Source organism: Coptis chinensis, chromosome 8, assembly GCF_015680905.1.
Source record: "Coptis chinensis isolate HL-2020 chromosome 8, ASM1568090v1, whole genome shotgun sequence".
NCBI lineage: Eukaryota > Viridiplantae > Streptophyta > Magnoliopsida > Ranunculales > Ranunculaceae > Coptis > Coptis chinensis.
In genome coordinates, this window is record NC_141463.1 from 19,518,113 (window position 1) to 19,590,201 (window position 72,089).

Consider the following 72,089-nt stretch of genomic DNA (forward strand, 5'->3'; position numbering starts at 1 on the left):
GTCGAAAGAAATGAATCTTGGAAAGCATCTCATCCGTCTTTAGGGGTGGGTAAAATGTTCCATAAACAACAACAAGTTTAGCCCACGAAGTCCACGCAATTAGGCTTGGGTAGTTAACCAAGACGCCTTTATCGGCTAAGGTGAAAGGGAATACCCTTAATTTAATTTGTTCCGCACCAACCGTAGGATGGTGGAATGTTGTTAAGACTTGTTCAATCCTACGATTGTCTTTGATAAGGTTTTTCATGGTCTAAACCATGAAAACGGGTAACAAATTAAAAATATTTGGAGGGATTCTCAAATCCCCACCGGGTCTGCTAGAACGATGCAAGATTTGGGGCTATCGCCAAGGCTTTGTAGAAGTCCGAGAGGAGTCTCTCTTTCTTCCCCATTATATCGGTGGTGTGTGTGAAATAGTAGCTAGAGGTGTAGTGTGTGGTATACTAGATAGACTTGTTTGTTGTTTGTTGTTGTTTTTACGCTTGGTGTTTTGTTCTACCGCACCTTAATCTCATGCAAGACTAAGTCGAGCTTAACTAAACATGCAACACTCCAAACAATTCGATATACTAGTATAAAACTCTAACAGAGATCGCGAGGTGTGGAAGAAAGGAATACCTGATTAAGGCCCTTGCTTCGGCTTATGAATAGCGTCTTGTTTACGCTTGTTCGGTGTATATAGCGAGTTAGAACACTGAAAAATATGAAAGAGCAAAGTTCGAATCAAAATCGCCGAAATCCGAAAAATTTAACATTGCATAGCCAACGATAGCGCTTCAAGGCCATAATTTTTTTCAAATTACAGTTGTTTTTAGGGGTCGTCGCCCCATATGGGGCGGGTACGCTTCGTCCATCGATAACATAGGGCTGGTCGCTTCAAGGAGGAGATGCCAAGGTAAAAATTTTGCCCCCGAAATTTTTCAACTATAAAATGGACAACCACAAAGATGATTCAACAAGGGTGGGTGGGTGAAATGGGACTTTAAAAACAGTACTAACACTACGAAAACAATATGAAAGTGAAACTAAGATGGCAGCGGCGCCATTTGATAACTCTATTAAAATTGTGATTAGTTTACCTACGAAATGAGTGATGAATTCACAACGTAAGTAAACTAACAACTAGTTTTTACTATGTATTATCAAAGCTTCTACTCTCAATCAATAGTACGATATAGTGGAGTAGAGTGATTCGTTCCACTCTTAGTCCTTCCGTATGCTTGTTTTCTAGTCTCAATACTCTACTTAAAGTCAATGAGAGCTTTACGAAAAGGGGACTAGACTACGATGCAACTACCCACAAGATGCAACTAGTCGATTATCAGACAACTATGGGAATGCTATGGTGATTCTATGATAAGGAGTTAGAGGGGGATTGATTCCACCTTAACTCAACTTAATCCACTAACGACGAGTCGTTGTAATCCGAATTGAACTGCTACGCAGAACAAGCGGTTCTTCCTAATCCCTAATTACACATGGCATTTCTACCAATTAATAACTAGCATGTGAACAATTAAACCCATTCTCATGGTGAACTAATTATTTCTGGCGTGGAATAGAAATTACGACGACTCTACGATAAACGGAATCAAGCTTTCATCAAGGCTTCTCAACCCCCTCTAATGGAGGTTTAGCCTTGAATCATTCCGCAATCATTTCCATTGAGATTAAAACTAAACATAATAAAAAGCATTGAAATTTACTTAATTAAACAATAATGGAATCTAATTAATAACTAAGAATTGAATGGTAACAAGAATTGAATTTAGATCTAATAAATTGTAAATGACAAAAACGAAATTGATAAAGGACACTACTTTATTGATTTAATCAAATGAAGAACAAGATCCAAAGGTTTAATCTAATAAAGGATTTGAAACTAATTAAATAAAACAATTAAATCTAGATCTAGAAGCTATTTTAATGGCTACTTTCTATTCTAAGCTATCTACCTAACCTAACTGCCATTTACTGCCATTGACTGCCATCAACACTGAGTTAAGCTTTCGTTCTTATACATTCAGATCCAAAAATCGTGCCTGGGCTTGGAGCCATGTTTTGGGCCAGAGAATCAGGCCCAAAACCCAATTCTTTCAGTCCAAAAAGGCCTCTTCAGCTGCAGTTGGCTTCCACAGACTTTTCGTCCACTTCTGCTCCTTTGATTGGGTCAAGGCTTGGACCATTGCAAAGCTCTTTCCGAGCCGGTCCTTTTGACATAAGGTAGGCCTCATTCCGAGGTCTGAGTCCAAAGATATGGCATTCGGAAGTTCTGCTGACTTTTGCTCCTTTATCTCGCTAAAGTGGCACATTTCTGCACATAATGGACTTTGAAGCCTGAAATGCATAAAAACGCTGCGTGTCGGTATTAACTCTTACTTATTATTCACATAATTGGTCTAACAGTATGATTATTAAGGGGTTAAAACTACAGTTTTGGGCTCTTATCAATAGGCTTTTGTTGTACAAAAATGACCTCTACCTTTTTAGTGAGGGATTCAATTAGAGTTTTAAGCTCGGGATCTGATTTAACCTCAAACATACCGGTAGCCTTAACTGTTGAAGAAGAACTAGCGGAGCGGAGTAAATCGTCACTACCCCCAATTATTATTACGCTTTAGTCCGATCTTCCAAAATTTATATGCCTCGAGGCTCCTTTTACTTAGGAAACTACCCCCATTCATTATGTCAGGACTTCTTTATGGTGGTGTAGAAGTCCTTTGAAAAGGCACGAACTAACGTGTCTTTTGCTAGGTGATAGTGTGGACACTCTATAAGGAGATCGGTGAAAACGATTCCAAGCCTCAAAATGATTCATGAGGATTAAATGTGAAAAAGTGAATCTTGGAAAGCATTTCATCCGTCTTTAGGGGTGGGTAAAAATGTTCCATAAACAAATTTGAACAAGTTTGGCCCACGAGTCCACAGAATTAGGCGTTTGGGCAATTAACCAAGACGCCGCCTTATCAGCTAAGGTGAAAGGGAATACCCTCAATTTAATTTGTTCCGCACCAACCGTAGGATGGTGGAATGTTGTAAGGACTTGTTCAATCCTACGCATGTGTTGATAAGGTTTTTCATGGTCTAAACCATGAAAAACGGGTAACAAATTAAATATATTTGGGGGGATGCGGAAATCCCCCACTGGGTCTGCTAGAACGATGCAAGATTTAGGGCTATCGCTCAAGGCTTTATAAAAGTCAGAGAGAGGAGTCTCTCTTTCTTCATCCATAATATCAGGTGGTGTATGTGAAATAGTAGCTAGAGGTGTAGTGGTGGGAAACTAGATAGACTTGTTTGTTGACGTTGCCGTGTAATTACATTAGTTGTTTTTCTTCGACCAAACCTTAATCTCATGCAAGACTAAGTCGAACTTAACTAAACATGCAACACTCCAAACAATTCTGATATACTAGTAGAAACCTCTAACCGGAGATCACGAGGTGTGGAAGAAAGGAATACCTGATTGGCCCTTGCTTCGCTTATGAATAGCGTCTTGTTTACGCGTGTTCAGTGTATATAACAAGTTAAAACATTGAAAAACTTGAAAAATCGAAATTCGAAACAAACCTGTAGAAATCTGGAAAATTTTGCTTAGGGCGCATTTCGCCGCATAGATGGCGTGGTCGTGTTCCAAGTTCCATAACTTAGCGGTGGTCGCATCGGTATGGTCGCTCGTGTTCCAGTAACTTAGCGTGGGTCGCGCTCGGTATGGGCGCGGTCGCGCTCCGTGTTCCAGTAACTTAGCGGGTCGCTTCGGTATGAAGCGGTCGCTCCGTGTAATTTTTCGCGGAACTTTTCAATGCTGAAACGAACAACCACAGTATGAATCAAACAAGGGTGGGTGGGTTTAATGGGACTTAAAAATGACTAATTCTACTATGAAAACAATACTAAAGTGCAACTAAGATGGCAGCGGCGCCATTTGATAAAAGATATAATTGATTAATAGTTTACCTACGAAATGAATGATGAACTCAAAACGTAAGTAAACTACAAACTATCTTATGGTCCTATATGCTTATCAAAGATTTCTCTACTCTCAATCCTATGAGATATAGTGGAGTAGGAAGTTCGTTCCACTCCTAGTTCTCTAGCATGGAATGTTTTCTAGTATAATTAGTCGGTCTTAAGTCTAATGAGAGCTTTACGAAGGGGAATTATACTACGATGCAATATGAAAAGCAATATGTTGAATGTCACTACGAAATATATGGAAATACTAATGTTCTTGAATCTAGATAAAGAATTAGAGGGAATTGAATCCACCTCCGAATCCAACTTAATCACCTAGAATAGATCATTGTAATCCAATTCTTACGTTCTTACGGTAAGAATTGCTCGCTCTAATCCCTAATTAACATGGCATTTCTACCAATTATAACTAGCATGTGAGGTCGCCCACCCATTCTCATGGCTAAAACACGACCTTCTAGAATGGAATAGACTCTACAACGCTTCTACACTATATAACTAAGTTTTCATCAAGGCTTCATCAACCCCTAATGGAGGTTTTAGCCTTGATTCATCAAACCATCATTTCCCATTGAAATTGAATACAACATATTACAAAGATTCTAACTTTATGAAATTTAACTAAACAATAATCGAAATCTAATTAATAACTAAGAATTGAATGATAACAAGAATTGAAATTAGATCTAATAAATTGTAAATGACAAAAATCGAAATTAACAAGAATAACTATTTTATTTATCTAATCAATAAAGAACAATGATTTAAAGTTTTAATCTAAAACAGGGAATGAAATTCTAAAACTGAGATCTAAAACTAATTAATGGAGGCTACTAATCTAATTTCTAATCTAGGTCTAACTATCTACCATTAACAAAGAGCTAAGCTTTTGTTTTTATACTTTCAGATCCAAAAATCGTGCATGGGCTTGGAGCCATGTTTTGGGCCAGAGAATCAGGCCCAAAACCCAATTCTTTCAGTCCAAAAAGGCCTCTTCAGCTGCAGTTGGCTTCAATAGACTTTTTGTCCACTTCTGCTCCTCTAATTGGGTCAAGGCTTGGACCATTGGAAAGCTCTTTCCGAGCCGGTCGTTTTGACATAAGGTAGGCCCCATTCCGGTGTCCGAGTCCAAAGATACGACTTCGGAAGTTCTGGCGACTTGTGTCTTTGTTTTACGCCGACGACTTTTTTCAGCTTTTGACCAGGCTTTAGAAAGGTTTTATCTTCTTGAATCTTGGCCTTTAATCACGGAACTCCTTAGTAACCAACCTTTGCTCCTTTATCTCTCGCTAAAAGTGACACATTTCTCGCACAAATGGACTTTGAAGCCTGAAATGCATAAAAACACGTAATCAGTGTTAACTCTTAATTATTACTCACATAATTGGTCTAAAAGTATGATTATTAAGGGGTTAAAACTACAGTTTTGGGCTCTTATCATATATGAATGAACCACTAACAAATCCTATAATTTAGAAGTAGAATCTATTTTACTTGTTCAACATGTTTCTGGCTTCATAACTGAAGGTCACGTCGGGAAGAAAGAAGGTGACATCAATATTTTAATGATTTTAGTTTTGATCAAAATAGTTTTTTTTTTTAAATATTCAATGTGCCCTAGATTTTATTTCCTTGTAGAACAACTGGTTCGTAGAAAGGGTGTTGACGCATAATAATATATAATTATAAAAGAAAAATATAGTTCAACATGACCAAAGCATTGACAAATCCTAAAATTTAAAAGTATAATCTATTTTAGTTTTATGCACAAATTGAAATTGGAAAAGTCATTGAACTACAAATTTAACTGTTGACTCTTTTTAATTGATTATATTTTGACAAACAACCATTTTTGTTTTCCTATTTTATACTTTAATTCATAGGCAAAACATCCTACGATTTGGGCCTGTTATATTACTGGGTTTCGTGGCAAGGTTTTTTCCATTTGTTTGATTCATTCGATAGAAACTTCACAGGTGTGAAGATATTTCTCGTGGTAAGATTTTAATCAATTTTATCTTCTCCAACGTTGACTTGAGCTTGTGCTGTGCTATTTTGTTTTTACAGAATAATTTGAGGTAATTTTTTTTGGTTTATTTACTTTTTTTTTAATTACTAATTCCCAACTCTCCAATTTTTATAATGGTATTTAATTGATGCTAATTAATTAATTTAGTTTGCAACTATTTGATGTAATTTTTGTTTAGATAGACTTTCATTTGGCTCCTCTATTTGATTTTATTGTACCTTGATAAAATATTTGAATCTTTGTCCCTCTAGATTATTCATGTATTTAACTTAACATTTTTGTTGGAACTTGGTATCTGTGTGATCAATTAGCTAGCACTCTAGGATTCCACGAACAATGAGAACGCTAGGCATTCTTTTAGATCTATTATCCGTTTCAAATTTTTGTTTTGATTCTTGGTTGTTTTTTATTAGGTATGTACGTATGACTGTATGTTTGTATGTATAACTGTATTGGGTGACGGGTTTTGTTAATACACATGAACTAACCATATATAGTTAAACAATTGTCTAGGATTTCCATCCTCCACAAAATGGAAAAATTATTTTTGTTTTTTTACCGAGGGAGAAGAACCACCCTTATTGAGTTTGTTGTTGAGTTATCCTTGTTTAGTGTTTGCGTAGTGGTGAGTTTATGTTGGGATAAAGAAGACATAAGGAGAAATCATGCGTGCGTCTTCTATTACTTCCTATTTGAGTACTACGTTTTCATAAAGTACCTTTTGCAATTTCTTATTATACCAAAAGGCATATTGGGGTGATGTGTTCTCTGAATACACATGAACTATCCATAGTTAGACAGTTTGCTTGGATCTCTGGTAGTAATTTCTTTTTTGAGTGTATCCTCACCAACTCTCATTACTAATTATTATCATGGTAAGACCTTGCTAGGATGAGTTTTCAAATTTAAGTATATGATCTGTCAAATACGGAAGTCATTGTTTAATGCATTTTTTTTTCCAGGTTATCTTGGAATTTTATCAAAATGGAAATCTAAGTTGAGTTATTTTTTTATTAGTATCCGTTTATTTTTATGTTTAAATGTTTATTTTTAATGATTACTAATTTCTTTGTCTATTTTTTTTTAATGTTTTGTAGAGATTGTTCATGTAAATTTCGTAATTATTTTGGTTCTCCAAAAGACAAATGGTTAGCAGAAACATTTGTTCAATATAATTATGACTGCATTACTGTTTTCGGTGTTTTTGAATATCTGATTAAAAAAATCAAGCAGAAGAGGTGTTGTATATACCGTGGTGTATGTAATGTTTATGCAAATAGTGAAACTCAGAAGTCGGTTCTCAGGATGAGAAACCTATTAGATGAGTAAGTTTTATTTATTTATTTTTGGAATTTAATTACTTATAATGTTTTTTTTTTTTAAAAGTGTTTGTGTTCGTTCGTATGCTATAAAGATGTTCTGGGTAAATAATGAAGTGGATAATTTACTCGAGTATTATAAGAAAAACTTTGAAGGATTAACTTTCTTGAATTGTGTGAAATTTTTGGTTGAAGTTCTTACGAAGTATATTAATTTGGATGAATATGATGAAGATGTTGTTTGTCCTCGTCATAAAACGAAGACCATTCAAGAACTTTATGATGAAAGAAATTCAAGTGGTCGGAATGTGAATACTAAAAAAAGACAAAAAAGAATTTAGCAGTAAAAATTGTTGATAGGTAATTGTTTTTTATAATATAATTTTTTTTGCATTGTTTATAGTATAATTAATATCCCTCGTTTTATATTTTAGATACTTGTTTTGATTAACTTCTTGAAGATGGTTAGAGTAGTTCTTCAAGTGATCCTTGGGTGGTGTTCTGATACGTGTGCATGATCTTGATTAGCCGAAGGTTATTTATTTTTGTTTGTTGTTTAACTGAGTTGTCATACCCTAGGGTAGGTGTGATAGTTGGATTTGCTTACAAATGCATTAGAGAAGGGCATTGTATATCGATGACATGGCTTTAGGCAATTGGAAGGGATTATTGATCCATTCCCACTTCCAGCAGGGAAATTGGTTAAGTGTTTTGGCAATTGAACAGAAGTAGTTAACATGTCTTTTGCTTATTTTATTCCTTGTGCCCTTCCTATTTGTAGTGTGTGAGGATCTGTATGGAGTCTCTTCACATTCTTAGTAATGCATATACATGTACCATACACACCCGTTGGTGGTCATATCTAGGTCCATACAGTCCTAAAATGTTTGTGTTACATATTGGGTTGGTGATGGGCTTTCTTTCCCATTGCAATTTCTCTGTGCGTGTGTGTGTGTTGTTGTATAAACCCTGCAAACCACGATCTTAGGTTATTCCCCCTTATATCATCTACTTGCCGTTTCTTCCTCTTTTTCTTAATTTCTATTTTTGCTTAATTTCTATTTTATGTTTGATTTGACAGGTTCAGTAGTAAACCTGCATCAGAATATGTCAGAGTATAGATTGGGAAGACAAATGTGTGGTTGTTACAAACACAGAAATGGATAACAAAGTCCAAGGCTGAAGCACATATGTTGGCTGCTGAGCTAGCTGTGGATATTTTTAAGAAATACCAACTGTTGTTTGTTAGTTTTAGAAAGTTGGTGTTAGTTTTTTTGTTTTTGGAGAGCACTTTTTTTTGTTTTGAATTGTAATATGTCTTGATACTTTGCAAGTTTGTGTGTTTACTAACTACTATTGATGATTATGTTGTGTCCTTGAAACATGACATAAAATAAAAATAAAACTAAAAATTATTCATGATTCACTATGTGGGATCATCAAAGATTTCTAACTTGAGGATTTTTCGTTCTGTCATTCCTTTCTTCATACCAAACAATGGCATCACAGTAAGGACACACCGATGTTGTTTCTATAAAATCCAAAGGTTGGAAACAACGCTCTAAATTAAAATTAATATTAAAAACTATAACTAATAATATAAAAAATAAAATAATATTAAAAACTATAATTAATAATATAACTAATATAATACTAACTTTCATTTTTTTTTTTTAATAAGTGTAATTGAATGATAAGAATATAATTAATGACATTAGATATGTTCAGAGTATTAGTTGTGTGATGATATAACTATGCCAATATGATATTGCTACCTGAATTGTTGAGATATCACTCATCAATTTCCACTGTAGAAGCATTCTCCGGCCACAAAATTTGAGTCGTAGTGCACGGTGAAATTTAGTAATATTTCTTTTTCTTCGTCAAAATGGGTGGTTTTTCTATGATTTTCACTGTGATCACAACATCTTTAGTCGGCATAATCGCCTCCATGCAGCAGTATCTAGTTTTCTATAATAACTTTATGTACCTGCCTCCAGAAGGAGAGGTGTAGAAGACGATAGAAATAAAGGTTATGACCGGATCTGTTAATTTAAGGCCAATATATTAATAAACTCTCTAATCCACACTTTCTCAATTAACTAATAGTTGAACAAACACGATTTTTATTTATTTTTAGATAAATAATAGGTCACATACTGTCGCAATGATACACTGTCAAAAAAATAAACTTATACATGGACTAAAGTACTACTACATGCATGTTCAATCACCGACAACCTGACTGCAAAACCGACTTGCTTGAAATGTTAGGTAGGTAACATGTAGCCAAATGCACAACAATGCCAATCCTTGTACGTATCAGTTGAGATATACCTTTGATTCAGAAATCTCTTCTGATCTACGAAGTAAAGTAGTGTTCAAAGCTACTCATGTATAAATTACATTGACCAACATTTGAGTCATGAGGACTTCAAACATTTGATGTAATCAACCTGTAGAAGATTTCGAAGGTAAACAACTATGTGATAGAAAGAAACTAAATACATAATTAAAAAATGGAACTAAACAACAGAGTGATCATTGAAAACTTTTATACTTACCATGATTTACAAACTCGGGAGGGATGTTTGTGCTACCAAGCCCATAATGGGCTTCAAGGGTTCGATTAGATGTGCTCATAGAAGAAACACTTCTCTGAAACTGAATTGCACTGGTATTCATCTCACAAGTGCTTGTGCTCCAAATATCTTCTAATATGCTAGGTTTTTTCATTGTCCAAGCTTGAATTTTCAACCCTTTCGATAGTTTGTCAACGACGATTACTGGTGTTGCCTTAATACAACATCCAAGACAACCTCTGTTATGTTACAAATTAGCTTACCACATCAATGATTAATATAAGCAAATGAATACCAATAACTTGCAGTGGCAACAATCGGCACTGATTATTCAAGAAAAAGTAACACTAAAAATATCCCATAATCTAAAATAAAGGTATATTCACCTCCAAAATGAGCAAAAATCTATTGTTAAATTTTCATTTATTTACTAATTGTTTACTTCCCACCACCATCTACTTAAATTCATCCCTAATGGAAAACAACAGAGTCCTCCTCTGTTTACTCCATTACTGAACCACGACAGACAAATTAACTCATCTCTTATGTTTCTTCACTTACCAAAAAGAATGAACACAATTTCAGGTATGTCATTCCAAATAGAACTGCAACACGCCTTTAACTTTTAAATAGTAACTCGTGTCACGAATATTGCTATTAGATAACAGTTCCAATAATAGAAATTGAAAAATCACCAAAGAGATAAGATAAATCAAAACTATACTTGTCAAGACATTCCCATCATTTTAATTATTTTTTGAGGTTAATTCATTGCATTTACATCCAGTTGCCGATTTTCCATTAATTATTTTGTAAGGTTAGTCCGAGTTTATGATTCATGTTTATTATTTTGTGAGGTTAGTTCAAGTCAGTTGCACCCAGTTTACGATTTCTCATTAATCTTTGAAGTTAGTTCAATGTAGTTACATTCAATTTCTGATTTTCTGTTAATTATTCTTTGAGGTTAGTTAGTTCGATGCATTTGCATTTATTTTTCGATTTTTCGTTAATTATTCTTTGAGGTTTGTTTTATGCAGTTGTATCAAGAATTCTCCCTTAATTATTATTTGATGTTAATTCAATGATTTGAATTAAGTTTCTAATTTCCTGTTAATTATTCTATGAAGTTAGTTCAATGTAGTTACATACAGTCTCCGATTTCTCATTAATAAATTTTTTAGGTTTGTACTGTTCTATGCAGTTGCATCCAGAATTTCCCATTAATTAATTATTTGGGGTTATTTTAATGTAAATGTAGTTATATCTAGTTTTCAATTTCCAGCTAATTATTCTTTGAGGTTAGTTTGATGTATTTGCATCGAGTTTCCGATTTCCCGTTGATTATTCTTTGAGGTTAGTTAAATATAGTTACATCCAGTTTCTAATTTTCTGTTAATTATTCTTTGAGGTTAGTTCATTCATTGCATTTGCATTTATTTCCCTATTTTCCGTTAATTATTTATTTGAGGTTTGTTCTATGTAGTTGCATCAAGAATTTCTTGTTAATTATTATTCGAGGTTTATTCAATGCATTTGCATCAAGTTTCTAATTTCTGGTTAATTATTCTTAGAAGTTAGTTCAATGTAGTTACATCCATTTTTTTTTTTTTTTTTTTTTGGCATTTATTTTCTAATTTCATGTTAATTATTCTTTAAGGTTTGTTTTATGCAGTTGCACCCATAATTTCCCGTTAATTATTATTTGAGGTTAGTTCAATGTAACATCCAATTTTCAATTTCCCGTTAATTATTTTTTGAGGTTAGTTTGATGCATTTTCATCGAGTTTCTGATTTCTCGTTAATTCTTCTTTGAGGTTAGTTCGATGCATTTGCATCGAGTTTATTTCCAATTTTTCATTAATTATTCTTTGAGATTAATTCAATGCTTTTGCATCTAATTGTTGATTTCCTGTTAATTATTTTTGAAGTTTTTTTTAAAAAAAAGATTAGAGATTATGGCAGACCTCAACCTGTATATCATGAACCTCTAAAATACATTGTTCCACTCCTGTTCTCTTCAACGATATAATTTAACTTGAGATCCAGAGGAGGGAGAAAAAAGAGAAAATGATCACCTGATGATCTATACAACTTTGAAAAGTAATCAGCTGCATGATTTATTTTTTGAAGTTAGTTCAATGCATTGCATCCAGTTTCCTATTTTCCATTCATTTTGGTTGGTATAAGAACCCAACAATTTTGGTTAATAACCACACTAATTTCTCCTAATATTCCTTATTTACCTCCTAATTTCTAGTGAGTAAAAAAAATGACGTGGACACCTTGAGAGAGCTCAAACGGGGACTGCTACATTGGCAGCTAATGATTCAAAAGCCCAAATTACACTTGAATAAATAATATATGTATTGATAGCTAGTGATTCAAAAGCCCCAAGTCCACTTGAATAAATAATATATTTATTAGATTTTAATTTAAAAGCCCAAACTCCACTATAAATTATGGGTTTACCATTTTTATTTATTTTTTAATTTCTAAAAGTAGATAACTTAGAGCAGTAAATAAAATGCCAAAGCTCATTAGTTTGAGTTATTAAATTTTATTTGGGCCTTTGTTTTGTCAGCTTGATAGTCCAAAATGTTGAAATTATCACTAAAATTCCACAGTAATATCCAATAAAGTATGGACACCAAATGTTTGTATTTACAAATCCAAATAAACTACATTTTCATCATGTCTATGCCACATTATCATCTGGCAGACTATTTTTAGGATTGATAAATCTTGAAACTTTTTCGATTGTCAATATTGTAAAATGTTCTGTATGACAAAGTATCATTATTTGAAGTGGTTACTTTATACAACAAATTACGATGTTCACATACATTTGTTGCCCAAAAGCACATTACATATGCATGCATTGGGAAAAATAGTACAAATTTCTTATCAGGAACGCGCATCCTCAGTGCTAAACAAACTGCCTCTAGTGCTCTTATCCAATAACATTCATTTATTTTTCGGTTAGGCCAATTCCATCTTCGCGACTCTTATTTTCACAGCTTCCTTTCTAGCAGATATAGATAATAATACACATCTTGAAAAAATCATTTTGGACCCAATACTTGTTTCAAAAAATTGCTGAACAATTTATTCAATGCACAGTTGCCACTCCCTATTTTGATACAGATCTGCAACTTAGTCCATCCAAAGGCATTGGTGACTTTCTAGTAAACCTGCAGAGAAGTATATAAGTTATTGATAACATATGGTTCCATTAGCGATTGGATATTTTGTTAGAAGCAAAAATAAAAAATGAAAAATAGTAGCTGTTAGAGTGCCATGTTTGAAGTCATATTTGGTTGCTAGACACATTGGTATTTTAGTGTTCAACAAAAACAAATCTGGGAGCTTCTTTGGTCGGACAACTGCAGAAGTAAATTAAGATCCATAGCCTTTAGGGGGAATGAAACCGTGTGACCTCTACATAAAGATCGTTGATCTTAAACATCTTACCTTCGACGACTAACCTGAAATAGATGGATATTGTTCACACTGTGTGATGTCATAGTCTCTGACCACCTAGATCAATAACATAAAACTGAGCAATGAGAACTCATATATACCACCCATAAATATCTGCCTAATATAAAAATGTTCACACCTTTGGGTCATGAACATCGACTTACTTAAAATATCTATGGTAGAAACATGTATTGTAAGAAGGGCAATAAACCTTAGAGAAAAATTTCTGAGCATGACTTCGAATCTAATCAGCAGTTTTGGTACCCACGTGCTCTGCAAAGTCAAGAAAAACAATTTAGAGAGATGGTACGGACGCAGAAGTAAGCTTCCAGAGATTATCAGCTAATATCAAATGCTACCTTCTATTCGACGCCAAGCTTCGAGAAACTTCTTATGCTTTTCCTCTGTCCATCTTTCTTGCTGTTTAGATATTGTGTGAGGTTTCCTTGCCTACTCAAACAAAAAAACATAGAATGAAACATTACTTAACAAAGATCTAGAATGTTTATTGAATGACTGCTTACGTCGTACTGGAATAGCTAGGACATGGAAAATGTAATACCTTAGGTGCATTTTCATCTTCTATCGTATTCATCTCCTTTAACTGAGTTGCAGTTACAGATTGGCTGGGCTTCAATATCCGAACCCATCCGTGAACTACTTGTGACAATGGTTCTTAAGTTTGTCCCTTCACCTAGATCCTATATCTAAAGCAGAAACATCTAGGTTTAATAATCAACTGAAGCATAAATGAAGTTTGTGGAATCAAGCTCATCGCCTATGTCGTTGGATTGCAGAACCTTTCTTCTACCTGATTTTCCATGGCTAACACACCTATGAAATACTTATAGCATCTATATATACTGATATGGCTCTTGAGAAACAATCCACTAAGATATTTTACAACCCACTGGCCACTTATAATTTTTGCAGAATGAAGGAGATAAATTTGGCATCAATGATACTTAGAACACATGAAAAGAGAACTGGTAATTAAAAAAAAGAAACAGGTGTTGTTACATGATAAGAAGATACTAACCAATGACGAAGTACTTGCTAAAAGTTAAAAAGTCTAGCTCTCCTGTAAGAGGAATAACATTAATTAATGGATCCTATAAGCAAAACTTCACGATATTACATACAATAGAGTCATAATTTCGATCTAATGGCTCTTTACCTTTAATACGGGAAGCAATGCTACTATTGGACATGTAGGGCTGAACCAAAAGCCTCGGAAGCTATGCTAAGCATTTGAACTTCAATCCAATATTGGAGCTCATCATAGTAGTTTCCATTCTTGAGCCTTTTTTGAGCCACAACGACCCAACACTAAGATACCCAAACATGATCAAACTGACCATGTCCAACAAAGTTTTTGCTGCTGAATATAAAAAATAAGAAAAAAAAAACACTTTATACGTACATACTAATTATTATCACTGTACATACTAATCAGCAGTAGCAGTAAAAAGTTAACTTCTATACAGTAATATACAAAATTTCTAACTTTCTGGTCATGTGTCGATATGTATCCAAACTTACATTTGTTGCAAGACATACATAATTTTTACTGAATACACGCAATATGTATATGGATGTTATTACAACGCAGAAATGAAATTCCTTTGTTTGTCCAGTATAACATTATGCAACTCAAATGTACCTGGGCTTTCCCAATCATCATGTTATCCCAATCTCTGCGTGAGGTGGTGGACTATATAATTGTACATCACTTGTACCTGCATATCGGATTCATATACTTTGGAGGTTACGAATCCCAATAATTGCTAAAAGCTTTAACGCTACTGAAACCTATTACCAAGCTTAGCGAAATTAAAATATCTTCTTTAAAATGATGAGAAATTACAAATATGATAAGAGAGATTAATAATGATAGGATGTACTCACCCATTCAAGCAACAAAATCCCCATAATTCAATTCTTCAGAACACTCAAGCATTAGCTAAATTGGTAACACGCTCAATACTTTAGATCACTTTAAGATTGGTAGCACCATCTAGAGTACATGTCTTTTTCTACAGAATTGTAGCTTATATTTATTGAGCTATGAATCCTAAATCCAATTCCTTCAACTGTGTATGTAAAAGCTGCATCTTAGCAACATCATTCTATTTATTAACTATTTATTAACTCGCGAGTTAAGAGCACGCCCAGTCAATAACCGGACCAGTCAGTACAAAACGTACATATATTTTCCATCCATGGACGTTTGTGTTTTGAGAATCAATATTTAAGTAAGTAGGTAACAGAAAGTCAACACACAGATACAATATTTTTCAATATCAGACGCCTGTCCATTGTCCAAGAAGGCAAGAATGCCATGTCAGAGCTAAATACAATTTTCCTTATTTTAGGGAGGAACAACTATAGTAGTTAAGGAGATAAATTGGAGAAATTGACCTCATAGCAATAGTGTCGTCATGAGTTGCCCATAGGTATACAACTTATTCAAAACCTCTTCAGCATGCATGGTCAGCTCAAGACGGGACTCAAATGCTAACACCTTCTGAAGCTTTCCAGTATGGTAACATAAGCTACTGAGTACTGAGTGATCAGTGTGTTTTGCTTTATCCAACTTTTGTTTAGGAGAAGACCTTTTATATAACCACATCAAGAAATTGGAATTGGAAAGTGATGTATCCATAATTTCATACAATGCCCCAGAATCTAGTACCATATACTTAAATGAAATGTTTTACTATCATATATGAATGCAAACGTACGCAAATTCCAAAATTTAAAGGAGAAGTATCTACAATCATTTTTTCAGAACACTCGAGCCAATAAATGCGAATAAATAAGTAGGTAAAATATAAACAAAGATAAATTATGGTCGTCCATGCCAGCACTACTTGGGGAGAAACTACAAAAGGTTCCACACATCCATCTTGATGCCATGACAGATTATTTAACTCTTTTCTATTATCATCAACAATAATATACTACTTAATAATTAGTTTTTACAACTGCAAGACATAGGCAATAACGACTTCATACCAAGACGAAAATTTTCAATAGAATATTTTGCCAAATTTTGAATACTCGTTGACACGCCCCCATCATAGGGAAGAAAAAAAATGGTCAAACTACCATGAAATGAATGCCAAAGATTTAAATTATTAGGGAGTCAATATCTTTGTTCGGATATGGCCTTTGTACGTCTACAATTCTTTTTTCTTTACGTGGATCCATGAATGTCTTAGTTAGCATTGAAAAGCTATTTAGGAAAGAAATTGTTTCTTATAATACAGATATAGATATGCATGGGGATAACCAATAATACTTTCCAAGAGAAATCACATAATTTACGGGCCTTCAATTGTCTCTTTTCATTAAGGCTTTATTATGCGCTCAATTTGTATTGATAGTTGATTTATGGAAAACACTTCCTATAAATTATGTGGAACTCACACATACATAGATTCCAATTTACTTACTTGAATTCGTGTGAGGCTAAACCCTATGTACTTTGGCTCCTTTAAATCTAACTATCCAAATCTCGATAATGCCTCCATAGCTTCTGAAACTATGTTTGTACATTCCGATATAAAGCTAAACTCCGCATTCTCCAATAACAAAAAAAATGACTTAAAAGATTATTCAGGGGAAGGTTTAGGTCTACATTGCTTAATGAGGTTAATCATGCAAGCCAATCAACTGCAAAATTATGCTCGCATCTTGTCCAAAAGTGTAGTCTTGTACAAACGGTAGTCTTGTACAAAAGTGTTGGAGATGTCGAACACATAAATGTGTCACTGACAAATTCTAATTATGTATACTGAGAAACTGATATTAATGCATGTAACTGAATAAACTGTAAAACAAACTTATGGACACAATTGAGAGCTATCAAACCTGGAAAGAAATAAGACCGCTCAAAGTCCTTACTGCTTTCCATGACTTGGGCACAATCAACTACATAAGACCTATCTCTACCCAGCTCAAGCACTCTATCTTGGGCTTCAACATTTGATGCGGGTGACCTAAAAAAAGATGCCGCAATTCCAAGAAGTTCAGAACTATACCATGCTAACATAATCAACACATTCTTGACCGACTCAAAGTCTTCATTAGTTGGTGAACTACTTGTTTGCTTCTTCCCACTATATTAGATTGTTTAAAATTTGAGGTGATATGATCGGAAAGTAACAACTAATTACAAAGCAAAGCCCATCCCATTTTTTTTAAAAGAAAAATGAGCCAATGAAAATTTTTCTACAACAAATTGGTAACTAATTTTTCCAAATTGGCATCATTTTTCTAACTAATTAGCCGAAAAAATAATAAATAGATAAATGCATTTATTTTCGCTTCTATAATAATAACATGTAATTTAATTTAACTTGGTATTTTCATATCTTTTGTTTTTATAAACAATCAAGTTGTGCTCAAAATAGATAACAACAGGTGAAATTGTCCAAATAATTTATATTTAGTATTCAGAGCCAGATCATTTTGACAGAAAACAAACATGTATTTCAGAGTTCAGCAATCAACATTCAGAAAATGTGTCATTTAGCATTCAACATTTAGCATTCAGAGGCTCAAAAAAACAAATGTTGAATGCTTTGAACCCAACTTCGAATATTGTCAATAAAAAAGTATAAACGTACATATTCCTAAACCTTGCAGTAGACTCTCCACCCTTGATCATTTGCTCATTTGATCATTTGCTTCCAAATCCACTCGTCTATTTACCACCATCGCTTACCTAAAAATGAAAACCACCAACACCATAATTTGACATAAATAGCATATTTAAACATTGTATGTTTGAAATGTTTAGAAAGGCAAGATTTGAAGATCACAACTACAGAAGAGATTAAATATATCAACTCCCTTACTTTAAAAAAATAAAATTATATACTAATAAACTGGAAATTACATCCCTAAGCACTCAATGCAAGGGATGTAAATTTAGAAGAAAGTCTTATGGTCGAGTCAATTCATTCTATGTTGCAATTATAGACGACTGAAAGGGTAACATAAAAATTATAGCTAATAACTATTTGTGCCGCACCTTGTATATCAGTTTATGCACTTGTTCACATCCTGGCCTATGGTGCATTTTGGCCCAAAGCTTGCCACGCCTTGCTTATACACATTTCCCTCTATCCCAGCCCTATGGAACAGTTTCTTTTTCATTTTTTCAACAATTGAATGGTTCATCCTACAAAAAATAATAATAATATAATAATATGGTTCATTCAAAGTCCACAGTAGACTGCTTTGGGCCACAATTAAGAAATGCCTAGACTACATTACAAGTGGCTCCGATAAATTCCCTAACGGCCTAACCCCTAGCCTCATCTGAAATTACTATTTGCAAAAGAGAAAATGGAAAAAGGGTCTCAAACTTAGCTTAAGGAGCTGTCTCATATGAACGTTTACGCAATATTGTGTATTGTGTCTCATATAAAAGTGGTATGATCGTTGAAGAAAAATAAAAAGTCATAATGACACTAATCAGTAAGAGTTGGTTTACTAATTGTTGAAGAACAATAAAAGCAGTGATTGTTGATTACCGGTAAACCAAGAGGTGCTGCAAATGATGTCTGGAAATTACTAACCATGCAAAGGAATGTCGTGATTATGAAATCTTAGCACATTCAATGAAAGAACACTTAAAAAAATTAAAGTATAATCTAATTGGTTATTGGAATTTCACAGATAAGAGTGGATAAAAATAGTAGAGGAAATATTACCAATCATATAGGAGTCCTGAGAAGACTCTTCAGCTAAATGGGAGGTTTTTCCAATTGACGGAACCATGCCAGAAGGAAAGAGAGATAGCAGAACATTTCCATATGGAATTGATAAGAACAGAAGAATCAAAACCACAGAGGCGATCACTCCTATCAAGAAAAGCAGTTTCATGGTGTCGATCTGACATAACTTCTGATATTCAAGTGGAAAATCCATAACTAACGAACTACCAGCAACAAATGTAGCATAGAAACTAACCAATCAGCTGGAGGTTCAAAGTATCGCTAATCCAACACTGCAAAAATCCAAAATTCAGTCAGCTAATGGCTTCACCATGGTAGTCCTCCGTAGAAGAGAAAGGCAGCATTACTTTCTCTTGATATCATACGTTTAGCACTATGGAAATTTGTGAATGCTTTGAGGGGGGCTTCTAACCTGGTCACCTTTAAAAAAATGGAAAATTACAAAACTGAGAGAGAGCTACCAAGTACCAACAGGAGGGAAATTCGATTACAAACAAATAAACGTTACCAACAATTCAGTAACAATAGTGTGCAAAATAAGTGGGAAAGATTAGTACTTCCCAATCAACATTAAAGAACAATGTTGGTTATAAACTGTAGGGGCATGCAGATCTTTTCTTCCTAGTTGAGATTGTTTACAATTTACTTTAAAAGAGAGAGAGAGAGAGCTAGAAAGGTCCATTATTGCGAAAGTGCGATAAAATATGAGTCATGGAGTTGTTGGGCTGTGGAACCGTCGAGCGTATGAAGCTCCGGTATCTCACCAGCAAGCTTTAGAGTTTTGAAACTTTTCGGAATTTCGACGATTTGTCGATATTTCGGCCCCAAACCTTTTCTCCCCTTTTTTCTATATACACCTATATAAAGGAAATAGATTAGGGTTTTGAGACAACTTTTTGAGAGATTCATTTCTTGGGTATTGTGGGAGCTCTATTGAGCTAGGGTTTGAGTGAGGCCTCTTGTTCTTGATTCTTGATATCTCTTGTAAACTCTCCAATCTTTGCTATAAAGGAAACTTGGCTCTTGTGTGGATGTAGGTAACATTTACCGAACCACCTAAATCTTTGTGTCTCTTTGCATATTTACTTCCTTATTTATTGTTTGCTTGCTATGGGTGATGATAAATTAGTGGCTTTGCTTGTTTGAATTTGTTGTGATAACTACCAAAGTCTTGGGTTGGTGATTTCCTTAGTGTGAGCTCCAAGTTGAAATCATTTGGGATAGAAAGTAACTAGATTGAGGTGTGACTTTCTAGTGAAATCTCCCAACAAGTGGTATCGAGCTATAGGACAAGACTGTAATAGAGCTACAGGGTGTGTGAGGAAAAGACTCCACCTTTAGCATTGGAGGCTAGGTGTTTGAGGAAATTCCTCTGAGAGGTTCTCCACCGTTGGTTTTGATTCAGTAAAGTCATGACGACCGACAAAGAAAGCTACTGATATAGAAGTTTGATGGAACAAACTTTGGCTATTGGAAGATGCAAATTGAGGACGTTCTCTATCAAAAGGATTTGATGGAAACGTTGATAAGTGAGAAGCCTGAGGAGATTTCGCAAGACAAATGGGATTTGCAGGATAGAAAGGCCTTGGCCATAATCCGATTGAGTCTTTCGAAGTCGGTAGCCTTCAATATTAAGACTGAGAAGACGGCGAAGTCTCTCATGGAGGCACTTACTACGATGTATGAACCCTCCTCGCCGCTTAACAAAGTCTATTTGATCACCAAGCTATTTAGTATGAGAATGTCGGAGGGGACATCCTTCAAGGATCACTTAAATGAATTCAACCAAACTAAGGACCAATTGGAGTCGGTTGAGATTACATTTAGTGATGAGGTGCTAGCTTTGGCAATACTTGGACAAATGCCTCCAAGTTGGAAGGCTACGATTCGCGGCTATTAGTGGCTCAAGGAATGACCAAGTTGAAGTTTGAGCACGTTGTTAGTATGGTACTAACCGAGGAAATTCGAGACAGATTGTCCTTCATCTTCGGGTCAACTTCGGGTCGGCATTGAGCAATCGAAAAGTAAGGGGAGAAATTCAAACAGAATCGTGGTAAGAAGAAGTGGAGGGGAGATCGAAATCTCAAGCCCCCAATTGCAAAGCGTTGAACACAAACCTCGAGACATAAGTGAAGTGGTGTGTTATAATTGTGGTAGGCCGGCCACTATAGCCCCAATTGTCCGGCACCAAGAAACAACAACAACATTAATAAGAACAAGAAAAAGAATCAAGAAACTAATGTTGTTGAGATGGTAGATGACGCTTTGATATGTTCGATGGAGCACAAGAAGGAGTCTTGGGTACTTGATTCCGGCGCATCTTTCCATGCTACCTCACATCGAGAGTTCCTTGAGAACTACACCGAAGGTGACCTTGGAACGGTCTTTCTCGGTGATGACCAACCTTGTGACATTGTCGGCAAGGGTGACGTGCATGTCAAGATGAATGGCTTGTCATGGTTATTGAGGGATGTCAGACACGTTCCGGATTTGAGGAAGAATTTGATTTTTGTGGGGCAATTGGCAAGTGAAGGATTTGTTACAGTCTTCACCGGTGATACTTGGAAGGTCTCGAAGGGTTCATTGATTGTTGCAAATGGTAAGAAAGATGGTACTCTCTACATGACTGCACATGGTTGTGAGTCGATTGCCGTGGCACATGGCAAAGAGGATCCGAATGTTTGGCACCGCACTTGGTCACATGAGTGAGACAGAATGAAAATCCTTCACTCTTACGGTAAACTCCCAAAGTTTCTGATCGACTGAAATTGACTTAAGCGTGGAGAACTGTGTATTTGGAAAGCAGAAGCGGGTGAGTTTTCAGAGAATGGGTCAGACTCCGAAAGCAAGAAGGCTTGAGTTGATTCATACAGATGTCTGGGGGGCCAGCTAATGTCTCTTCACTTGGCGAAAAGTCATATTTTGTGACTTTCATTGATGACCATACTAGGAAGGTGTGGGTCTATTTCTTGAGACACAAGTCAGAAGTATTTGAAGTATTCAAGACTTTGAAGGCCATGGTTGAGAATGAGACAAGCTTGAAAGCAAAGAAGCTGAGATCCGACAACGGTGGAGAGTATGAGGATTCAGGTTTTAAGAAGTACTGTGCTGACAATGGCATCAAGATGGAAAATACTTTGCCAGGGACACCTCAGCAGAATGGGGGTTGTAGAGCGGATGAATAGAACACTGACAGAGAGAGCTAGGTGTATGCGTACACTAAGCGGCTTGCCCAAGCAGTTTTGGGGCGAAAAGTTAGCACGGCACTTACCTGATCAATAGAGGACCATCAGTACCTTTGGATTTTAAGATTCCAGAGGAAGTGTGGAGCGGGAAGGATGTGAACCTTTCCCATTTGAAGGTGTTTGGTTGTGTGTCCTATGTCCACATTAGTGACCAAGCTAGAAGCAAGCTTGATGCTAAGTCACTAAAGTGCACCTTCATCGGCTATGGCGGTGATGATTTTGGGTATCGCTTTTGGGATGATCAAAATCGGAAAATCATTCGTAGTAGAGATGTTGTGTTTAATGAGAAGGTGATGTACAAGGACAGAGATGAAGCACAAACCAAGGAATCGGGTACAGAGAGCGGCACAGAGTATGTTGAGTTGGAAGACTTTGATGTAAGTCGTGGTATAGTGGGAGCCCCACAGTCAGAGGATGACAGTAGTAGTGACTCAGAGAATAATGAGGATACTACACCACCGAGTCCATCTCCACCTCGTGCCCCAAGGAAGACATCCAGGCCACATGTACCGAGTACGAGATATCCACCCTCCACCTATGTGAATTACTTGCTACTTAATTGATGGTGGCGAGCCTCAATGCTATGATGAAGCATTGGAGGTGAGTGATGCAAGCAAGTGGGAGCTTGCTATGCAAGATGAGATGAAGTCCCCATCTCTAGTGGCACGTGGGAGTTAGCCAAACTACCCATGGGCAAGAAGGCTCTACAGAACAAATGGGTGTTTAGAGTCAAAGAGGAACATGATGGTTCCCAGAGATACAAAGCGAGGCTAGTAGTCAAGGGTTTTCAGCAGAAAGCAGGCGTTGACTTCACAGAGATATTCTCCCCAGTGGTGAAACTGAATACTATTCGGTCAGTGTTGAGTATTGTTGCAGCGAAGATTTGTATCTTGAGCAGTTGGATGTTAAAACTGCCTTCCTCCATGGTGACCTAGTTGAGGAAATTTACATGCAGCAACCGGAGGGTTTCATCAAGAAGGGTAAAGAGAATATGGTATGCAGGCTCAGAAAGAGCTTGTATGGTTTGAAGCAAGCCCCTAGGCAGTGGTACATGAAGTTTGATAACTTCATGCAAGGAAATGGCTACTATAAGTGCAACGCTGACCATTGTTGCTACTTCAAGAGGTTCGACTCCAGCTACGTCATCCTGTTGCTATATGTTGATGATATGTTAGTAGCAAGTTCTGATATGTCAGAAATTGGGAGATTGAAAGAGAAGTTAGCAAGTGAGTTCTCTATGAAGGACTTGGGTGCAACCGAAACAGATTCTAGGGATGAGGATCGAAGAGATATAGGCAGAAAGGTATTCTGGAGTTGTCTCAGGCTGAGTATATTGAGAAGGTATTGAAGAGGTTCAACATGGGTAGTGCGAAACCAGTTTGCACACCTTTGGCAGTCCACTTCAAGTTGTCCAAGGAACACTCTCCCAAGACTATTGAGGAAAGAAACTTCATGGCTAAGGTACCATACGCCTCTGCCATTGGAAGTCTTATGTATGCCATGGTTTGCACGCGTCCGGATATAGCCCAAGCAGTGGGAGCTGTTACTAGATTTATGTTTAATCCTGGCAAGCAACATTGGGAAGTCGTGAAGTGGATATTGAGATATCTGAGAGGTACTACAGAGAAATGCCTATGTTATGGAAGGGGTGTTGTGAACCTGCAAGGGTATGTGGATGCCGATTTTGCAGGAGAAGTAGATCGCAGAAGAAGCACTACTAGTTATGTCTTTACAGTAGGTGTTACTGCAGTGAGTTGGATTTCTCAATTACAGAAGATTGTTGCTTTGTCTACCACAGAAGCAGAGTATGTGGCCGTTACAGAGGCAAGCAAAGAGATGATCTGGTTACAGGGATTAATGGAAGAGCTTGGGATGAAGCAAGAGAGAAGTGTGTTACACAGTAACAGTCAGAGTGCTATACATCTTGCTAAGAATTCCGCCTTTCATTCTAGGACCAAGCACATTGGTCTCCGGTATCATTTTATCCGATCTCTGTTAGAGGATGAGGTTTTGGCACTTGAGAAGATCCAAGGGAGTGAGAATCCGGCGGATATGTTGACCAAGACCGTGCCTACTGAGAAGTTGAAGTTGTGTTCAACTTCGGTGGGTCTTCTTGCTTGAAGACCATGATGGATGAGCCGAGTGTTTCTTTAGTAAATTGGAATTGGATAGAGTTGTTACAATTGAGATGTGATGTGCATGTAGAATCTCGAAGGTTCCAAGTGGGAGATTGTTGGGCTGTGGAACAGTTGAGCGTATGAAGCTCCGGTATCTCACCAGCAAGCTTTAGAGTTCTGAAACTTTTCGGAATTTCGACGATTTGTCGATATTTCGGCCCCAAACCTTTTCTCCCCTTTTTTTCTATGTACACCTATATAAAGGAAATAGATTAGGGTTTTGAGACAACTTTTGAGAGATTCATTTCTTGGGTATTGTGGGAGCTCTATTGAGCTAGGGTTTGAGTGAGGCCTCTTGTTCTTGATTCTTGATATCTCTTGTAAACTCTCCAATCTTTGCTATAAAGAAAACTTGGCTCTTGTGTGGATGTAGGTAACATTTACCGAACCACCTAAATCTTTGTGTCTCTTTGCATATTTACTTCCTTATTTATTGTTTGCTTGCTATGGGTGATGATAAATTAGTGGCTTTGCTTGTTTGAGTTTGTTGTGATAACTACCAAAGTCTTGGGTGGGTGATTTCCTTGGTGTGAGCTCCAAGTTGAAATCATTTGGGATAGAAAGTAACTAGATTGAGGTGTGACTTTCTAGTGAAATCTCCCAACAGGAGTCACATTAGTACATCAAACTAATAGACCTCAATAAGAGAGAATGGTATCCTTAACTTTAAACTATCAATGGTCTTAAGAATAGTTTCGACCAAATTTATTTGATTTTTGCCAGCTAACAGTACAAAGAAATCATTAAATATGAAAGGTGAAAGAACTTGCCTTCATTATACCCGCCAGGTGTTGCTGGAAAAATATGTGTTACTTAATTGACTGAACAAAAAAATATCTTATAACTTATCTTCTGGCGCAAAACCTTGTTGGAGCATTTCATCATGATACCGAAATGCCTCTTTCAAGCTATCCTGGGAAACATGACCATTTATCAACAATGTAGATTTATCAGGTTTTAAACCTCTCCCAATCATATATCCAAGACCTCGTTTCAAAGATCTTGCATTCTACCCTGTCGGCAGAACCCATACAGGATTAAATTGTATGTCACAACATCTGGTACTAAACTTTAAGCCCCAAAATCAATGCCAAAGAAAGAAACTTTCATCTCCGTGTCTTCTTCAGTTCAACAATGGTCGTTTGAGTTCTTAAAAAAGTGGGAGATTGATCGAGTCAAAAGCAGAAAGGGGTGTATGATCGTCGTCTTTTCAGATTGGATATTCGGTTTCGGAGAAGACGAACAGAGGGAAGAGATGGAGTAAACCCAAAAGAAAGAGTTTCAGTGCGGTTTAGTGTTTTGTTCGTCCCGTGAAACTGTGAAAGTTTTATTTCCGCTTTAGTTTCCTGATTTCTCGTATAACCCCCCTGTCGACGTGGACACTGGATTAGTTTTGGCAAAACTTCCATTTTTAACCTGTTGGGGGAGGTGATTAAAAATAAATAATAAACTAAGGAGAAAATAAAAATCTAGGGAGGTCTAACTAATATATAGAGTTGCCTTTTTTTTTAAGAGTCTATGAGAATGCACGGTTTGACAAATAAAGACATAAGATGAGAATTGAGAAGAGAGGTAAAGTGCGAGCTTTATATATATATATATATATATATATATATATATATATATATATATATATATATATATCTCCTTTCCTTTTACCACATTCGACGCTCTCATGTTAGCTAATAGTGACAAGTTTATTGGAATTTGTTGTAGAGTTGGTTGGTTAAAAAATGTGGTGTTACAATTTAGTATTATTAGAAGCCGATTTATTAAGTGAACTCAATCTTCGTTTTGTCTCTGCAATTGATGAAGCATTGTAGCACCCATACTTGAAGTCTCTACATGATGTCAGTGATGAATCTGTTTGTCCAAGACCATTCAGTTTTGATTTTGAGCAGCCATCATTCACTGAAGAGAACATCAATGAGCTAATCTGGTGGGAAACAGTGGAGTTCAATCCAGATTCTAGAGTAATTCCAGACCCGTCTCACTAGAGAAAACATTTGGTAATATGCTATGTATGTTGTAGAAAATGCTGGGAGTTCCTGTTTTCAGAACCAATGCCCATCTTAATCCCCATAAAAGCCATGGAGATATTGGAAGTTATGTACATTTCGTTATGAGCTCCTGAAGTACGTTTGCTATCAGTCTATGATAGGAAGTTAAAGAGTTATTCAAGAGTCAAAGTTGCAAGTTTTAATACAGTTGCAAACTTTTATATAGGTACCTAACTGACAAGTGTAAACCATGTGTACTAGTAGCTGTTAAATCATTGGATTAGAGACTGCATATTGTAGTACCTTCTGATATAAAATGTGCAAGTTTTTGAAGTTTCTTTATGTTTTTACCTTCTGTTGGTATTGAACCTGTGGCTCTGTATACTCTTTTTAAGTACAGGAAAAGTTCCTGATGTGCATATCTACATACAAAATAAAGTTGTTAATCGTCACGGACATGTATAAGTGTATAACTGCTATGACAGTATATTTGTTAACTTCTCAATATGTTTTATTTCTGTCTGGTACACGTGCTCTAGCACGTGCATGATGCTAGTGTTATTTAAGTGATATTAGAGAGGTTCTTTTAAATTATCAATAATAAAATAGGGTTTGTTTTAATTTCAATGTGGCCAATGGGGGTAATTATTTAATTTAAGTGATATTAGAGAGGTGTTTCTAAATTATTAATAAAAAAGAGACCTTGTTCAAATTATATTAATAAAAGTGGGTTTATTCTAAATTTAGTGAGGGAGGTGTTTCTAAATAATAAAAATAGAGAGATTTAAATTTGCCAACTCGAGAGTTGAGGGGGTTTCGAAAGACCCGCCTATCATATAGTGTAGAGATTAGGGAGGTCCGAGAGCATAAGAAAAAAATTCACAACCCAGGCCCAATGCTATTAATTGTTGGGCTTGGGCTTAGACCAACCATTTTAATAAAAGAAAGTAAAAGCCCAAACTCATCTTGAGTCCTGATTGTTAAATTGGTGTTGACTGTCGACTAACAATATGTAGATACCCCAGATATATTTTTGTAACCCTTCTAGAGGCCCTGTTTGGCAGCATGAATTGCCCAACATGTAGAAGGAATAAGGCCCTGTATATTAGGTCTTAGTGTTTGGTCCGGTCCATTTTATGAATTGGGGCCACAACTAATTAGTAGGGTATAAACCGAATAGATTGTGAAACCAGCAAAAACATGTATAGTGGATCTTTGGGTTTAGGTGAGATATCGTAATACAGGAGAGAGAAAACATCATTTTATTATTCATTAGAGTTATACACTCAAAAGATCGAACCTTCTTCTTCACCCACTCATTTTCTTATCTCACAAATTCTTCCCTTCACATTTTCAAATTAAAATTAGAGATCATAAACAGGAGGAGCAAGGAACAAAAAAAACATAAACGGTCTATGACTTCTTCTTCTTCACCGTCTCTATTCCGATCGACCGACCACCGCTTTGATTCTTCCATGAAATTATGTTGAATTGAAGTTTGGTTTTTCTTTTTGAAGTTACTAATACGGGTTTCTTTAGTCAATTTGTGTTTTTTTGGGAGATTTTTATTCCATTGGGAGAGTTGAAAATAAAAACAATGAAAAACAGTACGAGACAATCCCTCTAAAGAAAAAGAGACCAAACAGTTTCTAGAGTAATTACTTTTGGAGTATCCACCACTTGTTTTCCATACCCTAAACATGGTCGAGTACTACCGAATTTCACATGGCCAAACAGAGCCAGAATGTTGTGTCTTTTCCCCTTTCTATCAACTTAATCCACTTATCCAAAGTCTATAAATATCGATGAAGACTATTTGTCGTGGGCAAATATCGTCAATCCGATATTCCAGCCCGAATATCATAACTAACTCGAAATATTGACATGATTGTCGGTATCTTGTGCATAAGTTAATATGTTACAGGAACAAGCGGAAAAGGAAGGAGAAGAATGAGAATGGACACGCATCAGGATAGGATTGGGCACCACTATAGCTAGAAGACTATATAAAGTGATGATCAAGAGAAAGAAAGGGATTCGATTCATTAGAGAAATACTTATAAAACCAGAGCGAAACATAAAGAGAGAGAGAGTGACTTTGTAACCACCATTAATGATGAATACAAAAGCTTGAGTTTCATTTCCAAACATATTCAATTCATAACATATCTTAGAAGAAGACGCTTGATCACCACATTGGCACTGTCTGTGATTCAAAGACAAGAAAAGATATTTATTTTTATTTTCTTTGAAGATCAAATCCAAGGGTAGAAGTTTTGAGATACATAATAATTGGGTGTGTTCAAGAAGATTCTGTTAGATCAGTGAAGTTGTGTAAGGAGGTATTCATTTTCTTGTCAAGATGCCTCCAAAGCGTGCTACAGCAAGTAAAACGATGATGGTTAATGAAGGGAGTACTTCTCAAGCAGCATCCAAGAGTGAGGAACGAAGAACAAGGCGATCGGTAAGTAGATTGATGGGAGAAGTAGATGAGATCCATGAAGAAGAGGTATCTTTAAAAGCCTTGTTGAGAAGGTTGGAAGAATTGGAAAAGCATAACAAAGTTTTAATGGTTGAAAACAAAACTGTGAGAGAAGAGAATGAGAAACGTGCAGTAGATGCTATGTATGAGAAAGATGGCGAGGAGTCGAGTTCAGGCACTCCAGTGGTGAGAAAGAGTCATATCGAGGAAGTGAGAAAAAACCACATCGAAGAGGTGCAATCAGTAGCGGAATCGACACCAAAGGTGGTGCAAGAGGAAGAGGTAAAAACACCAATTATGAAGGAAATGGTACAGGAGATGATGCAAAAGCAATTTGGGGACAAGCTCCTGGAAAAGGTATCAACTTCGATTCGTAAATTGGTAGATGATGTAAGTAGAAACCCGTTGAAAAGGGAAGTAGAGATGGTGTCATTACCTCCAAAATTCAAGAATCCAAAGTTCACCAAATATGATGGGACCACTGACCCCATGGACCATCTCTTTAGCTATCGACACCACTACACCAGTTCTCAATATATCATGGAACGGAGTATTGGGATTCTGTACTATGTCGATCTTTTTCTTCGAGCCTTAAAGGCAAAACATTGAAGTGGTTATGTACAATACCTGAGGGGACCATTTCATGTTTTCGCGAAATCGAAGAAAGATTCCTCACCAATTATGGTTATCAGAGGGTGAAGCCGAAACAGGTGTCGGTTCTATTCCAGCTGAAATAAGGGAAAAAGGAGTCTTTAAAGGATTTCTTAGCGAGATTCAAGGCCGAAACTCAATCGGTCGAGAGGCTTGATGAGTCTGAAATGACAGCTGCCATGGCTTTCCAAACAGGTGTGATACCTGGATCATATATGCACAAATATCTCTTGAGAAAAGATGTTAAAAGTCTACAAGAGTTGTATGACAAAACTGACAGAGATATTAGAGTGGAAGAAGGGATAAATGCAACCATTGTGCAAACTGTACTACAAGTGTCAGAGACATGAAAGAGAGACAAAAATAATGGAGATTGACACGAAAGTCGAGACCCCTCGAGGTCAGATAACAAAAGATCTCAGGAGCATTATACAAATTGGGATAATCAACCACAACAAAGAAGGAAATATAAGAGGACATTGAAAGAAGAGCTAGATCCCAATAATTTTATCGCCATCAATACCACACCGGAAGATATATTAAGGAGGATCGCTAAAGAAAATTTCGTGACCTGGCCAAAATACACTCTCAGGGAGATGAAGGGCAAGCCTGTCAATTCCACAAGATTGAGAATCATGAGACAAACAGGTGCTTGCAGTTATTAAAAGAAATTGATAGACTAATGAAGGATGGAAAGTTGCGCGCGAAAATTCAGGGCTGATGTCAGACCCGCAGAAATAGTAACAATACACGATAAACCCCTTAGAGTAATAAATATGATCTACAAAGGGGAAAACGCTTAATCACTACACTATTTGTAAGAGACCGAGAAGATTTTGGAGTATGTTGAGTTCCTCTAAATCTAGTGATTTATCTTGTGTTCTGTGTTTTGCGTTTAATTCTAGGTGACTGTGTCAAAAAATATGATTGGTTTAGTGAAATACTCTCAGCCCTTGTTAGAAATTCGTCAATAATTCACGAATCGAATCTTTGAAGGTCATACGTTTAATATTTCCAAATGTTTGAAAGATTCAGAATAATTCACGATTTTTTGCCTTAAAAAGTATATATAATACGATTTTTTGTCGAATTTTTCAAAAATTCAGGTAAAAAAACAAAAAATAAATAATAAAAATTCGGTTGCACTTTTGTTATTTTTGTATATACTTTATGTCTCCCTTCTTACTTTAAGTCCCCCACTCTTACATTCTTAATAATAAATTAATCCAAAAGCTTTGTTTTTATACTTTTTGAGCAATATTTAAATTGTCATGCCATGGTGTGTATATTTTGAAGTTTGAATTATAATTTCAATCCGATAACAAATAAATAAATGTACCTATGTGGACCGTTCAATTGGTTTCAATGTTTTCGTAGCTAAATTGCTTGGATATGTTTGTTATGTTGTAGTAAACGACAACTATTATTAATATTTACTAACATAATATCATGAAATTTTGACTTCCCAATTTTTGCAACCAAACGTTTAAAACGCAATATGATACTTGAGTCACCGCATAACAATTTAAAACGCAGTATTGTCACCGCATAACCATTGTGTTTTAAATATTGCATTTCAAAAAAACACCACATAATTACCGTATTGCGAATTTTTTACCATACTATTTTTTTGAGTCATCGAATAATTCTTGAATTATTCCCGTACCGTATTTTTGCCGTATCCCAAATTGCTAACAAGACTCTCAACATGATACTCTTTGTTGATATAATTGAAAAGATATTTAATATGAAGCTTCCGATATTCTTGAGTTATGGCTTCCTTCTTCAACTCTTATTTTTTTTTAAAAATGGGAAGTTGTTCCTAGTCCTACTCGTACAAGTAATAGAGCAAAAAAAGTATCGTGTTTTAAATGTCACTAACGATGTTAATTAAAGCCGTTTTTTATACTACTATTTATGAATGTAGTGATTCTGTCTGTTGTGTTTTTGGGTTTAATTCTACCTGTCTTTATCTAAAAGATATGATTGGTTTAATAAAGTAATCTCAACATAATACTAATGTTGTTTTTAGTATAATGGAGGAATACATATTTTTCAATGGTTCAATCCTAAGAAATGCCAAGCCATCTGTAGAAGGTGTATTGGCGAGCTCCAAAACAAAGTAGAAAAAATATTTTGGGAGTAGCTCTTGGGTTATTTAATATGGGTTTAATTAGAAAACGGAGTATATTTCATTATCTATTGAAAATAACTTCAAAAAAAAAAAAAAAAAAAAAAAAACACCCTCTTCTTCTCCAAATAAGACTTCTCCACATCGCCAAGACCACTCGCGGCGTCGCACCTCACCTCCACCGCCAAGCACCCTTCCAAAGAAGCACTTCGGGGGTTGCCGCTACCGCTCCTCACCACCGCCTCCGCCCACCACCATCTTCACCACTTCCCCACCGATCTCCACTGTTCTCTCACCAGTCGACTCCTCTGCCAATCTCACTCCTTCCATCGCCGGCCGTCCAGTTGATTTCCAAACAGCCACCAACCACCGTCGGCATCTCCCTTTACCTTCCCCATTCCCCTCAATTCACCGATATTGGAAAAAAACCCGCCAGACTCTTCTTCTCAGCACACTTTTTCTCCAGCACCACGCGCCCAGCCCCACACCGCCCACATCACTGGCCACCGCTCCCACCAGCAAATCCCATCATCCTCTAAACAACTCGACCATCCACCACCCACCAGCATCGCCCTCACCACCATTCGGCAACATCGTCAATACCTCCTCAGCCCTTATCATCCCCCATCCACCACCAACAGAATTGTTCACATTCCCACCACCCACCAGCACTTCCACCACAACCGAACCCCCACAACAGTCTTCAATTTCCTCCCACCTTAACAGCATAGCAGGAAAAAAAAAAAAAAAATTAAATTGTTGTTTGTTTAATTGATTAGCTAGGCTTGGTTGGTTGTTGGTTTTGATGGCATTGGGTTTGCTTCGATGCTAGGTTTGTTGGTTGGTTTTGTTGGAGTTGGGTTTGCTTTGATGCTATATTTGTTGGTTGGGTTTGATTTATGGTAGTGTTCTTGTTTGTTGTGGTTTCGTATTGGTGTCGTCTGTTTTTGGGTTTGTTCGAGCATAGGGTGTCATCATCATGCTCTCTCAGAAGAAACATGTGCATTGTCCTTTTCGTGAGTTTGACAAGTGCAAAGATGGGGCCAATGGTGGTGGTGGCTTTTCGGTTTCAGATATCGAAACTCACATTAAGAAACAACACTTGGGTGGTCGGGAGATATAGATAGCTCATGGGATAAGATTAAGAAGGACATAAGTTTATATTTATCCCTTCTTAATTTTTTGAAAACGGTGAACAAATGGATATGTGGCCACTATCTCAGCATGCATGCAGTAACCATACCATGTCGTCATTCAGGAGGCATCACAAAACCCCGAAAATGACTGATAATGGAGAGTTGGGATGCCTTATTGTCGGTATACCAGAACCACCGCCTATTCCTATAACTGTGCAACCTGCACTCTCATCACAAGGAGACGCTAGTGCTACCCTGAGGCCTCTGGGTGTTGTTCCCTCTCTTGATGAGACGTTACTTGATAGGGCATTTCGTATACCCTTTCGCACTGTGAAAAGTATACCACGTGCATGTTGGTTGGCGTTTTCTGGTGCATTGAAGTCTGCTCTCTGGGATATTACGGCTGATCCTAGTTCAGTTTTGGCATGGGTTCGTCTTCTCCTTCTCCCGTGCTGCACTCTACAGGTTTTTCAACCACAGAATCGTCAGGAACGTCGATCTGGTACTAGGAAAAACCTTCAGCAGAAACAGATACTCCATGCGTTGACGATATGGAACGAGCCTAGTGGACTGTTTCGCCTCTTAGAGTCTGCAGTAGAGCCTCCTTCAATCCAGCCACCCCAGCGATCTGTTTCTACCGTAATGTCGTCGATGATGCTCTGAAAGGTTGTCGATGGACATTTTACGGCAGCCGTAAAAGTGTTGTCATCGTCGGGTCGCCTTAACTTCGGCGGAGACTATCCAAGTATTAGAGGAGAAACACCCAATCGCGACAACCACCCCGCGGAGACCAAACCGTTCCTTTTTCTTTGAGCCTCTTTATTTGTAGAGAGAGATAACCTTTTGTCATGCATTAGGTCATTTCGAAAGGCACTTCTTGTGGCCGTGATGGTCTCCGAGCTCGGATTTGTTGGATGCCATGAGTGGTGCTGCAGTAGCTATATCGCCCGATTTGCTAGATGCATTGACCCCTCGTGGTGAATCTTTGGTTCTGGGACGATGTCCACAGCCGTTAAGCGAATTCATAGCGAGTGCTCCGCTTTTACTCCACTTCTTAAGCCGGATAACAAGATTCGGCCCCTATAGCCGTGGGCATGGTTTGGCGTCGTCCGGTCTCTAAGATTGCAATGAGAGGAGTTTCTAGAGATGTGGTTCGCATTTACACGATTTCCAAATTATGGGGTGGGTGTTTCGGTGAGCAGGGCGATTTTGCACAATCGCCAACCGTATGATGTATGCTAACAAATGACAATAGCTCTCTTTCTATGCTCTTTGGTAGATTTTCATAATGCTTTTAACATGGTTGATCGGACTATCATGTTGAAAGAGGTTCGTGATCCAATGCCCGCCTATTGCCCCTTTGGGTCGAAAGTACTTGTATGGTCACCGCGAGGTTATCGTGGGGGATGGCTACATATGGTCCTTCTCATCGGGTCCAAAGAAGACCCTCTAGGTCCCCTTCTATTTGCACTGGTGTTGCATCCTCTTATTCTACGGATCTAGTCCAGTTGTCAGTTATTGCTACAGGCGTGGTACCTAGATGATGGGACTCTGGTCGGGGTTACAGAACAGGTGGCGACAGCTTTGGGTATGATTCAGGAAGAAGGACCTTCTTATGGGTTGGTTCTTAATGTGGCCAAAACTGAGATATTTTGGCCAACACTAGATCCACGTCGCTCTACTCCTGGTCTCTTTCCTTCAGATTTGTCCCATCCTCAGCAGGGGGTCAGGTTGCTTGGAGGTGCAGTTAGCACTGATGCATCTTTTGTCATGGGTCTTGCTCACAAGCGTATTGACAAGGCTATGACTCTGATGGACCGTTTGGCTGTATTAGAAGATCCACAGTGTGAGTTAGCGCTCTTACGAGCTTGTGTTGGGCTCTCTAAGTTGGTCTTCGCGATTCGTACTTGTCCACCATCCTTTTTCAGAGAGGAAGCTCAGACTTTTGATCAGCATCTCCGCAATGTTCTCCAGGGTATTGTAGTTTCTGATGGTCCTGGCTTCGGTGATTTACAGTGGCGTTTATCGACACTCTCATTATGTCTAGGCGGTTTAGGTATTTATTGTGCCACTGATGTCTCTACATTTGCTTTTGTGGCTTCCCGCTGTCAGACTTTTGAGCTTCAGAACCACATTCTTAGGAGTTGTGGCACAATACCTTTAGATGAGATTCTTGATGTTGCTAGCAGTGCATTGAGTCTCTGTCTACCCGATTTTGACCTCAAATCTATGGCTGTGAGTGCTACCGTCCCCTCAAAACCACAAAAAGTTTTGGCGGAAGCATTCTATGGTAAGATTGTTGATGGTCTTGAGAGGGAGTTTGTGTTATCTGCTCGTCAGAAAGCAGTCATTGGATGCTTACAGTCAGAACATGCAAAGGAATTCCTACTTGCTATTCCGATGGAGGGACTTGGACAGCGTATGTCGCCGATAGAGTATTGTTCTATTCTCCGGTACCGTCTCATGATTCCTTTGTACTAAGATGGTGGTCTATTCCCTGTTTGCAAAAAGAGCAGACTAGATGCTTTTGGGGACCATGCAGCACATTGTAGATATTTTCCAGGTTTCAAATATCGACATGATCATGTCAGAGATATTTTATGTGATGCATTTTGGAGGGGTCAAAGTACAATTGGTGAAGAAGGAGGCTCCCGTGAATTTTCTCATTGATCCGAATGAGGGAGATCGACACTTCGCCTGCGGATGTATTGATCTACGGTTGGTCCGAGGGGAGGCATCGTGTGTTGATGTAACCGGAGCCTCTCCATTGGTAGGGCTTGGGAATGGAGTCTTTGAGGTGGGAGAAGCGACTAATAGAGCGTGACGGGGAAAATTGAGAAACACGAGGAAGCTTGTAGAGCTAACCAGCATTGTTTCATTCCTTTCAGTTTTGACACTTTTAGTTTCTTGGCACAACAATCTGTTGAGCTCCTTAAGAGATTGCAGAAAGTTATGGACTGCAACGTAATGACAGTTGGTTCTAACGAGTTTGTTTTTAGGATGATAGGATTTGCCATTCAGAAAGGACTTGCAGCGCAGCTTGTTGCACGCTTGTCCTAATTATTTGTAAAACTCGTTATCATTATTAATAAAATTTTCACTTAAAAAAAAAAAATATATAATACTGTGTTTTTTTAAATTAGTATCAAGATTTTAATTTTGAAGTTATTGAATACATTTCAGTTAGCTTTTAGTTTATGGTTTCATACCGGATGCTAAATCTACCGTTCGTGAGAACTGAATTGAACTATATTTTAGTGATTGTTCGTACCCAAATAGGTGAACATATCTCATACACTATGTTGTTGTATTGTTCATACCCCATATATATATATATGAACATTGATGATTCATACTCCAATATGTATTTTTACTAATAATACATTATGTTGATATATTAATATTAATTGTGCATAGCTCATGTTGAAGTATATTTTTTATTTTATTTTCAAGTTGACTTCAACACTCGAATCTTGGCAATAATCTAAATTTTATAATTTCCCAAATACACTTTGAGCGCAAATGATAATTCTTTTCCTTTCCCTAAGGGTAAGTGGATAACTCCAATGGTTTCGGTCAGACGGTCACTATAACACTGCATAGAAACTCAGGAATAGGGTTCTACCATAGAAACTAATATATTTTCACACATTCTTCATTTTGTTTGTAGGACTCAAAATCAATGGTCTAATAATTTTTTTTAAGTATTTTTCGTAAGTATTTGATTCTCTAACTTCTTAAGACAAGAAATCCTCTCTTTTCACTGACAAATCTGATCAGAAACCCATAGCCAAAGAGCCAATGACTAATGGACTAGACTTAAAGAATTTATACAAATAGCCAGATGGATAATGATCAATACAAATAATTCACAAGATATTACAATATTTCCCTACACATCACAATCCAAATAGGAGACACCTAAAGTGAAAAAATTAACGCTAGTATCCCCTATTCTGTTCTTTCACTGTGCTGTTCTTGTGATAAAAAATTTATGGAAGAATGAATGTTTCTGAATTGTTGAGGTGAGCCTAGTTAGAGCTGATTTCCTCTAAAATAACAGGAAGCTGCAAATTCTCTTTCCCCCTCAGAATCTCTAGCAGGACTTTGTCACCAACCTTGTAGTCATCTAAAACCTTGGATAATTCTGCTTTGTTCCTCACCTGCCCAACCAATAAAACATATAAGATATCGAGGACATAGACCTACCGCTAATGTACCAAGGGATAGAAAGTTTGAAGCTACATTATTCTTTGAATATGTTTGGGGTTCGATACTCTATTTCACAATCCAAGAAAACACCCTAGGACTAAGACCTGCAGAGTAATCTACTTAAACATAATTTTTCTTCATCACTCCTCATTCCTCACAGTCGCTTTATGGAATGTGGCAATAATATATGGAATTACCATATAAGGTCAACTTTTAAATACGGATTAGAGTTGGAATACCCTGAAGTCTGGGTCCCAACTCTGCAAGTGTACAACTTGCCTCACAGTCCAATAATGACTTCTGTATTCATCCATATGCAAATGAAACTTTTGCATTCAGACAACAAATAACTGACCCAGAGAACTAAATGAATATCATAAACGGCTTACTGGTTTCTTGTCAACTGCCACAATGACATCCCCAAGTACTATGTTACCAGCAAAACCTCTGGTTGTTGGACGTAACCCAGCCTTAGCTGCAATACCATTTCCAGGTACCTACAAAACAAGAAAAGGATTTTCAGAAACTTTGACTGAAATGTTGATTGACAACCTTGTAGTACAGATATATATCAGGTGATGAGAAGAATTCACTAAAGAAACATAGGATTGCTAATATACCTGAAGAATAAGAGCTCCATTTCTAACATTCAGTTGATTTGCAACCAAGTCTGATGCAAAATTCACATTTAAACCAGCTCGAACAACCTATTAAGAATCACCAACAACAATGTAATTTAAGAGATGTCCACGCCTATGTAGGCAGTCTGCAGGTTACAGACTCTCGATGCTCCAGAAACTTGTGAGTTGAGATATTTTGCAGGCAAAGATTCTCATAACCGAAGATAGTGTCGTGAAAATGAGAAAATATTTCAGAAAAAAACACAGCAGTAACACTAGCAGAAAACCAAGGTGAGAAGGGATTTATTATTATTATTATTATTATTTATTGTCAGAAGAGAGAAGGTTGGAATATGGAAAACCCAATAAAATATAGCCTATGCATTCTCTAACTACAGGTACTTGAACTGGGATAAAACCTAGTGAATGAAAAGATAAAGGACAGGTTTAACAACTTACTTTGCCAAATTGGATCAATTGAGGTACTATTTTGAGCACAGTTGAAGCTGGGATTGCAAATCCTACGCCTGCTGATGTCCCTGCAATATCAACAACAACAATGAAACTTGAAATATACACTTGATAATCATAACAGTAGATCTCAAACTTACAGATATTGATGCCAAAAATATAAGTACTTCACCTGTTTGAGTGAATATTGCAGTGTTAATTCCGACCAATTTTCCCTTGGAATCGAGAAGGGGCCCCCCACTGCAAGATTGTAAAGATGAGAAAATGGTCAAACTCTGAAGTACCAGAGACGGGTGGTTGTTATATCTCAAAACCAAATGCAATACCAAATCACTCTAATCCAACATTACACTATGTATATTGGTGACATGGACAGATCAAGAGGATGGCTAGGGTATTATTGAGAGATTCCATTTACTTTCATTGATTTATTTTAATCAAGTACGAAACATATTGTCAAACGGCTAAAAGGGCTCAACATTAAGTAGCTTATTTTTTTTTCTACTTGATCATCCTTAAGTAACTAGTACTCTAGTTAATAGAATATGACATTAGTATGCTTCTAGATTACACAGAAATTTATATCACGAATACTAAGACATGGCTTTCAAGTAAAAGGACATTGAAGAGTTAAGCGGTACTGACTAATAAAGTTATGAGTTACATCAACTAGTGAACCCGAATGGCAGATGCTTCTGAACATGCAACTTCCTCTTAATACCAAGAAAACCTTGCTTAGGATTGAAGTGATTTTGAAGAATACAATGAAAGATTTTGACCCTCCTAAAAGAACACAGCTCAGATGCAGCTTGTCTAAGCCATTGGCAGAAAAAAAAAGTTACTACCTTCTTAGGAGCCTTACGAATATAGAAGTACAGAACAATAACCCTATTACCCTATATTCTATTCCAAACAACAATCTCTCTCTTTCTAGAACAACTACTAAATTTACTGGTTTCAATCCAGACTGGTGAGGAAACTGTGTAGATCAAAGTTGAAGCAGTCAGACTAACCTGTTCCCCGGATTGATTGCTGCATCTGTCTGAATACCCCCACCAATCGTTACTCCAGTTTTGCTAAAGATTTCTCGATTTAGTCCACTAATAACGCCAACAGTTAAGGTGTGGTCAAAACCGAATGGGTTACCAATTGCTAGACACTGCTGGCCAACTCGTAGTGCAGAAGACTCGCCTACCTTGATTGGCCTCAGAAGATCTTCCGAGGCTTCTACCTTAGCATGTCAATGATTAGATTTACGTCAATATACGGCAAAAGCAAATGAAACAATAGTCTGTTTCCATTTTAATTGAAACTAGCTTTCGAACCCGTCCTACGAACGGGTGCCGTTATATTAAATTATTCTAAAAAATATTTGAACTATGTAGATAGATCTATTTATGAGATATGAATATTACATTGGTCACTCATCCAAATTTCTTGCAACATGAAAACCATACTCCAAAAAATAATAATAATAACGCACTTTTATAAAAACCCTTCGAGTTCTTTTTGTTGTTTAATAATAGAAGTTTGATAAATTTTTTGTGAGAATGCCCAATGAGGCGAAATTCATATTGAATATACTTGAATAGCAAGTCATTCTCAATCATATACTTGTCGAGACATTTCCACTACACATAAAACAACGATGTTTTGAGTTTAGTTCAATGCATTAGCATTTAATTTCTGATTTTCCGTTAAATACTTTTTTAGATCAGTTCATTGCATTTGTATCTAGTTTTTTATTTTCTGTTAATTCATCTTTGAGGTTAGTTCAATTCAATTAAATCCAGTTTCTGATTTCCCGTTTTTCAATTTTTGTTAATTATTCTTTGAGGTTAGTTCCATGAATTTGCACTTAGTTTTGGATTGCACGTTAAGAACTCTATAAAGTTAGATCAATGCATTTGCATCCAGTTTCCTATTTCAAGTTAATTATCATTTGAATTTAATTAGTTCAATGCATTTGCATCCAGTTTCCGATTTTCCATTAATTATTTTTTAGGTTAGTTCAATGCATTTGCATCTAGTTTTCGATTTCCAGTTAATTATTCTTTGACGTTAGTTTGATGCATTCGCATCCAGTTTTCGATTACACCTGAATGATTCTTTGAGATTAGTTCCATGCATTGGCATCCTGTTTCCGATTTGTCGTTAATTATTCCTTGAAGTTAGTTCCATTCATTTGCATCCAATTTCTGATTTCCTATTAATTATTCTTTAAAATTAGTTCCTTGCAGTTGTATCCAGTTTTCAATTTTCTGTTAATTATTCTTTGAGGTTAGTTTGATGCAATTGCATCCACTTTTTGATTTTCTGTTAATTTTTCTTTGGGGTTAGTTTGATGCAGTTTCATGTTGTTTCCGATTACTCGTTAATTATTCTTTTTTGAGGTTAGTTTGATGCATTTGTATCCAGTTTCCGAGTTCTCGTTAATTATTCTTTGAGGTTTGTTGAATACATTTGCATCCAGTTTCCGATTGTCTGTCAATTATTCTTTGAGGTTAATTAGTACAATGCACTTGTATCCAGTTCCTGGTTTTCCGTTAATTATTTTTTGAGGTTAGTTCATTGCAGTATAACATCCAATTTTCGATTTCCCGTTAATTATTCTATGAGGTTAGTTCATTTCAGTGTTGCATCCACATCCAGTTTCCGATTTACCGTTAATTATTCTTTGAGGTTAGTTCATTACATTTGCATCCAGTTTTCAATTTCATCCCACTAATTATTTTTTGAGGTTAGCTCAATGCATTTGTATCAAGTTTTTGATTTCCCATTAATTATTCTTTGAGGCTAGTCGATGCATTTGTATCCGGTTTCCGATTTCCTATTAATTATTCTTTGAGGTTAGTTAGCTGGATTTGCATCCAATTTTCGATGTTATGTTAATTATTCTTTGGTTCAATGCAGTTGCATCCAACTTCTAATTTCCCGTTAATTATTCTTTGAGGTTAGTTAAATTCATTTGGATCCAGTTTCCAATTTCACGTCAGTTATTCTTTGAGGATAGTTTGATGCATTTGCATCAAATTTTTTATTTTCCGTTAATTATTTCTTTGAGGTTAGTTTATGCAGTTGCATCTAGTTTTTGATTTCCCGTTAATTATTCTTTGAGATTAGTTCAATGCATTTTTATCCAGTTTTTGATTTGTCGTTAACTTTTCTTTGGCGTTAGTTCAATACAGTTGCATCCAGTTTCCAATTTTCCACTAATTATTCTTTGAGGTTAGTTTGATGCATTTGCATTTATCAAATTTTCGATTTCCCATTAATTATTCTTTTAGGTTAGTTCAATGCAATGTTGCATCCAATTTCCGATTTCGCGTTAACTATTCTTTGAGGTTTCTTCAATGCATTTGCATCAAGTTTCCGATTTCCCATTAATATTCTTTGACGTTGGCTGGTTCAATACATTTGCATCCAATTTTCCGATTTTGCATTAATAACTCTTTGAGATTAGTTCGATGCATTTACATCCAATCTCCTATTTCTAGTTACCCTTTAATTATTCTTTGAGGTTAGTTCATTGCAGTGTTGCATCTAGTCTCCGATTTCCTTTTAATTATTCTTTGAGGTTAGTTCGATGCACTCACATCCATTTTCCGGTTACTCATTAATTTTTCTTTGAGGTTTGTTCAATGCAGTGTTGATGATTTTATTGATCAAGAATTGCTCATATGAAAGAGAAGTTCAAAGCTCCGAAACTATACATGTAAAGTTTAAATTAAAGCTTTAGATCCACTTACTAACGTTCTTATGGAACATACTAAAATATGTTGATAGTATATAGATAGTGACGACTAAAATAAATAACTTAACCTTCTCCCTAGATGAGGAAGTAGACTGAGTTGATAAACAGTTAGGGTTGGTATATATACATAAAATATATGGTTTGTCAATCTCTAAGTCACAAATCAACGTCTTAATGTTAGACCTGCATTACCTTCTCCCTTAACACTCCAAACTTTATGGTAAACACAAATCAAAAGAAAAAATACTTTTGAAATCAGCACATACTGGGGAGGTAGAAAAAAAAGGCTTTTGAAATCAACACAATAGTTGTAAATTGAAGAACTCGAGAATATGGGATACTTATAAGTTCAAGAATTGGGACTTTTAGTTCCTATTTAGTTTTTTTCTCGTAGCTTGTTTCTCTAACTTTTTTATCAGCAATTTTTTTTCTCCTGATTTGAATAGAGTCTCTCCTGTAATCTTTATTATTCTTTGTTTGGATGTGTATAGATTAGGAACAGGAAACATAATTAATTAGGACTCTTGAAGAAGAGAGTCTCTCTTGTAATCCTTATTATTCTTTGTTTGGATGTGTATATATTAGGAAACAGGAAACATAATTAATTAGGACTCTTGAAAAGAGATTTAGTATACAAAAGAAACATAATTAATTGGGACTCTTACTTACTATATTTTTTCTTAATCCCCTTGATTACGTGGACAGCCCCAATGAGCTCGAAAAGGGACTGCTATTATATATATATAAAGATTGTTAGAATTCCTGTAGCAGTAAAGTCAACCGTAGAGAAGTGAAAATGTGCCTTTTCCTAAGACACTAGGTTCATTGTGGTCTGTTGAGTTTCTTGTGTTTTAAAATAAGTACCAGACCATTATTTATCACCAATCACTAGTCACCACCACCACCTTTCCCTCCCAAAAATAGAGAGAGAATATCATAACAACTGTTGCCTAAAAATAAAATAAATACAACAGTAACAATAAGTATAATAATAACAAAGAACAATAACAATAGCAATAACAACAGAAAAAATAAAATAAAATAAAAAAGCAACGACAAATAAGTGTAATAATACTAGTACGCACAACCAACGGTGTATCGAGGTCCCTCCAACGTGTATCTAGGCTAAAAAAAGATTGAGATGTGCTTGCAGTGGCCAAGGTCTAGCTTTTTCCAAAGCCTAATTGGCTTTATAAAGTGGGACTAAAACCTAAAAGCCCCTAAATAAGATAAATAACTAAATGTGAAAAACCCCCCCGCAATAGACTGCTATTAGGTTCTCACCTTCATTCGCACTTTCTTAGTCACATTCTTTATTAGGGCACACAAGACAGTGAGTAATTTTGTGGGCTGGAGTAAGTAGAGACCAGATCAATGGTGTCGACTATTGAAACACATGCCACACCAAGTTATAAAACTAGATTCTTCTCGTCTACAAAGCATGACAACAAGTAAACGTTATATCTTCTCTTGTATCATCTTTACAATTTCTCCCCAATCTAGTAGGCAAGTTATGAGCGTAAAGGTCTCAGCACATTCTGTAGCCAATAGCAAACAAGTATTATAGTTTTTTTAAGGCACAAATTTCACGGAAGATCGAACCACCCTTTAATATATTGTGCTTGAAAAGACCCTAAGATCTGGTTACTTTGTAGGTTTCTGCTTTCTGATCTTAACTGTAAATGTTATTGTATTTTATTCTTACTCAACAGAAAGAACACCAGAGAACAGATAGATAATAGAGGTGATCCAGCAAGTGATGAAGTGTTGAGCCAAATATTACACGTAACTATGACAGAAGAGAAAGATTAGCCTGTCCTTGAACCGGATAGTTTCTCTGTGATCATGCTCTTTAGCACCACATGTCACTGTGTAGTCACTGATCAGCTAGAGTATGATTTCTATGGGGGAAAAGGAGAAAGAACGCAAAACCCTGATGTGTCTGTAACTACTCTGTATAAATAAGTAGGACCATAAAAAAACTACACGGTCCTAGGACAGCTACTCCAGTAGTCCAGTCTAATGACAGGAAAAAAAAAGCGAAGTGTTGGGAAATGTATAATTGTATACCCATTTAAAGGAAAAAACAGTTTAGATAAACTTGCAAATACCTTCAGGACAGCAAGATCTTTGTCACGATCTGCACCAATTAACGTACCCTCAAAGTTCTTTTGCACCCTACCAACAAAAGATGACAATCAGACAAACTGGATACTACTCTTACACCCATTAAATAAAGATTATCCCAAAGAATATCATAGTTGCATGCATCAGCAATCAGATCATGCCACTGATTCTACCGAAAGACTCACCCTTCAGATGCAAGAATATTTACGCGTGCAACCACTTCGCCGGGCTTTGGATTTCTAGAAAGTGCATTACCAACAACTACAAGAAAGAACAATTAGAATAAGTAAAACAAACTTAGAGAGTTCCAGTACCAACATTCTATGATACAAAGAGCTGCCATCTGAGTTGACCATAGTCCATTTGAAAATAGCTCATTAGGAAAATGTATATTGGTTTTACTAAACCAAGCTAAGTACTTTCTGAATAACATTACCATGATAATTAGTCACAATATGCCCCTGTTCATCCCAAACGACTCCAGAACCATTACCTTCGGGAATCTGGGCCAAGTGAGACAATAATTCACATTATCATCATGCAAAGACACGGGAGGAAAAATATTAAGGAAAAAGTTGAAGCGTGTTGTGGTTTACTAATGCAACATTGTGGTCCGACCAGTTTAAATTCCTGGTAAAATATTTCTTTATACACATGAAAGTCGTGGAAAGTACCTCAACAACACCTGTTACATTGAATTGAGGGCGTAATGTTACATCGAAGATGTTGACGACAGAATAAGTATTCGTCTCAAAGAGTTTGACAATTCTGTCCTGTCATATAGAAATAAAAATTCACCTGCCATAAACACACAGCCCAATATAGCAGAGTGAATCACGAAAAAGAAGCATTCCAGAAATGAAGAAGATAGAACTGAGTAATTGAGAAAAAAAACCTCATAAGGGAAGAGTCCTTTGGATGGATAGACAGGTGGAGTCACTTCTTCAATTGTCACAGATGGATCCCCTAAAGCCAGTGCTGTAATTCAAAATTTACAAACATAATTAGATGCGATCACATATGTTACACGCCATATCTTTTGACGCAAAGTTAAGAAAATGACAACTGTTAGAGTTCTACGAGGACATCTCCCAAGATGAGGACTAGGGCCCCGACCCAAATATTTTAGGCAGTTTCTATTGTTGTAAACCCTGATTTTCATATATATATATATTGAAGCGATACAAGGCCAAACCTAATTAGGCTGTATCCTCTTTTTTTCCAAACTATTTCTCCATTAACATAAATACAATTTCACTACGACCAAATTCAAAGCCTTAATACTTGAAACAGGATATCTACGGCCAATAGTAGATGTCTAACAGGACTGAATCAACACTGAATTACGTTGGCAGTACAGAGAATGCAGTGTTGTCAAGCCAGTCTGCAGAAGGTTCCATCTTTCCATGAACGACTGGACATTGATACAGATAACGTCATTTCACATACGTAAAATGCATTTTGAAAAATTGAGATTATGAAATCTCAAATAGTCTGTATTTCAAATCGAAAAAGAAAAGGAATTAAAATGTTAAGATGAGTAAACATTTGCAAGATAAAACAACATCTCGAGGGAAAGGCATGGCCTGAGATGAACATACCCACCCACCTAGGATCTCCTTGAGACCCAGTCCCCAGCTTCTATGACTTGTCTCAAAAGTTAGTCTGGTAAATCATCCTCCTACAAAAATACTCCTATGAATTTCACCCATAGTATCGAACTGATATTATGGCAGAGTGCTCAGAGACATGCCTATATGTTTTCGTCACATGTCCACATTCCTCAGGCAAAACATGTGCATGTTGTGTATATAGTAGAATTTCTCAGTCTTCAAAATTAGCTATTGATTGCAGTCAAAGTTCTTACTTCTATTAAGGATGAAAAATTTAATAGATGGTCCAAAAGGAAAATAGTAGTTTGGAAAAGTTGCGAACCTGATAAGTACCTTGGGAAGTTGACCACAAGCAAACAAACGAACCCGCAAATAACATTCGTCTTGTAGTAAGAGGAATTTTATTAGAAATCACTTCAGGTACATCTTCACTATGATCCCTGACTGGCCTAGAAGTCATTATATGCATAAATCAATTCTTAAGGACAGTTAATTGTCGATCTACAGCAAAGTGGAATGGACATACGAACTATACATTCACTTGGTGAAAACTGAAAACCTTGTAGACAAATCTCATGCCAATATACAGGCACTAAACATACATACTTACTTATGTACATGACCTATGATCAATAGACTTGTGTGAAGTTAATTCACAGCAGGGCATCAAGTCCAAATAAGTCTTCCTAATAACAAAATAAAAACAACCGCCACATCAAAAGTAGCAGTGAAACATTGGTGAATATAGCTTAATACCAAGATCTCATTCCTACAGGGTTTTCTGCTTCTAGTTTCTACTTACGCAGACGGATCAATCTGGTCCCTGTGCACCTAGACATTGTTATGAAGGCATAACCACGTGGGAGGGCGAAATGCCAAAAAGACATGGCTGCATGGCCTTCATTAACATTACATATCACAAGTGCCACCAACAAAAACAACATGAATTCTAATTATCAGAAACTAGAAAGAAAAAACCAACCTTTGACAAGAGATGGGTTGATGGTAAACATTAGTGTCTTTGTGAGAACAAAATGAAGAAACTCCATCCAAAAACACTTCTTTCCGACCCAACTGTCTAGGGAGCTGCTGTATATGTAAAAAAGAGTTGCAAGCTAACACTTGCATTTTCAGTATAATTCAAAAAGATGTAATGAAAATGTTTCAATGAGAGATTAGAAGAAACAGAACGTTATCCATGAAGAGACCAGACCTCTTTTTCGATATATATCAGTAGAGGACTTACTTGTTACTTGTTAGGACTTAGTACAGTATATATGTCGAGATTTTGAACTGTACCATGGGCCGAGAAGGCCCAATTAAAGGTCTTCAATATTCAAGATCATTATTTGAGTTCCAACGGCTATTAATTATATTATTCATGCATGGAAAGAATAAAGAATGGAGAATGGAGAGTTTCCATTCATGCCAAGGCAAAAAACTTAAGTATCAAATTCAAGGCTTCAAGATATCATCTTCCCTCTTGGAGAACATTTCCAACCCGGTTTGTACTTATTCTTAAACTTAAACGATTCGTCTTTTCTGTTAATTCAGAGAGTATTGGAGTATCAGTTCGAAGGAGAAGAACTAGTTTGAAGACGAAACTCATTCATGCTTGGGAAAAGTTTCGTTTTAAAAGTAATAAGATTAGGAAGAGGAGGTTCATGGGGAAGAAATGGGACATGGTTAGTCACCAGTTAACTTTTAATTATTTCAAGTCTCATATATAATTTACTTATATTCAATTTGAGTTTACTTACTCCGTCTTTAATTTTGTTTTGATACATAATAATGCAGGAGGACAACAGCTTTATTCCTCCTTCATTTGCAAGGAAAGATCGAGAAGGGAAGACTATTTATGCTTTTGCACTCTTATTATATTTTCTATTAATATTTAAGAATCTATTTAGAAAAACTAACTTATTGCTTATTTTAGTTGCTGTCTCTGCGTGTTTAATTGGGTTTTCTTTGAACTATTTTAGTTATATAATTTATCAACTTAAGGGATACATACATAGGAACTAACATTATCTAGTATTTTAGGCTCTTAGTGCATCATCCCTTTTACTGATAAAGAAAAAACAAGCTATACACTTATACTTCGCTTTGAAGATCGACATGTTCACTATACCAAAAAAGACAAGCACGTCTGAAAATTGTGAATTGTGCATTGAGGCATGAGTTTATTAGCTTATTTATGTTACCATCTTGCACTGCAATTTGATTCTAGAACTTTGTAGGCTCATCTATTCACCAATCTTATCTATTCGTAACTGGTGAACTAATTTTTCAAACAGCCCATGGACCATTTTATCTTTGTATAGTTGCATACCTATGGAAATGATTTCTTTGAATTTTATAACCCTATCAAAGTAGCAGTAGAAAAATGCTTAAAGACGATACCACCAAAATGTCAGCGATAAATATCTTTTTTGTGGAACATCTGTTACAAAATTGTTTTGTATATGTGATCATATGAACTAATAATAATTAAGCATATTTGTAGGAGTTAACCTCTAGGTTAATAGATTCTTGTAATAGCTTGGTGATATATATGCTCTTGAGTACTTCTGGTTTAATTGTGTTATTTGGTTGCATGTACAGAGTAGACTTACAGTTGATCCACAATATATTTACTTATAAAATTTGCAAATTACAAGACATTGGGTTTCGAAATTTTTACAAATATTCATTTGCTCGATCTGATACTAATGGTAATCCTATGACAGTCCAGCAGCTATTCAATGCAATCGTGCAGTGATGATTCCTTTTTTTTTTTAAGGTTAAGCTAGGGTTAGGCAGATCCTCACCAGATTTTATCGAACATGTCTTGTGTACAACCTATTCAGTTTCTCCTATGTTACAATATTGTTCAACTCATTCCCCAGAGGAGGTGCAAAGTACACTACACTTACATCAAAAGAACTAGATAGGGAAGCTACAGTGATGATTCCTTATTCATACAGTCCAACGGCTACTTGCAGGTATATAAAGAGTGTGTTTGTAGTTTCTTTGGGATTTGGTTCTGGGGATTTTAAGTTTAAACATTGTCAGTGCTGGGAACTTTTTTCCCCCAACAAGAGACTGGATATCTTTTATTCTTAGTAAGATGATGTTACAATCACTAAAAGTGTGTCCGATATTGCATTTTATCTATCCAACTTGTCGACATAGTAAACTAAGAGTCAAAAGGACATTAGATACCAGAAAATGCCTGAGTGCAGATTACATGAAGCTTGAGTCCTTCAGAAACTTGACCCTTCAAACAAGGACATTGTTACCAGCTTGAGTTATATGCTGGCCGTCATGTACTTATTTAAGCCTAGGGAAAAAAATGATGAAGCCATTTTTTCAGTAATAGTACTTTCATTCAAACCCTGATATATAATTTGCTTATTCAGTACGTAGTTGCCCTACTTGGTATATTGGCAAAAGATTGCTAAGCAAAGGATGAGTAGATCATGGGGGGGTGAAAATCATGGTGTGCAGGGGCAAGAGAGAAGTTCTGAGAGTTTAGACCATGATTATGTATCGAGAGAATCACATAAAATTTAGAGTTGGCTGTCACCTTAGCTTTTAGAAAAAGAGTCATATATGGTTAAGCAGTTCATTACAAGCCATGAACTTCCTACTGGACGTGTTATTCACAAGTTGGAAGGAGACTTATTTGTTGTTTCTGTAGTGCTTGTCTGGAGACCATGCACCCGATCTTGTTTAGATGTGAGTGGAGTAATAAGGTCTGGTTTGAATTTAGACTGGAGGTAAGAATTGATGTCCATAACTATTGCATTTAGATTGGCTATGCAGATTTCATGAATGTGATAAAGAAATGGTAAAACTGATCCAGTTCTCCACCTATATCAAGAAATGGAATAAGCTTTATTCAATTTTGAAATACAAAGGATGGTATGGGGCCAGAGCAAACTAACACACTAGGGGTGCTTGATGTATAAAGTATGGAACACGAAAATGAAGTACAACAAAGAAGAAATGCTTATGAGATACTTCCAAAACGATATTGGTACAACAGTTGCTCTCCCCCTCCAGCAAGTTGGTATAATACTAACTTTGATGTTTCTTTTAACAGAAGTAGAGGCAGACTAGTAGCAGGGGCTTTAAACAGAACAAGCAATTGATGCAGCTTACAAGAAGTTTCTATTTTCATGCACAAGAAGCAAGGGAAGCTGTATTTGGAAGCAACTGCAAGTTTATCGTCAGTGTCTTGAAAAAGAAACTAGAGAGTTACAAGTTTTGTGGATAAGCATGACAATGTTGAGCTTCTGTTTTGTACCAAGATGATTTGGGGATCCCCCTGACGGTACATTGCTCAATGTAAGTACTCTCGTAACGTGTTGGACACCCACCCACCAGAACAGTTTGGACTAGTGGGAGTGCCTCCAAGACTTTAGGGATTAATAGCAGTCTGAGATGGCCCTATCGGGATGGAGCACTGACAGTACAATTGGACATTCACCATTGGGACCAGAAGCTGAAGTCGTCCTCCCACATGAAAATGGTTATAGAGTATACTGCTTTAGCCACAACTCCACAAGCCTTTTTTTTATTTTTTTCTCAGTCACACTAATGTCTCGAGAGTCGAGATACATTAGTCGGGAGGGTTCTTTTGGAGTAGAACATTGTAGCAATATATGACAGTAAAATGTATGCTTGAATGTCTTACTTTTGATATCTCCAGTTTCAATAAATAATGAGAATTCGACCATTGCAGACTCGTTTATTTTCCTTTTCTTCTTTTTGGCTTGCCTATTGGTGAATGATCACAACTGTTGTCTTGACACTCTTTTAGTCTTATCAATTAGAGCATTCTCAGTGCAGGGTGGGGTGTTATGTAGTTGGTAAATCTACTACAACTGGAAGGGTGGGTGAGCTCACCTTATCTTTAAACACTCAAGTCACTCACTCACCTCGACGGCTAGACATCTAACAGAAAAACATGCTACCCCATTACTTTCATGCTGTAAAGTTATGCAATGCCATGCTGATTCAAAATCTGACACTGGGGAACACTTAAAAATTTTAAAATTCCACACCAATATCTCGAACTTTCATGCAATATATCGTCCGAAATTAGTTTAGGGCATATCAGCATCTGTTTTCAAAGTAGTCAACATCTAATTCCGTACTTTATGAATGATTTACGTCACGACGTAGGGTCCCACACGTATCTATTCTCGAATCTATCTTCTTCTCTCTCTTTAACGACCAAAATCTAAAACCCAACTAACTCTTTTAACTTATTACTCTTGTTTTTCAGTCATTGTTTATTATATACACCCTCAAACTTTGTGAACTCACATTGATCACATAGTAAGTCATCTTTCTTTTACTTACAATTTATGATGATGAATAATAATGCTGTTTTTTGTCCGCATGTTAGTTTAGAAACTTACAAAACAACTGAACTAAGGATTCCGTTGTTTCTTATTATCTACTTATTAGTGTGGACAAATATGAGTATACTTTTATAAGATTCTTGCTCATTGGAAAAACATTGCAGAGTTTTTGTTTTCTTTTGTTTGGATATAACTAAGGTCGAAATACTTGTCTTGTTATCAACCGGCACATATATAGTTTTAAACATTAAAACCTGTGATTTTGTGGTTGTTCCGTATAGAGTGCTTTCTTTAAGTTAGTTTAATGTTAAGACTTGTGAATAGTTTCAGGTGATCATGGCAATGAAAGTGAATTCGGGAGATAGAAAGACGAGGAGTTCCGTGTCGTTGTTTATTGTAGTTGGTTTATGCTGTTTTTTCTATATATTGGGTGCATGGCAGAAGAGTGGTTTTGGTAAAGGAGATAAAATAGCTGTGGATATTACAAAACAGACGGACTGCGGTGTCATTCCCAATCTTAATTTTGAAACTCATCATAGTGGTCAAACTGGGGCAACGGTCAACGGTTCTGAAATAGAAGTCAAAGTTTTTGATCCTTGCCCTGCTAAGTATGTTGATTATACACCCTGCCAAAATAACAAACGGGCAATGAAGCTACCTAGAGAAAATATGATTTATAGGGAAAGACATTGCCCTACTGAGAACGACAGGCTTCATTGCCTTGTTCCTGCGCCCAAAGGTTATGTTACTCCTTTCCCATGGCCAAAGAGTCGTGACTATGTTCCCTATGCTAATGCTCCGTATAAGAGCTTGACGGTTGAGAAGGCTATTCAAAACTGGATCCAATACGAGGGCAACGTATTCAAATTCCCAGGTGGAGGAACACAGTTTCCTCAAGGGGCAGATGCATATATTGATCAGCTTGCATCCGTGATCCCAATCGAAAATGGGACTGTCAGAACCGCACTGGACACTGGTTGTGGGGTATGCTAGACTTTCTTTATTATTTATTTTCATTAATTTACCACTTTTTTATTTACTGTTTGGCCACTAAGTATTGGAAAATGTACTTAGGTTGCTAGCTGGGGTGCGTACTTATTGAAAAGAAATGTAATAGCTATGTCGTTTGCTCCAAGAGATTCACATCAAGCACAAGTGCAATTTGCTTTGGAAAGAGGTGTACCTGCAGTGATTGGCGTTCTTGGAACTATCAAGCTCCCTTACCCCTCAAGAGCGTTCGACATGGCTCACTGTTCAAGGTGCTTAATTCCATGGGGAGCAAATGGTAAGTGATACCAATATGTCGTCCTTGCTATTGTCATAGCATTTTAACGCGATGTATTTGCAATGCTTGCTTTTTAATGTGGCATAGGATTGTTATTGATTAGAGACTGGTGTAACTTTTCTCTTGGCAGATGGAATATACATGATGGAAGTTGATCGTGTTCTGAGGCCAGGAGGCTACTGGGTACTTTCTGGTCCTCCGATTAATTGGAAAACAAACTACCTGGCATGGAAACTCCCCAAGGAGGAACTACAGGAGGAACAAAGAAAGATTGAAGAGATTGCGGAGCAACTTTGCTGGGAAAAGAAGCACGAGGATGGTGAAATTGCAGTCTGGAGAAAAAGACTAAATACTGACTCTTGTCCTGGTAGAGATGAGTTCCAAGCTAAGATGTGTGAATCTACTGATGCAGATGATGTCTGGTAATTTCTTCATCAGATGTTTTTATTTTTGCACAAATTTGATGAAATTGTTGCGAATATCAAATCCCCATTACTCACGTGCTATGAGAAAATCCTACCCTTAGAAGTAGCGTGTTCAATATTCTTTTGATTTGTGTTTGATGTGTCTTTTACTCTTTTTCTACCTCGAGCACAGAAGTAGTATCAAGACTACAAAGTACAGTTCCATACTTCCATAGATTATTAGGTTATAATCTGCTCTGTATGTGCCTAGCATTGTCTCATCAGTAGCAACTTGTGGGTGAATCCCCTCTCTGCTTTGATGCTATTAATATTGCACCTCTATGTCTGGTAATGTACACAAACTATCTTTTGCTAAGCCATAGTTCTGTCTATGTCTATTCTAGTCTGTTTTTGACAAAGCTTTAACTTGGCTCAGAGCTTTTGGTGTGAATAATGCACGGGATTCTGAAGTTGAATAATAAAATTGGTGGTTTGGTTTACAAATTTCTCGAATAAATACTTGGTTCTTTCCAGAAGTTACTGATTGAGGAGTTTTTCCATTCTTTATACCAGTCAGGATTTTACCACTGTCTTTGCCTGGACATTTGTTCTTTTAATTTTATTTATTTATTTATTTTCTCTTGGTTGTTTTGGTCGGATTTTCCTCCCATAACATTTGAAGTTAATGAATATTTAGGTACAAAAAGATGGAGGCATGCATAACTCCTTATCCTGAGGTTAAAAGTCCTGATGAACTTGCAGGAGTAGAGTTGAAGGTATTCCCTGACAGGCTCAATGTTGTCCCTCCCAGAATAGCCACTGGATCTATTCCTGGTGTCTCAGAAGAGACATATATGGAGGACAAGAAATTGTGGACGAAGCATGCAAATGCTTACCGGAAGATAATTACAATACTTGACTCGGGGAGGTATCGCAACATAATGGATATGAATGCCGGATTGGGAAGTTTTGCTGCAGCAATTGAATCTCCAAAGCTATGGGTTATGAATGTTGTGCCTACAATTTCTGTTAAGAACACTCTGGGTGCTATATATGAACGGGGATTAATTGGCATATATCATGACTGGTACGTTTCTTAACTCGAGAATTTTTTTTTCATAAACTTTTTTGTTTAGATTTAGGGTACCCTAGATTTATTTTAATCATAGTGATGAAAGAATCGAACTTACTCCAACTATATGGTTACGTGTTTTTGGCTGCTTGGCTTTACTTGGCTAGAATATTTTTCTCTCTTTGTTATGTTCTAACTGGTGTGGTAGACCTATGCTGTCAAAGGTGGGGCCGAGGTGGACCAAGGCGCCCAGCGATTAAGTCAGTAGATTTTAGTGAAGATAGTTTCGGGGCAGTCCAAGGCGTCAGTTGATATTTTCTTAAAGAAAGTATTTGTAAGGCTGGTTTATGTCTGGATTTCTAACTCAGATGGTGCCTTATACAAAATATTAATATTGTTGATTTAAACACGGACGTGTAGCACAGATGGTGCACCTGCTGTGTGTGTTGGGGGTTGGGCACATGTGTCCGTTATGCCCCGCAATGGTAACTCAGACGGTGCACCTGCTGCTATGCAGTCAAAGGCTCCGGCAATGTGTAGGAGCCAGAGCTACACTTAGAGCCTACTCGAGGGCCTAGCACATGCCACCCCTACCCCCCTATAGTTGAGTTCTATCCTCGTGTCCTCCACATTTTAATCATGAAATAAGGTATGTATTAATATATCTGGAGTAGTTAATAGAAAGGCAGAATGCACAACTACATAATATTAATGGTAGTAATTAGTCATGGTTCAAAACAACATAATATAAGTTAGCTTCAGAACAATAATTGAACTTAATTTCTAGTATGGCATCTACAATAAACCACTTCTGAGAAACTGTTGTATCCCAGATAGATCACAGTTGAATTTCTTAAGTACAGGCATAGCCGTATAGGTAGATGTTTGTCGCGTCACAGCTGAAGGTTAATGAGAAGAAGCATCAATCCCTTCATATATTTATCCAGGACTTCCCCAAAGTTCACTGTGTTAGTAGTTCAGTCAAATATAATGAGCTCAGAGCAAGAACGAGTTGATGAAAAACTGGAAATCAGTGGCAAAAGATGAAGCAGAAAAACAGATGAAAAATGAGTCAAATGGAAGAACATAAAGGAGAAGAAAATCAGAGGGGAGGGGTAACTGATCAAATAAGAAGAAAGGCTGTGGAAAAGAAGAGTCATTATGTGTATCAGAAAGTGGTTCCATGCTAGTCATATTCTATATTATTGTTTACTTTTAGTTTCCTATTTTAGAAGAGATTTAGAGTTTAGGCCTTTGGGGGAAATTAGTAGTTGCCAACATAATTCTTTTAGGCTTTCAAAATAAGGTTTCTACAAAAGGCATGTGAGGATCTGTGTAAGGAGGTTATTTGAGTTACAGATTTATGAATAAAATAAGTTTTTTTATGTTTCAACTGTGTGAAATTATAAACCCTAGGTTTAAATAATTTCAAAGGTGCATGTTAATTGATTGAAGCTCCTGCCAACCAATCAAAGTACATCAAAACAATAGACAAAGGTGATCGAGATTGAGAGTGAGAATGAATTCTCTTGCAGTCTTTTGAGACCAAGAGACGGAAATTAAGGAAGAACAAGATATAGGGATAAAAGACCTTCCTGGGTGAGGCTGACCAATACTAGAATTATGTCTGTTTACAGACATACATGGGAGCTGGGAATCGATCTGCCTTTGGAAAGACATTGTGGCCATTATTGATCTCAAGTTGGATGATGTATAAGGTTCCACTTTGTAAAACTAAGAACACAAGAGTACCTTTGTTGTTTTTATTCCCTGTACTCCTTGTGGCTTACCAATTCAGCTGAGACATGTTACCTGTTTAGGCTGCCAATATATGTTGCTGTAGGGTATAATGAAGCACTTAAAGCTTAATGATTTGTTCCGAGATCTTTTGAGTTAAGTGTTTTACATATTCATTTATTTCTTGAGCAGGTTTGATTATTGTGTTTCATTTTAGGTGTGAAGCCTTCTCAACGTACCCAAGGACATATGATCTTATTCATGCTTATGGCGTCTTCAGCTTGTACAAAGACAAGTACGTTGGTTAAGCTTTTTTTTTCTGCACACATCTGGAGTCTATACCATGTTATTGTGGTAGAGAGGATTCAGAATTTATTAGCTCTCGACCTGGAGATATTTTATTCCAGGAAAGACTGTTTTCAATTTGATTAATTTGACTAAGCCTTCGTCGAAATACTTTAATTAGTCTATGATCAATTGTTCATTATTCCACCTTTTTAATCTTAGAATTTTCTTTCAAAGTCTGCTTGATGTTACTTACATGTTAGTTGCTCTCCCTGACACTTTTGTTGTGAATAAAACCAGATGTAACGTAGAAGATATTCTTTTGGAGATGGATCGCATACTGCGACCAGAAGGGACAGTCATATTTCGAGATGATGTTGATGTGCTAATCAAGGTGATGAAGATAGTTGGAGGGATGAGATGGAATACAAAGATGATTGATCATGAGGATGGACCAGTTGTCCCTGAGAAGGTAATGGTTGCTGTCAAACAGTACTGGGTTATTGGGGAAAACAATTCCACATCATCATAGTGAAATTTTAAAGTGAAAAGAAGGAAATACATCAAATTTACAGCAGGCAGTGCTATTCAAGAGAGATGGGTAAGACACACAAGTTAATTATCAACCATACGCAGTTGCCAGTGAACAATTGATGAAGCAATGGAGCAAGGTTCTACAATCTTCCGTTTTTAACCAATTATATGTGCTGTGTACTTGGGTGCTTATTATATCTATATTTATTACTTAGAAGTAAGGTATATGTAGTGTTCTTTCTTTCTTTCTTCTTCATCGTTTTTTTTGTTGATGCAACCCACTTTTTAGCAGCACAGTTGAACTTCGATGTCTGATTCTAGCTTTAACAGATGATATAAAAAGGTTGAGAAGTTTTGTTTTTGTTTGATATGACATCCAAATGAATAAAATTGTGGATAAACTGCCCGTTTGCCTTGAGTTTTATCTTATTATTGTCATTCATTGGCTTACAAATATTAACTTTTCTTTCTTCTTTTATAAGAGCTAAAATTATTTGTTATCAAATGACTTTATTGCTATAGCTCAGTTGTTTGTTATCTGTTCCTTTACTAAACCTTCTTTGGCATCCCTATGACTACTTTCATGAAAGGAAGTGGCAAGTGTAAAGGCGTGATTCAGCTTTTCTTTACATATATGGTTGAATGGGAATTAGAAAGGGTTATTATTGGGACCGAGTTCGGCTTAGGAGCGAACTGCCTACGTATCTTGCTCTTGATTCGGAGGGGAGAGCAGAATCAGGTCTGGCGTAGTTCATAGGAGGGGTATTTATAGATGTTGAGAGTGAATCCTCGCCCACCACGTGTAAAGTGTATCACAAATGAGGGGTCTCGATTAAGGAGGCGTGCGAGTACTGTCTTTATAGGTCTGCTGTGATGATATGGATTATTAGTCTGGGCGAGTAGCTTGCGGTAGTGGTCAGTAGCTGGTGGTAGTGATTTGTACATGTGCATCTGTGTTCATGATTGCTTCTAGAAGATAAGCTGAGTCACGTTATAGCTTGGTTCGCGTGCTGGCGCGAACTGTTCTGGAACGTTCTCTTATCTTGGGGACGTGATCTGACTCTACAGGTCGGTGAGGTATTTCCATCATGTTGAGTACGCGCCTGATATTTTTGAAGGAGGATATCACTCCCTTACACAGCCCCCTCTTAGTAGGGTGTGCTGGTCATGGAAGCGGCTTGCTGAGAGAAAATGGTAGTGTGTGCGGAGCATGTTTAGAGTTGGAAATACCTGACGAGCTAAGGAGAATGACCTGTGCTATCCTGTGAGTTGGTGGGCACGGATGTTTGACACGTGTTCGATCTGAGCAGTTGCAGGGACAATGTGCCGCCCCGTTTTTTCAGGATTTGAAAAGACAGGACAGCTTTTGGAAGTCGTGTGCGGTTAGGGCTAGGGTGTAATCATGGTGCCTTGGAAACTGGAGGGGCGGTTGTTCAAAGATTACGCTTGCGATTTTTGAAACATCACTTTGCTGCTTCGCCTTGTAGAAAATAAGTCAGTACCGCAACAAACTTCAGGTTAGTTTTCTGTCATTGTTGAACTCCTGCTTCTTGTTTCGTGCTTAATCTTTGCTCTAGAGTTGTTAGGACGTTTGCTTATTTATTAGCGGCTAGAATCGTTAGGGTGAGAGAGAGATGTCTGACTCAGATGATATGTGATCCGATGAGGTTCGCGAAGTTTCTCTTGGTTGGGCTGATGAGGAGGAAGAGAAAGATGAGTCGGTGTGTGGGGTGAGTGAGGCTGGTGATGAACATGAAGCAGTTGAGGAGGCTGGAAGTGGGGAAGATGAGGCTCGATCTGCATCTGTGGGTGCTGAAGTGAGCACTTCAGGTCGCTGTGAGGGGTCGGCGTCCAGCGGGATGTGGACAGACACGCTTTGAGGGCGTTTCCCTATTTAAGGAAAAAATATGGGATAACCGTAAGCGGTCTGGAGATCCATGAGCCCGAACAGCACGCTCTGGTTTTTAGCAATAGGTATACCCCACCGAACTATGGGGTTATCGTCTGTGAGGGGCAGCTGAGGACGCATATGACGATCCCGTTCTCTAAGCTGGTTTATGAGTTCTTGAACCGTTGTGGCAAAGCGCCTGTTCAGTTTGTGGGTAACACGTGGCGGTTGTTTAAGGTGTTCGACCTGCTGAATGCCAGTGGTGAATACCGTATAGAGGTCGTTGATATTATTGAGCATTACTCTCTAAAGCGATCTTGGTCGCTTAACTTTAGCTTGCAAACCCGAGCTAAGCTATCGAGCATTCTGGATGGTGTGAGTAACGAGTCTTGGGATAAAAGACCGTTTTTGCTTGTGGGAAACTACTGTGCGAGCGGGTTCAGTGTGGAAACTAAAATATGCGACTTTACTGGTGGGTATCGGTACACTCTTTGATAATATTGACCTTACGTTAACCGAAATCTTCGATATTGTTTGTTTTGTTGTCTTCGCGCGATATCCCCTAGAAAAGGAGACGAGCCGAAAGGTGATTGAGAAGTTCGCTAGGTTGACTCGAGCTGAGAAGCAGGCGAAGCTTCTAGAAGTCACACATTTCTTTAAAGAACGGGGCGGACCTGCAATTAGGGAGAAGAGGGAGGTGCAAAAGAGCAGGGCGCGGGGTAAGGTGGCGGGAGAACGTCGAAGAAGTCCGTGGATGGAAAAAGCGTCGGAGTGATCGGTGACTAGGGAAGATAAGAACCGCGCCGTCACGGGGTGAAGAAGCATTGTCACCAAATGCGATGCGGGTTTAAAACGGTATACTTGAAAAAAAACTAGTTAGTGTTTTAAACGGAACGTCTCGGAAAAAAACGGAAAAAAAAAGCGTAAAAAAACGTGGGGCATAAAAAAAAAAAAGGTTTAAAACGGTCAAACGGGTTTAAAACGATAATAATCTATAATACGTAAAAAGAAACGGTAAAACCGATTAAATAATATAATAGATAAGGAGTTTGATTTTCTATAAAAGTGGGAAAAAATCCCCACATAAAATAAAAATAATAATAATACAAATGAAAGAAAATTCAAATACATGAAAGTATCAAATTATCATTACTCATCCAAATACTATAAGTTTTAGATTCGATTGCCAAAACACTATTCAAAATAAGATACTACTAATTATCAACCATAATGGCATAATTAAGTACTACAAATAAGTTAATAACTTTAAAATTTTTAATTAAAATAGTCTAAAGCAAAATAGAATGGTCTCAATAAGTCAATCTAACTAAAAAGGAAAACCCTTTTCTAGCTTTTCTAGCATTTTCTTTTAAAAAAAAAAAAAGTTTTAAGCGGGAGATTTTCAAAATCGTTTAAAACGCTTAAAACGGGTTTAAATCGTTTAAAATCGAAAACGTTTAAAACGCATTTTGTTGAAAAACCCGGTTTTAAAGCGGAACCAGACGAATATCTCGGTTTTAAACGCGCGTTTTAAACCCGTGTTTGGTGACAATGGCCGAGGTGTTGGTGTTCAGTTGGGTAGGGTCAAGAACTTCGCCCTTCGATTTAGAAATCCACGAACCTCCGACGAGGAAGGGTCGCGCCGACCGACCTTCCAAGGTTGTTGGAGATGCTCCCGGCAAGATGAAGGGGGAAGGTTGGTATGAGAGAGACTAGTAAAGGGCACTCCGACTTTTGGGAAAGAAGATGAAGGGAAGGTTGGTATGGAGAGAACTAGTAAAGGGGCACTCGATGTATATAGATGAAGTGGTTGGGAAAAGAAGCTATGTGAGGAGGTCGGATCTGCTACAAGTCCGCACCCATAGCGCTTGTTTGCTAAAAGTATGACACGGCGGTGATAGGAAAAACCACGGATCTGATGGAGCCGAGTCGAATCTCGAGGGGATGGATAAAGGCGATGTGCCCGGTGAGTAACTTTGCGTTCAAACTTGGGTATTGTTATTGTGTTATATATCTTTGTTGTTTGATGCTAACGCGTGATATGTTGTTACAAGTTATCGCGGTGATCGGCGGGTATCGGAATTTGAAAACCGACCTTTCGGTTCGTTCGTTGAGACGGCGGAGTCGAGTCAGCGAGGGATGAGCTTTGAATCTTCGAAATGTCTGTGATCGAAAGAAAACTAGGCGCTTTGAATCCCCAACTCACTTGCCTTTGACGCCGAGAAGACATCTGCGGTGAATGAATGAGTCGATCGGGAAGCATGAGGTGGAGGCGTTGAAGGGGCCGACTAGTCGCAAAAAGCCTATCTTTGAACGATGTAAGACTTCCACCTTGCAAGCGAAGAGGCCTATCTCACCATCCGTCTTTGAGGTGGAGGAACCGGAGAAGAAATTTGACGACCACTTGGGGAGAGAGCGAGAGCGAAGAGCCGGAGAACGCGGGGCGGGCCACTTTCGAAGATGCTAGCACTTGTTCCTGCGGTCGTGTTTCCCCTATTGCGGTGTGGTGAGTGATCAGCTTCAGGGTTCTGGCAAGCTAAATGTGGCGCTACCGAAGGCAGTTGTGGCATCTACGGTGATCCGAGAGCTTTGCCCGATGTTGAATGTCGTTCTTCGCGAAAACTTTGATGATGTCGTTTGAAAAAAAGTTGTTGGTGTTTGTGGTTGTAATTGGCCTTTGGCGTAAAACAATAAATTTGGTTTCACAGGTTGACACAGGCGACTCATTTTTCTTCTTTGCCAGTGATCATGATAACTAATGGCTAACTGTGCTGGATTTCCTGAGTATTCTCAGCAGCTCGGTTAGTTTGCGAACTGAGGCGTCCCTGAGGTCGTCAGTTCGCTCCTTTTCGTGAATGTGAAACATGTTGCTTTGCTTTATATAAGTAGTATTGTGTATGAAATGAATGTTTGCATTTTGTAAGTATGAGTATGCTATTGTGACTTGTCGTGACGGAGGGTACGGTGTCGATGACCTGTGACTTAGCTGGTCTGTCGTGCTTGCTATCCGATTTAAATGGTGTAGGTCGCACATGTCTTGAGGACACAAGAGGCGTTCTCTACTTTGGAGTTGCCTGAGTTACAGCGCGTGCGTGGCATGTGTAAGAATATGGGTGGTCGGGAGTCATGACATGATGGCTGCCAGGTGGCCTGCCGTTTTGGTGTCTCGATACCATCATGACCTGTCTTGGGAAGATACGTTACTTTACTGTAAATAGTAGTGCTCTTCCTTTGCTCTTCTTCTTGCTGCCGTAGTTCTTCTCTCGCCTATGTTGCGTCGTTTTGCTTCGTCGGTTCACTCAGGTACGTTTGGCTTCTTTGTTTAACTGTCTCTCTCTTTTGTTTTGTTGAAAAGGAACCTGAGGATTGTTTATTTAACTTGCGTCATGCGTAGGTTTCTTTATGGCCAGGTGCCGCAAATATGTCAGGGGAGAGGGGAGTTTTAGAGAGAGCTCCCCTCTGATAATGGAGGAAATGGAGTTCCACCCGCACGTTCATGGAGATCGTGGCAAAAGAAAAGCTGTAGCGTCAGGGGCCTAGAGCAACAAGTGACCCAGGAGCTCAGGTCGCTCGACGGGTGGAATTGTCTTCAGGTCGCCTCGGCAAAATAACGACAAATCGGTCTTGGGAAGCTAGCGACTAGCGGGCAAAGGCCACCATGTCATTTGGTGAGTTTGCCTCCTCGCAATGGGGATGTGGAGAGCGAATTCTACTATATGGGGAGAACGGGGAAGAAGCTTGCGGTGAAACGCTCTGACTGCAGCTTCCACTCGGCGCCCATAGCGACTAGTCTGCTGAAGGGGATCGTGCTGGACGGCAACAAAGCTGAGGTTGAGGATGAAGATATGGATACGCAACTGGGCACCATGGACATGGCTACTTGTTTGGTGAGTGTTTACTTGCTAGGCTTGTCACTCTGTTTCGTAAGGGATCATAACCTTGAACTTGTCCTTGTAGTTTTTGGCGGGGTACGACAAATTGAAGAGCGCTGTGCAGCACGCTGATACTGATGTCAACTTCCGAGTTGAGCTGGGATGTCTGCGAGCTGCGTGGGGAGTTGACAAGACGAAGCTGGACGTGATGACAGATAAGTACCATGCGGCTGTGGATGAGAACGCTAAGCTTGTTGCAACAATGACTGATCTGCAAGGGAAGTTAGCAGAAGTCACCGAGTACGCCAAGCAATGTTAGGGGGTCGCGCGCAAAGCTCAAGATGTGTATACCACGGCACATTGCTTTCGGTATGCGAACCGGATGAAAATATTTCCGGTTGAAGAAGGCCTGAAGGGGACCAGAATACGGGTATCGCAGCGTTGTCTTTGAATCGGCAAGGCACCCTTCGTCGAACAGTGTTGCCCCAGAAGATAAACATGTTGTGGTTGCTCCTTGATGGTGATTTCTCATCTTGTTTTTGAAAAAAATTTAAGTTGGATAACTGCTTTGTGTGTTCTCCTCTCTATGAGAGTTTTAAACAATAGAGCTGTGTTTTCAGGCTTGCCTGAACAGCTCGCCTTAGTTGATACTGAGAACTAGTTTCCACGGAAGTGGCAGTTTGTTAATTTTGCTCCCATTGTTCAAAGAACCGATCTAGGATTTTCTGGGTAGACCCAGCAAATCGGTGGATTGGAACTGGTTTCCTGGCCTTGGCCGGGTAGTTCGATTGGTGACTGTATATGTAATGCCATGTTTTGCTTGCCTGCTTGTAGTTATTATTTTGTGTATGGCGCTCGTGGTACGCCTCTGAGATTTAGTTTAAGAAAGCGTTATGCTTGTGAAGTATTGCTCAGGAGAGCAACGTCCCTGAGCTGATCTTAGAGGTATAGGTCCCCAACTAATGAGAATTAGGGAGGCCATGAGCCGGTAAGTTCCTGAGAGCGTTCTACTTGCAAAGAGCGTATTTAACCTCTAAAGGCGTATTGCTCACTGAGAACGTATGTAGCTCCTGACGGCGTACTGCTCACTGAGAGCGTTCTCACGAAGTTGATCCTAGGAGTATAGGTCCTCAACTTAGCGAGATTTGGAGAGGCTATGAGCACAGAAGCTCTCGAGGCGTCTTTGCTTTCATGAAAGCGTGTTTGACCTATGAAGGCGTATTGCTTTCGGCCGAGAGCGTTTGTATCCCCGAGGGTGTTACGCTCGAGGCGTTCTCCGCGAAGATGATCCTAGGAGTATAGGTCCTCAACTTAGCGAGATTTGGAGAGGTTATGAGCACATAAGCTCCCGAGGCGTTACGCTTCAAAGAGCGTTTTGACATCCGGAAGAGCGTATTGCTTTCGCTGAAGCGTTTTGTAGCCCCCCGAGGGCGCTACGCTTCATCGAGGCGTTCTCACGAAGTTGATCCTAGGAGTACAGGTCATCAACTTAGTGAGAGTTGGAGAGGCTATGAGCTTGTAAGCTCTTGAGAGTGTTCTCCTCGCCAAGAGCGTGTTTTGACCTCTCGGCGTGCTTTCGGCGATAAGCGTTTGTAGCCCCGAGGTTACGCTACTTGAGGCGTTCTCTCGGAGTTGATCCTAGAAGTATAGGTCCTCAACTTAGCGAGATTTGGAGAGGCTATGAGCTTGTAAGCTCCTGAGAGCGTTATGCTCGCCAAGAGCGTATTTGACCTCTGAAGGCGTATGGCTCGCTGAGAACGTTTGTAGCCCCTGAGGGTGTTCTGCTCACTGAGAGCGTTCTCTCAGAGTTGATCCTAGAAGTATTTGAATAGAGTGGTTAACAATACGAATGTAACTAAACTATCTGAATTATCGAAGATTAAGAACATGACTGTGTACGAGACTGAATTTTTATTGATAAAATCTCTTTAATAAGTAAGTGTTCCAGGGTCGTGGAAGTGCTTTCCCTTCTTGTGTCTTGATCCAGTAAGCCCCATTGCCAACAACTCAGTCCATTATGTACGGTCCTTCCCATGTTACTGCTAGTTTGGAGTCATCCTACGTCTTTTTCAGAACTAGATCACCAGGCTGGAAGGATCTAGGATGTACTCGTTTGTTGTAGGACCTCTTTAGAATCTGTTTATATGATGCCACTCTGATAGCTGTCAGGTCGCGGCGCTCCTCCAACAAATCAACCTCTCGAGCTAGGACCGAGTCATTATGTCCTAACTCGACAAGCTCGGATCTAGTTGTTGTGATTGTCAGTTCGGTGGGAATAACAGCTTCGATGTCATAACATAAGGAGAATAGTGATTAAGCTGTCTTTGGAAGCGAAGCGTGGTGCGATGAGCCCACAGAATGTTCTCTAGCTGGTTTGGCCATTGGCTTTTGTTCTTTTCAATCTTTTTCTTTAAGTTTTCTAATATGGCCTTATTGCTGGCCTCTGCTTGACCTTTGCTTTGAGCGTACTGTGGAGTGGAGAATGCGTGAACTATCTTCCACTTGGCCAAAAATTCTTTGACTGTTTTGCCTTTGAACTGGGAACCATTGTCCATCACCAAGGTGTGTGGCATACCAAATCTGGTGACAATGTGAGTCCAAATGAAATTTCTAACATGTGACTCCTTGACATGTGCCAAAGGAACTGCTTCTATCCACTTAGTGAAGTAATCGGTTGCAGCTAAAACGAAGCAGAACCCGGTGCTTTTCTGTGGGATGAATGGTCCCATGATGTCCATTCCCCACATGTGGAATGGCTAGGGACTTGCAATGCTGATCAATTGGCGAGCGGGTTGGATGATGTTGTGGCCAAAGGTTTGGCATTTGATGCATTTGAGCACATATATTTTGGCGTCGATCTGCATGCGAGGCCAAAAGTATCCTTGAGAGATCGCTTTGTGGGCCAAAGAACGACTTCCAACATGATTTCCGCATTCTCCTTCATGAATCTCAGCAAAAATCAATTGACCTTGAGTTGGACTTATGCATCTCAAATGAGGTCTTCCAGCAGATTTTCGAAACAACTTGTTATTCAGAACACAATAGCGACGTGCTTGATATGGTATCTGCCTGGCTTTGCTCTGTTCTGCCCGGAGTATGCCTTTCTGAATGTACTCTATGATGGGCTGCATCCATGTTTGGCTCATCTGATCCTCAGAGAGTGGGCATAGGTCGCTGACTTCTAAGACGTGCTCTACTTGGTAGGCGGTCACGGTTTCTATTTCAATGAGGAGTTGTCTCGGGACGCGCAGCTCGGTGTTTGAGTAGCCAAGTAGGCTAAACTGTCTGCGTGGCGGTTCTCGTCGCGCAAAAAGTGGTGCATGGTGGCCTTTTTGAAAGATAGAAGTAACTGATTAACAACTTTAAGGTATTTAGAAAGGTTACCTTCGTGGGTAGTGTACTCTTTAGCAATCTGGCGAACGACCAGTTGCGAGTCACTAAAGACTTGAAGTTCTTGTACACCCAGCTGTAACGCCATTCTAATCCCCATAATTACTGCCTCGTACTCCGCTTCATTGTTGGAGGTCGCAAAGTCGTTGCGAACTGATTTCTCCATTACTTCTCCGGCGGGCGATACTAATACGATGCCAACGCCACTTCCGTCGGGGTTGTTGGAACCATCTACAAAGAGGGACCAAACAGTTTTGTCGTTGTGCTTGGGGGGTAGGATGTCTGTCTCTGGCTCCCAATGTAGATCGTCCACAGGGAAGTCGGCAAGGAAATCAGCCACGACTTGTCCCTTCGAGGTCGTGGGGCGAACTTGATGTGATGTTAAGCCGAGCTCTTCGCCCAAAACCATATCGAAGTTTGTCTTATTTTCCTTGTGAAGTATCTTCTTCAACGGGAGGTCGGTAAGTACTTTGATTGGGTGTACCTGAAAATATGGTCTAAATTTCCTTGCATAGTATAACAGTGCTAAAACTGCTCTTTTGATGTAAGAGTAGTTCTTTTCGGCTGGAATTAGTGTCTTACTCATAAAGTAGATTGGTTTTTCTGAGTTGTTGTCTTCCTTGAATAGAACCGAACTAATAGCGAAGTCTGATATTGCTAGATACAGCCCCAGCGTTTCGCCGTCTGTTGGTTTGGCTAAGATGGGAGGTGTTGTGAGATACTCTTTGAGAGTGGAGAAGGGCTGGTGACATTGATAGTTCCATGAGAACTGCTTCGCCTTTTTTGAGGAGTTGCAGGAACGGTCGGCACTTGTCTGATGCCCTGGATATGAATCGGTTGAGTGCAACAACCATGCCTGATAGCTTCTATATCTGCTTCTTTGTCTGCGGGTTGGGCATATCCAAGAACGTGCGAATTTGATCTGGGTTAGCTTCGATCCCACGCTGTGAGACCTGATATCCCAGAAATTTGCCGGAGGACGCTCCGAAAAGGCATTTTTCTGGGTTCAGCTTCATGCGAGTTCGGCGTAACCTGGAGAACGATTGCTCGAGGTGAGTGAGGTGGTCACCTGCTTTTTTGCTCTTGACGACCATGTCATCAATATATACTTCCATGGTGTCTCCTAACATGTCTTGGAACATGTCAGTTACCATTCGTTGATACGTCGCTCCAGCGTTCTTGAGGCCGAATGGGAGAACGTTAAGAATAATAAAACCCCTGTTCGGTAATGAAGGATGTTTTCTCTTGATCTTCCTCAGCAAGTGGTATTTGGTTGTACCCACTATAAGCATCCATGAAGGAGAGGAGCTCGTGGCCGCAGGTCTGGTCCACAAGTCGGTTAATCCTTGGTAACGGGAAGCTGTCTTTGGGTGTTTCTTGGTTGACATTGGTGAAGTCAACGCAGAGGCGGACCGTGCCATTCTTTTTTGGAACAGCCATTATGTTAGCGATCCAATCTGGGTAGTCGACCTTTCGGATGAACCCGACTTGCTTGAGTTTATCGACTTCATCGTTGATTGCTTTTTGGAACCGTAGTGATAATCTCCTAGGTCGCTGTCGAACTGGTTTGGCACTAGGGTTGACGTTCAACTTATGGCAGGCAACGCTAGGATCTATACCTGGCACGTCAATATACGACCAAGCGAAAACATCTTTATTTATGGACAAAAAGTTTACAAGCTGGGCTTTGAGTGTGGGGTCGAGGTTAGCCCCTACATAGATGAACTTAGGGTCGTCTTCCGTTCCTAGATTCACTCGTTGCCTCTCTTCAGCTGGTGCCACAGCTTGTGTTGGGAGAGCGTCTTCTGGGGGGTTGAGCTTTGTGGATGCGTTGTTGGTCTGATGAATGATTGGAGTTGCTGTAGGAGTTGGAGCGTTTTCTGTGGTTATGACCACGAGTGCGCAGGATGACTTCGTGGTTATGACAAATGAAGTCGGATTATCTTTGCAAAAGCTGTTTTGGCGGTAGGGGATCTGGTGGGGCGACCTCTGTGGTCTGAACAGGTGGAGCACTGATTACGGGAGCAATCTCTGGTGTCTTGACGAGTGAGTGAGTGGCTGCCTTGGCGACTCTCGGAGTCTGTTCAGATGGATAGGCCTTCTTGTTGGAGCCTCCAGCGCTCTGAGTTGGTGCGTTGCCTCTGACTTCGGCAACCAGGTCTTTGGCCATAGTGTAGCTGGTGGGCATCTCTTATGCTGATTGGGGCCTCGGCCGGGTCTTGTTTGGTTGAGAGGATTTGATTACGATGATAGCTTCGGTGGTTGCTACTGAAAGCTCCATCATGCCCCACAGGGCTGGAAAACGGAGGACTTGATGCACGGTGTAGGCGGTGCGGCCTGCATTTGATGAATCCAATGCCGTCCCCAGGATGGCGTTGTAGAGACGACTTAATGTCCAAGACGCTGAAACGCGTGTTGAAGCTGACTTTATCCTTTCTTGATCCCACTGAAACTGGGAGTATAATGTCACCGATTGGGTCGGCTCTGGAGCCATTGAACCCATAAAGAGTAGCGATAGGATCTATGAAGACTGACTTGGGTAGGTTCATCTCCTGGATTGTGTGGTAGAACAAAATGTCGCATGAGCTGCCAGGGTCTATCAGGACGTGCTTAACTGTCCAGTTGCTGATCCTGATGTGGATGACAAGCGCATCGTTGTAAGGGAGGCATTGGTCTGCCTCTGTGAAGGTGATATCCCCTGAATGAGGACCCGAATATCGTGGGGCGTGTGCTGCTTGTGAAGAAAAATGATAGACTTTTTGAAGAGCACCGACACGCCTTCGTTTCTCTCTGGAAAAAGTAACAGAATCATCCGGAAAAGTGATCATATGGATGGTTACGCGTTGTCCGCGATCCGGCGACGTGTGGGGCGGCGATCATGATGAACGGTCGATGGAAACGCCCCTCTGGCTGCGGGGGCGAGCTTGGATGTTTTGGCGTTCCCTCTCGGGTGGAGATCTTCTCTACGCGACTCGGCGGGCTATAAGCTTGTGGCGCAAAAGTCGTCGGCAATGTTGGTGTACTTGTTTTATCCGTCCCCCTAATGAGATCTTGGAGATAATGTTTGAGCCCCGACAAAGCGTCGGTCTCGTGACATTTTGCTTTGTGGAATCTTGCTGATAGGGCATGTCGTCGGTCTGCTGGTTGTCGTGACGCTAAAGGCCGGAAGTATGAGGCTCGCTTGATCTTTTCCAAGATATGTAGGCGGGAGGCGTGTCGGACAAATAACTTCTAACTGTTGTTATCCAAGCGGTTGCCTGATTTGGGTGCTTGCGACCTGGACCGTTTTTTGGCAGGTGGAGTGTCGTCAGAGATCGCCGCGACTTTTTGGTCGTCTGATAGACCGTGGTGTCGCAAACCTTCTTGCTGCTTAATATATTTGTCGACCGAGCATCTGACTCGGCGGGGGTTTCGGACGCGATCTCATCATCGACACGGAGAGGTGCGTATTCTGCATTCTTGACGTTGGAGAATGCCAGTGTGGCAAAAGACTCTTTGAGGCTACTCTCCATGCATAACAGTTCGGCTTTGAACCGACCTAGGAACTAACGAATGGTTTCATTCTCTCCAAATGATAACTGGAAGAGTGAATCCAGATCTGCTTTTTCCCGTTGCATTGTGCACGCTTGGCCGGCAAACAGATCGATGAAATTTTTCGAAAGTCTTGATCGAATCTGACTCGAGTGAAAAGAACTAGTCAAGTGGGCCATCTTTGAGGCTGGCGGGAAAGAGCCGACAGTGAAGATGGTCAAACTCTGGGGAGATGTAAAGGGCCTAGGCTTTGAATGTAGCGGGCTACATGTTGGCCGGGGCATGTACTGCCATCGTACATTGGGAAACGTGGTTGGACAAAATCTTGAGGAGAGGGTTTACTGAGCACCTCTGTGGTGAACGAGGAAGCGCGGTATATCTTGAGCATTTTCTGAACGATCTGGGACGCGTCTTTGCGTACTGCGCTCTGGTTGATCTGTTGCGACAACTCATTAATCTGCTGATTAACTTCGTTGATGCCGTTCTCAACGACGTTACCAGCTGGCTGTTGTTGAGCGTCAACTTGTGCACAAAGTGCAGCATTTTCTTGCCTGAGCAAGGAAATACTCTTATTGGTTAAGCCTAGCTGGTTTGCGAGGCCTTGAACTTGAGCTTCGAGGCTTGCCATGCTTCGTGGGCTTGAGATATTTGGCTTTTGGTGTTTGGTTCTTTTGGTTTGTGTGAAGATGATGTCTCAAGTAATCGAGACCACAGACGGCGCTAATGTAAAGGCGTGATTCAGCTTTCCTTTATATATATGGTTGAATGGGAATTAGAAAGGGTTATTATTGGGACCGAGTTCGGCTTAGGAGCGAACTGCCTACGTATCTTGCTCTCGATTCGGAGGGGAGAGCAAAATCAGGTCTGGCGTAGTTCATAGGAGGGGTATTTATAGATATTGAGAGTGAATTCTCGCCCACCACGTGTAAAGTGTATCACAAATGAGGGGTCTCGATTGTATCACAAATGAGGGGTCTCGATTAAGGAGGCGTCGAAATCGCCTTTATAGGTCTGGCGATGATGTGGATTATTAGTGCAGGCGAAAGTAGCTTGCGGCGTTGGTCGATGGTGGTGGCAGTGATTTGTACATGTGCATCTCTGTTCATGATTGCTTCTAGAAGATAAGCTGAGTCACGTTATAGCCTGGTTCGCGTGCTGGTGCGAACTGTTCTGGAACGTTCTCTTATCTTGGGGACGCAATCTGATTCTACATGTCGGTGAGGTATTTCCATCATGTTGAGTACGCGCCTGATATTCTTGAAGGAGGATATCACTCCCTTACAGCAAGGAAACACATCGTGTTTTGAGTTGTACTTTCTTGTAAATACAATAGCTTGTAGGAATTGTGCATTCAGGCTATGTACTCGTGTGTCGTGTTGTACCTCCCTCTAATGAATATACTCTTAGGGAGGAATGTAAGCTTGAAACTTTGGTTTTAATATACAGGTGGGGGTCTGCCTTAACCCCAGCTTAACTTTTCAAAAAATAAAAACCTTCGTTGGGACTGCGATTTACACTTCAATACATGGCTTGGGCAGTTCTACAAGAGTCAGGATAGGTAATGCGCTCTGCAGGGTACCACATTTACTGTATATGTTGCATTTACGAGGATGACATTGAACAAGTGAACAACGCTAAAAAGAATGCTCACCAGATGCACTGGATTCTGAAACGTCCTTCGACGCACACAATATGTAGTTCAAGCGTTGATCTAAATTTGAGATATATTATTTTCTGTTTTTTTGTTTTGTTTTGTTTGTTTTTTTTTGTTTTTTTGTTTTGTTTGTTTTGTTGTTTTGTCAAGGTGTTTGTTTGTTGCTGCATACTACACATGGGGTGGTTAGAAGTCACAGTTTAATACATGGCTTATGAAGTTGGAGGAACATATAGATGGAAGAAAAGAATGAATACTCAGAAGGGTGCAGGGGGTTGATATGTCATATGTAGAGGGCTGGTGCTGAACATATATATGGAAGAAAAGTAAAAACATATGGAAGGATGTTGGGGATGATAGAGGGCTGATGCTGCCATCCAGTGGTCATTTCTCAGCTTGCTCCAGTGCATGTCAGAAGCGATGCTCCAATTTGCAGTGGCTTACAGAAAATCCTTAGTACCCTCGAAATCAAGGGAGTTTTAGTAGGTACATGTGGCATGTGAAGATAGGTAGAGTCTGTGTGGATGCTGGTATTAGTTTCAGTGTTGAACCTCCTAATTGCTTGATATACAAAGTAGTGAATTCAGCAACTGCCACAGAAGAGCAGATGAGAGGAGCTGCAAAAGTGAATATGAAAGAGCCATCTGTATGAGACACTCTCTGTATAGTCTCGGTTGTGAACTCCAGATGGTTACTGAGTGAGCTAAAGAAACACGGGTTGGTTAAGAGTGAATCGCTTTTTGTTTTGGCTGACACTTTGACCAATACTTCAAGCCTTGAACCTTCATTTCTTGTGCTTACTCTTGTATCTGGGTTAAATTATCTTGAAGGATGTTAGAGGATTTTACAGTTGATTTTTGGATCCCTTGATTTATCAGTATCTATTGGATCAAATTTTCTTTTATTAATAGTTTTTAACATATGGCGTTTCGTGGTCCTGTTAAAATTAAAATTTACTGACAGCTTCGAAAAAAGGGACAAGGTACCACTGCAAGACTGGCGTACTCATGGAATCAGGCCCTTGTGATCAACATCTGTTCCACCATTTTTTCACAAGTTTAGACGTATTTTCTTGAAGAGATGTCCTATTGAGGTTGGTAAGTATTTGGCTTCTATGGAGCCTGAACGTTTTCTTTTCCCTATTGTTGCACTAGTGAATGTCCGTGCCAGTCGGCACTCTAGACACATTGCTTTTGAACAACACTCCAAGAGACTATCTCTATGGTAGCATTGGATCGATGATATAACCATTTTCGACAATTTTATATTTCATAATCATTTCATACTCATACTCAAGTGAGCTTAATTATTGCAATTCTATGCATTTCA

At 38.6% G+C, this 72,089-nt stretch overlaps 2 protein-coding genes and 2 long non-coding RNA genes across 24 annotated transcripts; 2 read left to right on the forward strand and 2 right to left on the reverse strand.

The window, feature by feature from the left end:
* Positions 1 to 12,649: 12,649 nt before the first annotated feature.
* Positions 12,650 to 20,269, reverse strand: LOC147480388 (uncharacterized). Of its 21 annotated transcripts, XR_015206540.1 has the most exons (14): positions 19,371 to 20,269; positions 19,112 to 19,261; positions 18,932 to 19,005; positions 18,427 to 18,528; positions 18,020 to 18,117; positions 17,262 to 17,389; positions 15,049 to 15,124; positions 14,563 to 14,763; positions 14,425 to 14,466; positions 13,948 to 14,092; positions 13,745 to 13,835; positions 13,597 to 13,658; positions 13,377 to 13,442; positions 12,650 to 13,096 (listed from the first exon to the last, which is right to left on the reverse strand). It is a non-coding gene; the product is annotated as an uncharacterized LOC147480388 (long non-coding RNA). The 21 variants fall into 21 exon arrangements; XR_015206550.1 differs by having other exon boundaries at positions 13,948 to 14,763; positions 19,371 to 19,407; positions 19,501 to 20,269; XR_015206548.1 differs by having other exon boundaries at positions 13,948 to 14,763; positions 19,371 to 19,407; positions 19,483 to 20,269.
* A 16,481-nt stretch (positions 20,270 to 36,750) lies between these two features.
* On the reverse strand, positions 36,751 to 47,010 carry DEG8 (Trypsin family protein with PDZ domain-containing protein). Its single transcript, XM_086576110.1, has 13 exons — positions 46,737 to 47,010; positions 46,088 to 46,203; positions 45,037 to 45,119; positions 44,816 to 44,914; positions 44,578 to 44,644; positions 44,327 to 44,402; positions 44,126 to 44,192; positions 39,274 to 39,491; positions 38,433 to 38,500; positions 38,249 to 38,328; positions 37,790 to 37,876; positions 37,559 to 37,666; positions 36,751 to 37,120 (listed from the first exon to the last, which is right to left on the reverse strand). The coding sequence occupies exons 1-13, from the start codon at positions 46,880 to 46,882 to the stop codon at positions 36,989 to 36,991; spliced, it is 1,347 nt and encodes a 448-aa protein (XP_086432236.1). The 5' UTR covers positions 46,883 to 47,010; the 3' UTR covers positions 36,751 to 36,988.
* Positions 47,011 to 47,135: 125 nt separating this feature from the next.
* On the forward strand, positions 47,136 to 50,477 carry LOC147480390 (uncharacterized). Its single transcript, XR_015204079.1, has 3 exons — positions 47,136 to 47,439; positions 47,552 to 48,738; positions 49,842 to 50,477. It is a non-coding gene; the product is annotated as an uncharacterized LOC147480390 (long non-coding RNA).
* A 465-nt stretch (positions 50,478 to 50,942) lies between these two features.
* Positions 50,943 to 56,843, forward strand: LOC147480391 (putative methyltransferase PMT2). The gene is made up of 7 exons (XM_086576609.1): positions 50,943 to 51,082; positions 51,433 to 52,092; positions 52,183 to 52,393; positions 52,524 to 52,815; positions 53,495 to 53,884; positions 55,824 to 55,901; positions 56,192 to 56,843. The coding sequence occupies exons 2-7, from the start codon at positions 51,445 to 51,447 to the stop codon at positions 56,421 to 56,423; spliced, it is 1,851 nt and encodes a 616-aa protein (XP_086432735.1). The 5' UTR covers positions 50,943 to 51,082; positions 51,433 to 51,444; the 3' UTR covers positions 56,424 to 56,843.
* Positions 56,844 to 72,089: the final 15,246 nt, after the last annotated feature.

Coding starts and splice junctions, on each gene's coding strand:
- DEG8 (XM_086576110.1), bottom strand. CDS start 46,882: ATGCAAGTGTTAGCTTGCAACTCTTTTTTACATATACAGCAGCTCCCT. Junction 45,120..46,087: donor CTTGTGGTCAACTTCCCAAG/GTACTTATCAGG, acceptor TTTGAATTACAG/CACTGGCTTTAGGGGATCCA. Junction 38,501..39,273: donor GCAATCAATCCGGGGAACAG/GTTAGTCTGACT, acceptor ACAATCTTGCAG/TGGGGGGCCCCTTCTCGATT.
- LOC147480391 (XM_086576609.1), top strand. CDS start 51,445: ATGGCAATGAAAGTGAATTCGGGAGATAGAAAGACGAGGAGTTCCGTG. Junction 52,093..52,182: donor CACTGGACACTGGTTGTGGG/GTATGCTAGACT, acceptor AAATGTACTTAG/GTTGCTAGCTGGGGTGCGTA. Junction 53,885..55,823: donor ATTGGCATATATCATGACTG/GTACGTTTCTTA, acceptor GTTTCATTTTAG/GTGTGAAGCCTTCTCAACGT.